This window comes from Cavia porcellus, unplaced genomic scaffold (assembly GCF_034190915.1).
Source record: "Cavia porcellus strain 051 isolate PalLab524CR breed Dunkin Hartley unplaced genomic scaffold, mCavPor4.1 scaffold_3, whole genome shotgun sequence".
In the NCBI taxonomy this organism is placed as follows: Eukaryota; Metazoa; Chordata; class Mammalia; order Rodentia; family Caviidae; genus Cavia; species Cavia porcellus.
This window is the reverse complement of record NW_026947486.1, coordinates 111,451,378-111,523,466: the sequence shown is the minus strand read 5'-3', so window position 1 is coordinate 111,523,466 and position 72,089 is coordinate 111,451,378. Positions and strand designations below refer to the sequence as shown.

At 39.4% G+C, this 72,089-nt stretch overlaps 1 protein-coding gene and 1 non-coding gene across 8 annotated transcripts; one reads left to right on the top strand and one right to left on the bottom strand.

The window, feature by feature from the left end:
- The first annotated feature begins 36,074 nt into the window (after positions 1 to 36,074).
- On the top strand, positions 36,075 to 36,178 carry LOC111755338 (small nucleolar RNA U13). Its single transcript, XR_002789893.1, has one exon. It is a non-coding gene; the product is annotated as a small nucleolar RNA U13 (small nucleolar RNA).
- An 11,504-nt stretch (positions 36,179 to 47,682) lies between these two features.
- On the bottom strand, positions 47,683 to 55,513 carry Slitrk2 (SLIT and NTRK like family member 2). 7 transcript variants are annotated; one of them, XM_063246491.1, is made up of 4 exons: positions 55,375 to 55,510; positions 51,617 to 51,670; positions 51,348 to 51,521; positions 47,683 to 51,123 (listed from the first exon to the last, which is right to left on the bottom strand). In XM_063246491.1, the coding sequence occupies exon 4, from the start codon at positions 51,078 to 51,080 to the stop codon at positions 48,543 to 48,545; it is 2,538 nt and encodes an 845-aa protein (XP_063102561.1). In that variant the 5' UTR covers positions 51,081 to 51,123; positions 51,348 to 51,521; positions 51,617 to 51,670; positions 55,375 to 55,510; the 3' UTR covers positions 47,683 to 48,542. The 7 variants fall into 7 exon arrangements, with proteins under 7 accessions (XP_063102561.1, XP_063102563.1, XP_063102558.1 ...); XM_063246493.1 differs by lacking the exon at positions 51,348 to 51,521; XM_063246488.1 differs by lacking the exon at positions 51,348 to 51,521 and having other exon boundaries at positions 51,617 to 52,197; positions 55,375 to 55,507.
- Positions 55,514 to 72,089: the final 16,576 nt, after the last annotated feature.

The window sequence follows — 72,089 nt, the reverse complement described above, 5'->3', positions numbered from 1 at the left end:
TCAGGCTTTTGGGCCACACAGCAGGATGGAAAAGTGAGGACATGTGCTTGGAAGAGCACCGGGAACAGATGTAATCTATAATCCACTGGAGTTGCCAGGAGAATCAAACTGATGTCATTACATCTTGGTTTTATAAGGTCTGAGATTCCGCCAGTATAAGCCCTCTAGATGGGATGAAAGAAACCTAGTAAACTGGGGCGATGGAGAAAAGCCAAGAGTGGGAAGGGTGAGACAGGTAGGACAGGCCACTGAGGATATTATGAATCATAGTTAGAAGTATGGCGCTTACTCTGGGTACAGCAGTCTATCATTGAGAGTTTTTAGCAGGACACTGCCATGACCTTACCTAGATTTTCCTTTACATTCACTACTAAAATCATCTCTTAATTCCTTTTCTTGTTGCTGAGATAAAATATCGGACATCCAAAGTTAAAGGAGGAAACGCTTATTTAGCTCACAGTTTGTAGAAGTTTCTGTTCATAATGGGCTTCAGAGAGGGGCATCGCAGAGGAGAAGCAATCTGTGAGGACGGAAGACAGCAAAAGCAAGCCCAGGAAGAATGAGGGACAAATTTCTTTGTGTCCCTTATAGTATCCAGGCTACTGGGATTCAGGCAGTGTCAGTCCAATCAGTAGATTGGTCCAGCAATCACCCACCTTTAATTCTAGCACCCTTAATTCCAGCATTGCATCATGAATCAATCTACATTGAGTCACCTCCAATAAAGCCGTGTTACCGTATGAGCTTTGTAAGGGATATCTAGACACAAACTCTAAAAAATGGGTTATGGTTGTCTTAGTTACATTTTACTTGTTGCTGAGACAAAATACCTGAAGCCCAAAGTTGGGAAAGGAAAGGTTTATTTCTTACAGTTTCTGGAGGTTTCAATCCGTACTCAGTGGCTCCAAGGCAGGCTGGCATGACTGGGCCCCAGTTCATGGTGGCTGTAAACAGCAAGCAGGAACCAGCAAAGAGCAAGGCACATCTTCTTCCTGCCATTACGTCACATCCTGGCCCCACCCCTATGTGGGTGTAGCACTGACACCATCAATTCAAGCACTAGACAATGAACCCCCAAAAATGCACAATGCAAATGCAGGAGTCGTGGGGGCCACAAACATAAACCATGACAATGGTTCATCAGCTAATGCAGATTTTTAGCAAATCTATCTAAATTGTTTTCTAAATTGTATCAGCATATACTTGCTCTAAGGAATACATGGTGTATGTCAGCTCTATCCAGTGTATCACTGACAACTTTGAGTACATTTGAAAACTGTTGCTAGCTGTTTAAATAAATAAATAACTAAGTAAATAAGATGCCTTCTTCCAGCCTGTGCTACTATACTAAAATATCTGGGACAGAGTAATTTATGAAGAACAGAAATGTAACTGGTGAGGGTCCCTTTGTTGTGGATGTCATGCTCTTGCTGTGTTCTTACATGGAAAGGGGGGTAGAAGGTCGCACATGCTCACTTCAACCTCGTTTATAAGAGTCATAATCCTGTTCACCATACTTTGGCTCACTTTACAACCCATAGTTTGATGGCTTTTAGGGAGGAGCACTCATTGGTCCTCTAAAGGTCCACTTCTTGATACTGTCACAAATGCCACCTGTGTTTTAGAAGGGACCTATTCATATTGTAGTATAAAGATATCTTGTTTTGATTGTATGTCTTTTAAGTACATAGTCAAATGCAGCGGTTTTTATAATAACCTCTGCCATCAGATTTTAAAAATATTAATCATTATCTTCTTTTAAACAGGCCAATGTTGTAAACTTCCCATGTGAAATCCACTTGAGTTTGAGGGCAGAAGTAGACATCTGGCTTTATGAGGCCACCCCAGCAAGATTTCTGCCGTAAGTACTCCCGCATTGTTCTGTGCATCTCTAAAGCAGTACCTCAAATTCCTCAGCTCTCCTCGGCCATGCATCTCTGCCGTGCACTTATGCCACTTATTTTTTTATTGGTTACATGAATTTGGCCTGGGGGAATCATTTCTTCCTGTCCATCCATTTTTCTACTAGGATTCACCGTGGAGGTCACAGTGTGCCACTCACATCCCCCTTTCAGGATGTGAAAACACCTGCTCCCCTCCAGCTGCATTGGTGTTAGTGCCACATGACTCATATTTGAATCTCTTCCAAGGTCATGCCTTCTCTCTCAGGGAAGCCTTTATCCATTGACTGGTCAATGCAGATATAAAGTCCTAACTGCCTCACTTTACAAAGGGACGTTCTTGAAAGGTTATCTCCACTCTAAAACTCCCCTAGCTGGGCCTGGTAGTAGACACCTACAATCCCAGCCCTTGGGAGGCTAAGGCAGGAGGATCACCATGAATTCATAGCTAGCCTGAGCTACATAGAGAGTTCAAAGCTACCTGAACTGAAGGGAGAGAACCGGTCTTATTTTCTCTTATCCTGCTTTCTTCACACCTTATAGCTATTGATCCCAAGATCACCACCCCAAAAACCTGTTGCATGGAAACTCTCAACTCAGTCTGTTGGAAACCCATCCTGCAACAGGATGCTAGTAATTTAGCATACAGTCAGGAATAAGTTTGTATCTAACATGATTTCAAACTCTTTTTTTTTTATTGTTGCCATTTTTGTTCATAGTACTTTGGAATTTTTAATGAATAGAAAAATGTAACATGACTTTAGGGAAAATAAAATAAAATGCATTTCAATTTGTACGTTTTTCACCTAAATCTTGATCTGTCATCCCTCCTACTCTGCCAGATACTACCTTCACAGTGTAATATTTCTCTATGGAATGTTTAGATTATTACTTAGTTAAATATAATCATTTTTATTATTGTGAGTCTCAGCCTTCCGGGTTTTAAAGTATTATTCAATATCCTCTCTCATATTTCTAATGATCCAGTGTTGGAATTAACTTGAAATTGAGGGCTGCAGCGAGCATCTGACTATGACCACATACAAACATACTTAATCTGACTAACAAGATTTCAGCCATCAGTACTCCTGCGCTGTTCTGTGTATCCCTAAACCAACAGAGCATCTTTTTAAAGCTTCACCACCGAAGTCTCCTCAGCCTCCTTTGTGATGCTGTTCTACTTTGGAGCCAGCAGACTATGGACTGAAAGGTGAACCAAAAATAACCTTCCTTCCTTTAAGTTGTGGGTGTCATGCCTTGTGTCCCAGCTATGAGGAAAGTGACTAAGACAGCAATGAAGAGACCTTTTTTTGATTCATTTTGTTCACCAGATTTTTTCTTTCATTTGTGAGTGAGGACACACTAAGTGTGTTGTGTGATTATAAAAGTTGCTTAAGGAAATTTGTCTCATTTTCTGTATTTGTATTTCAATCTCAGTTTTGGTGTTACCCCACTGTGATGTTGATGGTGAGTCTTAAATTAACCATTACACTTAAGTCCCATGGCATATCGTTGGCACATTTTAAGTACATGACATATGGATGTTATTATTAGCTCTAAGCCACATTTCCTCCCAGGCTTTTCACTTAGTTGTTGTGTTCTGTTTCTATCCATTATTACTAGCCATCGGTAATCCATCAACACATACCTATCAACACGTTTCTTTGTACCTCATGGCAGCCACTACACTGGGTGCTGAGGGGTGAGTAAAACAGATATGGTCCCTGCTCTCATAGGACTTGAAATATGTTAAGAGCAGACAATTAATTATATGGTATACAGTTAAATGTCCACAAAGAAATCTTTAAATGCTATAAACAAGAAGAAAGTAATCTTATTAATAATACTTAAAGGGACCGCGTGTAGACAGGTGGTAGGCCAGGCAATAAAAAATATTTTGTGACCAGGCAACATAATCTGAATCCAGGGGCCAGGGGCCAGGGGTTTAGTTTAGCGGCATAAGTACCTGCTCGGCAAATGCAAGTTTGTGAATTTGATCCCTGGCACACACACAAAAAAATCTGGAACCCTCTAAATTAGGAAAAAGAACTTGAGTATATTGGCACCGTTCATTTGTGCATCACAGAAACAGAGTTGTATAATAAAATGACTATATTTCCAGGATCTCATAGACAAGCACTTCAGTTCCAACTACCTGTCATTTATTCTAAACTTTGAGCACATTAACCCCTGTGAGCATGGGTCTCCTCAATTTATAAAATGAGATTGGGCACCACTAATCTTACTGGTGGTCATGAGGATTGCGTAAAATGATATATGTAATACATTGTTAACACAAAGCTTGTCACAGAGGAAGCACTAAATAAATGGTATCTTTCATTATTGGCAAATCTAATTCTACTCTTTAAGGAATGTACTTGGCTTTCGTGTTGCTTTCCTAATGGCTCATTACATCTATGACTCCCTTACTCCCTTAAAATTGTTCCAGACAGGAAAAATTACTTGTATTTGATCTCTTGGTAAAAATCTCACTACAGTTGTAACAGAGACAGCTGAATGTCTACTATGTACTGACATGACATTAGTCACTTTCACACCTTGACACCTTACAGTGTATTTATAAATTAGGCATTGATATCTGTATTTCAAAAATGTATAGCACTCAACCACATCTTCTTCTCGCCTGCCTCGGCTTCTCTGATGACGATTTCAGTCAGTTCTCTTCTTAAACTATACCACCTTAGGTTGACTTGAACAAAAAGTTTCCTTAAGCCTTGATTCAGTTTACAAATCTGTCTACCCTAGGGTCAACCCCATGAGCCATATCCTAATGGGACTTGCCCAGTGCCCTAGTGCTGGAGGATGGAAGCAAGCAGCATCTGCTGGAACTTACCTTGACATTTTCATGGCCAAACAGCACATTGGAGCCAGGGAATAATACAGTTTCCAGCTCTGTCAACATTGAAAAGGGTTGGTTTGTGAAAACAATTTGAAATTAAAAGCAAAAGACTGCGTTTCCAAGGCAAAGGCATAGCAATTTAAATAGCTCATGTAGATTGTCAATAAATCCAGCACAGGATCAGAGTTGCCAGCTTTGAAATTAAACAGCAGAGTATTCAATCACTCATCTTTCTTCAACTGTTGATGCTTTATGAGTGGTAGAAATCCAGGTGACATTTTATATCTGAAATTTCTTTTCAGACATTCCAGTCACTTAGAAATGCCCTCCCAAAAAATAAACGAGGAAGAAAGAAGAGCCTTTTCAGACAGATTAAGCAGAATGCCAAAAGCAAACTCTTCCGTCTGAATTCAAGTCTCATCTTTGCAAAAAGCAATAGCTTCTTTGTAGAGCGGGCATCCTAATTATGTCCACTAATTTCCACACAGGCCCATAATGAGAACAAATGATTCACAACTAACAGAACTTGGAGTGAATTAAAATCATGAGTTCTAGCAAGGGAAATTATTCAGTGAAATGGCTTCAGCTTTCTTAGTAACGAAGTTCATTGAAATATTATACAGAGATGGCTATGTAGTTAAAAGGATAGCAAGTTGCTTTCAGGGCCAAAGGAGTTGAGTGGTCCCCTCTCCAGGGTCCCTCAGCCATGAACGGGCCAATGAAGGCTTCTGCTGAGCACAATTTAGAGACTATTTGCTTAAGTGACTTCGAAATGTGTTTATAATTAAAATGTGTTAAAAAGTGAAATGTGGTTGCAATTAAAAAGAAAAGCAAGTAAAATATATCCACAAAGTAAAGTTTTCTTGTAAGTGTGAAATAACTTTCTTCTTTCCATCTGAGGTGCTGTTTTCATTTGCACAGCTTGGAGCTCCATTTCAGTCATTTATTCCATTTAGACAAACTCTCATTAGCCGTAGCAGTTATATACACATTTCACAGTAACATCCTGAGTTGAGTTGGACAAATAAAACTAGCTCGTGTCTTCTGTATCCCCACATATTAACCTCAGAGGTTTCAGTCAGCATTCCTCGAAGTGAAGCAGTTAATCACAGACCTAGGTTACTTGTAGGAAAGCTTTTGAAAAAGGAAGCACCTCTGCTATACAGCCAGTTCAAGATCCAGGGCAAAACTTGGCCATCTCCCCTGCTCATCCATTGTATTTAAAATGCTTTCATAGAAAAGTCAATAGTGCTGAAAATCTGCTGCTGGATTTTTTTAATAGCTAAAAGCGGGATTTGAATGTCTCTTTAGACTCTGGCATAATGGAAAATGGACAATGCTCGGTCACATTTTGACAAACAACTTAGGGGAAAAAACTTGATGTGAATAGTGAAAGCAATGCATTACTGGGGAACACTATATTTTGTTAGATGGTTTGATTTAATTGAATTGAGCTAAATTTGCATTACCTGTGTTCACTATGCTGATGTCAGCTGAATATATCTTCATAACATAAATAAAGCAACATTTAAGCAGCTGACTTTTCTAGAGATAATCAGTGTTCCTAAGAAACTAAACTTTTGTTTGCCTACATCACAAGGAGTTTGTTAACTGTGCTCTTCTTGAAAAATTCACTAAACAATTTTTTGAGTAAGTGATTAAAAGTGAACTAGGTGGTTTTGCTACAGATGTAAGAGGTCACGTATTTTCTTAACCAACAAGAAATAATTTAGAGTGTAGTAAGACCCTACAGAAAGTATCAGTTTTTGTAGCAACACATACATGTAACTTGACAAAGCTTTTTGGGCTATTTAAAAGGTGTATATTATCTGACATCAATACAGCTGAGTATTTTAACTGACACTAGGAAAAAAAAGATTTCATGGTCTTCTCTATAAATTTATTTTGGGGAAAAAAGAAGCTATACGTTAAGTAAGACTGTGATTATGTGCTCATAAGTATATTAGACTTATGGTATATTAGGATACCAATACTTTGGAAAGCTAACTAACCAAGTTCTTCTGAAGAAAAATGTATCTTTCACTGTATTATTATTGAAAATGATGACTCAGATTGTTTTCATAAAAAGAACCGGGTTTGTAAATCAGGTAATATTATCTTTTGTCTTAAAATTTTATATATATATATATATATATATATATATATATATATATATAGAGAGAGAGAGAGAGAGAGAGTGTATATATTATATGCCTATGTAACTCTATTACTGATTATAGAGCTACATGTATGTATACTTATCAGTGCTCAGTGTTTTACCAATTCATACTAAGTTAAGTCATGTAAACTTATATCTCATGACTATAAAATTTATTTTGCTGAACAGTAATAGACACACATGTGTGTATGTGCTGATGTGTATATTTATTTATATGATGGTTAACAAATTTAGATGGCTGAAATCATTTGGTATCACTAGTTGTTGAAGGAAATACAATTTCATTAACTTTTAAAAAGAAGCATCTAGAATGCCATAAGTTAATTCTCATAATGTGACAACTTGTATTTCTTCTTAACCTGGTCTTACTTAATGCTCTTTTGCTGCAGAGTTATAACTGGTATCAAAAATGTCTACTCCTGGAGCTCTGGAGCATTCCCCTAAAGAGGCAGCCAAGTTGAGACTGCAGGTTCCTGAGTTCTTCAAAGCTAACAAATCACATGCTTTGGCTAGCAAATCAAGGAAACATTGTTAATGGATTTGGAGTGATGCAGTATAAAACCAAGAGCATGGATCCTTGAGCGCATCAAGGAAAAACTAGTCGAACTGAGTACTGTAGCATAATAACCTGAAACAAGGCAAGTGATGAGATGCATTTAACTTTGCACTCTTTAATGGGTGGGGGTGTAGATATGTTGCAACAGTGACTTATTCAACCACGACTATCTACATTACGGTGGATAAGGGAAAGTCACCTACACTACGGTTCTTTAGCTCTGTGTTATAACCAAAGAATCCATATAAAAATTGCCTGGCTATAAAAGAGACTAAAAATATTCAGCAATTATTGGGTAAAATCTCCTAAGATTTGTTGCTGAGTAATCATATCAGATGGTATGGAATAGGACTCTTATAAAATGTTTTCTGAAATTTCTAAACTCCCATGATATTGAATTACAAATTCCTGTTCTACATTGTCTTAGAAAGAACATATCCCCAAGTATCAGAATTTTGAAAAATGTCTTCCAAATGACTTTTCAAGGTCCTGATAACAGAATGGAATATTTAGAACTGAGGTACAGAAGTTACTAAAGATTTTTTATAAAAATTGACTTAACTGATCATAAATAAAACTTTTAGTCATAAGAATTTAAACATATTGCTGGAAAATTTTTCATCTAATCCTAAAGATGTTACCCTCACTGCCAAGTGAAAGGTGTTTAGTAGTTAGTCCTAAGAAAATTAATTCTGCCCATGTTGAGATGATTCTTTTTAAGCATCCACTGATCTTTGTTATTAAAAAATGTTTTTCTTAAGATTTAGTTGTTAAGTTATAACTTGAGAAAACTGCATTTTTTTGAAAAACAAAAACCTAATGTATTCACTCAATGTCTTTGTGAAATTTCAAAAATAGTAATATTAAACTATATCTAAGGTTTGTAAAACATTTATACAGTCATTATCTCATTAAATCCTAACAACATCATGATGGAAGGATGGTCATTTCCCAGTTTTATAAAACCTGGAACTTGTAAGGATATATTTTATCCAGTCACGTAACTATTAAGTGGTAGAGCCACTTGTTCAGAGTTCTGCTATGTCATTTCAAATCATCAGTTCCCAGTACTTTATTCCAATGGGGAGCTTCTTCCTGATAACCATAGCAACTACTATTTGCCAGGCATTGTTCTGAATATTCAATACATATGCAATAATATACTTCTCACAAAAACCTCAATGTGAATACTATTATTTGCTCATTTTAAAGATGGACAGAATAAGTTCCAGGAGCTAAGTAGTTTTACTAAGGTCACATTCCTAAACAGGCAGGCAAGATTTGAATTAGCTACTGGGGCTCGAGAGTCTATTCTTTATCATGCCATCATATTGCTGGTCACTGGAACTGAAAAAGTAATCTTTGGTACAATACTTGTTTTATCATTCTGAACTTGGCCTTAACTTTGGTTAACTAATCTGACTAGTTATTGAGTTATTGACCACTCTTCTATTCTTTTCTTGACCCCCTCCCCTTTGTTTTCCTCAAATGTGTGTGTGTGTGTGTGTGTGTGTGTGTGTGTGTACACACACAGAAAGACCCAGAGAAATGGTGATTGAAAATCTAAAGTCTGCAAATTTGGGACCCAGGAGAGCTAATGATATGTGTCTAGGTGGCATCAGAACCAGAAGAACTATTGGATAATTAAATTCCAATTTGAATACCAGCAGACTCGAGAGCCTCAAAGAGCCCATTGTTTTAGTCCAAATTTGAAACAGCAAAATGCCAGTGTCCCAGCTCGGAACAGGAGTTATTTCCTTTTCCTTAAAGGCCAATCCACATTTTTGTTCTATTTAAGTCTTCAAATGATCATATGAGACTCACCCAGAGAGGGCAGGCAATCAGCCTGCCAATTGAAATGTGAATCTCCTCAAAAACACCTTCACAGATACACCCAGAAAAATGTTTGACCAAATATCTGGGCACCTCTGGTCAAAAAAGTTAACACATAAACTTCACCACTGCAGGGTTATATACTGAAAAGAGCAGAGGTATGTTTAACCAGGAATCACATCCGGCACAGAGAAATACTTGATGCTTTGAGATGGCACAGTGTTGAAATTCTGAGGATGTTCACATTGTGTGCAACAGCTTTGCATCTCATTCTAGGGACACAGACTTGGGAAAATTTACTTGTGAAGTAAAATAATAGAGAATTACCTGGATCCTTTTCATTGCTTTTGTCTCTTCTGTTTGTTTTTCATTGCATCCCTCTTTCCTCCCCTCTAACTGCCTCAGTCTGTCCCAATCTCCTTCTCTCTTTCTAGCCCAAGAGTTTTCAGTTTAACTGAAAATGCATTGGTGATAGGTCCTCACTTTGTACGCAGCGCCCTTCTTGCTGTAACGACAGGATGTTGATGGACGTTTTCCATAAGGATGGAAAACTTGTGTTTTGGTTAATGGTTTATGCTACAAATCTGAAAATAATAGACGATAAATACTTCCACCTTCTAAATAGTATTTTCTAGACACATTCCCATAATATTATCTAAAGGCAATTTCTAGGTTTTTTCTGTCCAGAGTAAAGAATTGGTCAAGAGAATTGCAGGTAGCAAGGTGTTACACTTATTAAATGTAAGGATATAAACATGCTCTGCAGCGTGAGTTTGGACCAAGAAAAAGTAAGAAAAGTAAGAAAAAGTAGCCAAAACCATTCGAGTTCTCCTGAGAAGTCCACATGCAGCACTTTGGGAACTGTTCTGTGTGTGTATCCTAGAACTGAGCAATTAATAGGTCACGTCCACTTTCCTAGCTAACCTGCCACACCTTAATCTCAGGCTTCAATGAGATTTAACAAAGTGTGACTAATGGGCCTTGCAAGCCTTATCATTACTACCAGCCTAGTTAGAGAAATAACTAGAAAATTCCAAATTTATTGAATTATGTGCATTCGTTTAAGTGGGAAATTAATAGGAGGGAGAAGTACGCCGATTGTGGGCATGCTTTTTATTTTCTCTTTCTTCATCCCCAGCCTGGGAGGGCCATCTAAGAGCCTCATTTAGGGCAGTTGGTATTTATTGCCTGCAGCTAGGGTGGCTTATAGGATTCTCCAGCTGGGTGTTCACTGAGCTACAAAAAACAAACAAACAAACAAACAAAACCACAAAAATAAACACTTAAAAACAAAAGCATTAATTTTCCTCATGCTTACGAAGAGTGAAACATTGTAAGTACTCAGGAAGCTTGATGCCTGTCTCTTATTTGAAAATAAAGCAAACACATCCATTTGTTTTTACTTCCCCCATGGAGAGTAGCAAAGCCTGTTTGACGCTGTCTGTAGCAGCACAACAAGACAGGAGTTCATCCCTGGACACCCTGCACATTACTGCCCACTGTGGCAAGGATAAGGAACTTTGATCCCCAAATGGTAGATGTCACAGAAGGTGACCAGGTTTGAGCCATCATGTTCCTAAGAACAAGACCTGGGAAGTAATTTCAGAGAGGATGTAGGAGGCTGATGATGTTTTGGTAAGATATATATTTTCCCACATTTTGAAAAACCATGTAGTGCTGAGGTCCCTACAGACAATTTTCTGAAAAGTTTATAGATATGGCCCCCAAAGGAGCTAGCATTTAGTTACCAGCTGCACAAGGCATATTTACAATTAAGTTAAAACAAAAATTCCCACAGCCAAGTAAATAATCTTTCACTTCTTTTCTCTTAACTACTTCTTCTACCTTGATTCTAAGGCAAAGAATGGAGAAAAAGCCAATCACACTGACTAATTCTCCTTCTCAATTCCAGGTCCCTAAGCCACAGGCCAGGCTTGAACTAGATGAAAAGAATGATTAGAGATGGAGCAAGCTTTGCATTAGAGACAAGATTAAGCTTGCTTGGTTTTGAAGAGCTATAAATGGAACAGAGGACCCCATACCTGCTAGGCAGGTACTCTGCTACTGAGCTGCATTCCCCAACCAGCCCCAAGACTGAAGTTTCAGTTTGGACTAGGCTGAACTTTCAAATCCTTGAATGTGAGTCATATGACTTTTTGCTGTTATTGTCAGCTATGTGATGACAACTCTGCAGAATCTGCAGTTTTCAGTGGTAAGACAAAGAGACCCATCAGGAAGAGTAAAGAACAGTACTTGAAGAAAAAAAATTCATTTGTGGAAGCATATCCGGATAGTCGTTACTAGTCTGTCTTGTGATGCTACAGCAAAATGCTGGAGGTTCATTATTTCATAAGGGAAAGTTTTTTGTTTTAAATTACAGTGTTGGCAAATCAAAGTCCATGATTAGGTGACTCTATCTTGTTGCTCTTTGGTGAAGTTTTACTAGTGGTGTCATAAAATGACAGATGACATCATGCAAGACAGCAATGTCAGGGTCACTCTTTTATAACAACCTGCTCTCACAGTAACTAACTTAGTTCTGTGAGTACTACATTAATCACTGCTGAAGCTGGTGCCCTCATGAGCATTAGGAGTCTTCTACTAGACTCCCTTCATAAATGTCTGACACTCCTTAGTATTACTGCATTGCGGGCCAAGCTTCCATGCAAACCTTTGAGGAACACAGTTAAACTGTATGTAAAAAAAATAGGAGAAGTCTAATGAAGAAGGACAAAGGTTTGGGAGCTAAACTGATTATTACCTGCCACTAAGACTAACTGGTGGGACACCATTCTGACTCTAGACATTTTTTAGTTACTCTAGAAAGTAGGTTTCATCTTTTAAATGCAGTCCTGGGAGAGTAAGAGAAAGCACTATCTAAATTTGAGGTTAGTTTGGGAAATATTGTTGGATCATGGTCTTGTAATAATGCTTATGAGCATGGTCTTTGCACTGTGAGCCGTTGAAATCTCTGAGAGGCTTAGCCTTTCAGATTTTTAGTGCTGTCCAAGCAAATAACCCCTCAGAAGTGAAGGCAGATTTCCTAGATGCACTTAGAGGCTTTCAGATGAGTAGAGATAGAGTTGAAGGACAAAACTAGGTCCAGCCCCAGACTAACCTAATTGAGGGGGGGATCTGTGCTTAGCAGCAGATGTGAATGGATGCTCACACTGTAAATATAATGATGAAACCAAGTGACTTTTCTGGAACTGATATGGAAGCAAGCCAACTGGACTCAGCAAATAAGGTGATAAGGGAAATTCTGTGGCCGGGTATGTACCTTACATATGACACAACAATAATTACCAGACTAGAGCAACAAAAACAGCCAGACTGGTGAATGCAGGGCTCTTAATGACTTCCTATGTTTGACTTACATGTAATCCAACCTGTACCTATAGATTGCAGCTAACAGGGTTTGAGAGGCACAGAACTAAATAGCTATGGGGCTTTGTCAGCTGTGTGCATTATACTGCAAGCATATTGATTTTAATTCCCATAAAATGTGTTCAGCACATAACTAATATATAGTCAAACATCTTAAAGAATCTCCACATTGGGAAGAGGAATTTTAAGTGGACTAAAGGCACAGTTTAGAAATGGAAGTAAGTGAAAGCAAGACATGCATCTCTGGTCAGTAACTACACCATTCATTGAGTTAAGATCTAATTCAGGGAAAGGAGAAAGTTTGGGGAAACCTCAAAACTCAAGGTTTTAGTCACTCAGGAGGATGAGACCTATATGACAATCAACTGAAATTTCTCAGATCTTCAGACGTTTTAGTTACTTGGTGCAGCAACAAAATACCCAACAGCCATGTGTTAAAAAGAGGAAAGGTTTATTTCAACTCACAGTTTGGAGACATTTCAGTCCTCAGTCAGCTGGCTCTACATCAAGGTGTCATGGCAGAGGGGCACAGCATAGGAGAAACAGTCCACAGTATGATAGGCAGGAAGCAGCAAGCAGGAACCCCGCTTTTCCTGTTTAACCCATTCAGGATGCAGACCTTTTGGGCAGTGCCACCCACACCAAGGGTAGACCTTCCTGTTATACACATCCAGAACTATGCTAAGCCAAACAGTAGACTCAGTTAGTTACCAGACCATAATCCATATTCACATAAACTTAATCCACATTTATACACCCTAGCTCCAGTCAATTCTGAAAATTTCCACCTGTGAGCACAAAATGTTTTGGGAGGACATCGAGATTCAAGCCATAGCAGATGTGTTCAACACTGAATATTAAAATAAATATGCAAATTATCTTTTCAACTAAACAATCTTTAATGGAAAGGATGGAAACTCAGGTTCTCGCTGGCTACTAAAAGTAAATGCCTCTTTCCACTCCTAAGCAGCAGGAGGGGAATTAGTGGGGGATGTGCAGCTCCTTGTCTTTCCCTCATTTTTCTCTCAAAGCCATTGGAGAGAAGTAGCCTCAGCCAACCCGTGAGTTCTTAGGAGCTCAGACTTGGGAGGCCAAGCCTCTTTCCCTGTCTTTCTCATGGCAGAGAGACCTGCAGGGGGTTCTGCGTGACTAGGCGTTTTTCCTTTTAGCTTATGTTTTTTAGGGAAAAAGCTAAGTTCCCCTCGGGTGTTATTATTGTATGTGAACAGGGACTGAATGGCTAGAACACTGAAGCAATCAATCACCGGGACAAATCCAGCGGGAGCTGCACACTGCTGGTCACAATGAGAAGGCGAGAGACTTCCTCATCCAAATCTGTAACTTTGAAAACCATAAAAAACTTCAGAACATCTTTGATTATAGCCGGCATAGTGGTACATGTCTGTAATACCAGAATTTTGGGAGGCTGAACCAGGAGTTTCTCAAGTTTGTTCCCAGCCTGGGCAATTTAGTGACTTAGCAAGACCCTGTCTCAAAAAAAAAAAAAAAAAGTAAAAAAGAGAAGGAGAAAAAAGAGGGGCTAATACTATCTCAAAAATGCAAAAAAAAAAAAAAAAAAAAAAAAATGGAAGGAAGAATGTGGCTCTTTGTCATGGCCCTGGGATCAACCTTACTACTGCAAAAAAAAAAAAAAAAAAAAAAAAAAAAAAAAAAACAAATAAAAACAACAAAAAAAAAAACCAAACAGTTTTAGAAGGGAGGTTCAAATCAATATTATGCAGTTCTTAAACACTGTTTAAGTTCTCACTGTTTCTTAAAGTGAAACAGTACTTAGTTGACATTATCTTTTTTTTCCCTGCAAAACCATTCCTTCAAAAGCCCTTAAACAAAAGCATTTTTACCATTTTCACATGAAAGGCTTATCACCAGACCCTTTTTTTAGGAAGAAATACGAATGTGTTACCCTTAGGATAATTTCAATCAGATGACCTGATTTTTCACACTGGCATTTGATAACACTTTGAACTCTCCTGAGACCAACCTGTCATTGGTTTGCACATGGAAAAAGAATATGAAGCATAAATTCAGATAGGCATACGGCACACAGTAGGTACACGGTTACTACTTGTTGACTCAAATTCAAACGGAATTTCGAAGCCATTACAAGGCAAACAGTATGTAACCCACAAAGGCATGTGCCATAACTTAAGCATTTGTTTGAGGAATTATGGTTCATTTGTTACAATTCCCTTACATATCATCCGCATAGATGGGTATGCAGTGGGAATTTCTGTGGCATCTGTTGTCAGTTGGTTTTCTTTGGCCAAGAGAGCATTTGTGAGGCTGTTTATTTCTTAGGAGGAGCTTAATTCAAGTCGTCTGCCTGGAGGTGAACCATGTTCCTTAGACACATTTACATTTGGCAGAAAACCAGCAAGCTTCCATTCAGGCTTTCATCCTTATTTTGGATCTTTCTTTATCCTTCCTTCTTATACCTATCCAAGGAATCGCTGTAATTGTTTTCCCAAGCGCCAGCTGATATTTTCAGCTTTCTGTCCCTTTGCCCAAGGGAAATTTTCTGATTTCCTTTTTGCTATTTGGCAAATGTCAAAAGCAAAAGACTGGCTACACTATGTATTTCTTTCAGCTGCATGAATGAACATCCTGTATTTTTCCCCCAATCAAGGAGAAGATTTAACAAGTTAAAACTTAATTAGCCTATGCTCAGGGAGCTTTTCCTATTACTTCACTTGCATCTCCTTCCCTTGTTCCTTTTTCTCTTCAAAGAATTCTGATCTTATGTACTGAAAATTCCACGAGCTTCATCTATTTGTATCTCATGATTATCTCTCACCTTTTACTCTAGATTTTGGAACAGTTTTCTGAATTCTTTATAGATTTCATTTTCTGCAATGGATTATCTGGTGTTTACTGACATGATGGTAATGTACTTCTTGTGCAGTTGTACTTTTTATGTAAAAGTGATATTGTCTGAGTTCAAGTTGCTTTGTCATCGTCTACGAAAGTTCCCCCAGAACTTCTGGAGAATGCAAGACAGAATTATTCTCGTATTTTCTCCAGTCCCATCATGCAAGTCTATCTCATGGGGAGAATCTGCCCTTATTGCTTAGAACAATCTCTTTATATTGGACTCATAAATGTTTTCAAATGTCTGGTAAGTTGTTCTTCTCTCACATGTACTAAGTTCTGCTAGTTGGGATGGGTTGAAGTCAAATAATTATTCCTATTAAGAAAGGAGGAGCTTTATATTTCATAATTTTATTTTGCTAGATAAGTTGTTGAGGTGATAATAAATGCACAGCTGATGCTCAGAATCCAGCAGTTTCTTTCTCTATTTGTGGCGGTGGCATAAGTTATCTTGAAGAAGTCCCCTTTTTCAGTTTGTCATCACAGCCTCTTCTGAGACTATTACAGCACTGCATCTGTCTTTTTAGCACAATACCCCTAATTAGGGGATTAAAGCAGACAAATGAGTCCCCTTACTGCCCCTTAGCAGCCTGATCCTCCAGGCCTAGGGGCTTTGCTTCACTCTCTGTGCATGGGAATTTGGGAAGGCCCTGCTCAGAGATGTCATCCATCTCTCAAGTATTCCACTGGCTTTTTCTATTACGTGTAGAAAAATAGCAGAATAATATTGCCTTGTACCTCCCCATAACACATCTTGCTCAACACCCCTAGCTTCTTGTCTATTGATGGGATCCTTTTGTTTTCCAAAATGGAAAGCTTTCCTTCTTTTACACTTCTCAGATCATTTCAGTCAATAAAAATGTTCAGTGTAGAACTGCTTTTTCATAGTGAACCATTGAAAGCTACTCCCAAAATTTAAATAAAATACTTCTATCCCTTAATTACCAAACCATTCAACTTAATGTAAATCTGTATTTGCTACTAAGTAGAAAAAGCAAGTTACAGTATTTATTAGTCTGATTACCATTTAATTTTTTTTCAATTGTAGAGAAACACAGTAAGGTCTTGAGGTCTGATGAAGCGTTTCGCAGATGTAAGCTTTAAAAAAAAATTGTCCATTTTGGATCCCATGTCCTGCAGAATGGCCAGCATAGTCCTAATATTTTTGTAAATTCCTGATACTTTGTGCCCTCCTGCTCACTTCTGATTCTGTGTCTACTTCTTTTAACCTCCGTACTTTACTTCTCATGCCCCATTGTAAGTCCTAATCCTTCATTGCACCCAAAGCATTTCTTTATCCACTCAGCACAGGCTCTTAAAGTCACAGTTTCTTGTTGCTGAGAAGGAAGTATCTGCAGTCATGAGTTTGCATTTTCACTGTAGGCGTTTGTATGCATCACTCACAGTGACTGGGGTGCGGGTTCCTGGGGAGCCATTGTTGACATTCTTTCTCTTTAAATTCTCTGGGTATTCCGTCCCAGAGAATTCCTTACAGACACCTCTCCTCAGAGATCAGCTCTTCTACATGCTGCACAACGTTCAGTTCCCTCATTGCTCTCTGTCTCTGTCTCTGTCTCTATTTCTGCTCATTTTCTGTTGTTTTGCCCCCCCCCCCGCCATTCCTCCCTCCTCTCTCCTCACTTCTCCTTTCTTTTCTGGCCCCTCTATTTCATCTTATCCTCTCCTTTCCCCTCCCTTTCTTCCCCCAAGCAAGGCTTTGTGCTATCTTTGCTTCCTTTCTGCAGTTTAATTACTTAATTCTGTTCTTGTCTTTGATCACACGCATGGGGACATGGGGCTTCATCCTTTTCATCTCCAAGTGTTCATAATGCATTTACCTTATCTAAAATGTTCCATTTCCTAAAAAGAACTGTGTCTAGGGTTGGCTGTGGCAGTAGTTGATCGTACTAGTTACAGGTGTTTGTGGGTCTATGGAAATATATAGATAGACACATCCAAAAGAATGGTATTCTCTTGAGGCTAGATTTTGCTAGATTTTGTTAACCCATATTTTACTATTGAGTCTGCATTTTCTGTTTTCAAAAATGTGTATTATTTAATAATCTTTAAAACCAAACCAAAACCTTCACCAAGACCCTCAACCTTTCCAGTTTATCTAATTGCAAATAGAACATAATCTACCGTAACATTTCTTTCCAGGTTCTAAAAGTTATCTTCCACTGGAAATGGAAGAAGTTCCTGAGGAAGGAGCTGTACAACATACTGTAATACTCAATTTTAAACTATATTTTGAAAGCACATTTTGAAAAAGGGATATAGTGCATAATTTAAAACCAATTTTAATAAGATAAATACAATTTTATGCACATATATGCAATTTTATGCATATATACATATTACACTATAGAAAAGGTAGTCTGGAACATGTGGTTTAGTTTTGCAGAAAAATAAAGGTTTATTTTTGAAAGGTTCTTACCCTAATATAAATTACTGTACAATTATGGCGGTGGTCTAAATTGGAGGAAGATTAAAGTGGGAACGCTTACCACTTCCTGCTTCTTCTTCAGCCCTAATTACAACTCCCCTTCCTGTTTACACTCACAGAGAATTCCAATCAGTTCCTCACACGTCATCAATATCCGCCCCATGTGCTACTTCCTATCAGGGGTCATAGAACCCTCTATCTCTCTCTATGAGGTCAAAAGAGACAGCTCAACTGCCATGGGTTGTGTGCTCCTTTCCACATCCTTAATTCAATAAACCTGTTCATTTTGTATTTTTGCTTCTCTAATGCACTAGAATACTCTAACAACTTTGTCTTCCTGAATAATATTAATTTTTGCAGTTAGGTTGATATACTACTATTACTTGAAAAATTGGGTGAAACCACACAAATACACAAAACATACAACAAAAAGATTTTCTAGAGTCTTGTAAATTTATTTTCAGTTAGAAAATAGCTGATCTGAGAAAAATCAGGGTTGATGTGTCACACATTAGCACTTTAGCACAATGCAACACAGTTAAGCTAGTCTGGTTGTAAGTACTAACATGAGCTTAGGCAAATCATTCCATCTCATATATATTTTGTAATCTGCAGAATGAAGGACTTGTGTAATTACCAGAGCCAAGATTTTTGTTACTCCATTAAACATTAAGTAAAGCATCCAAAATGAAGAGAATATGTTATGGGACTAGACATGGTAAAAGCCCATTTCTGTGAATAGGAAATAGGATTTATTGCACTCAGGAAAATTGTTGAGAGCCCAGAACTTATTTGATATCCATGCAATATATATCATGCAGTACTGACACCATCCTAACTTCCTTTGCCAAAGATTTTCTATACAGTTAATGATTTTTTTCCTCGTGCTATTTCCTGATAGTGACCAAGTTACAAACCAAAGGTGCTGCAAAGAGATGTCAGTAACTTTGCAAAGTCACTCTGCATCTTTCACATCAATTTGAAAATCATTATGGTACTTTAATTTTTGAAACAATGGCCCTAGCAGCATGAAAGAGTGCCATTTTTCTCTAAGTACCTAGACTAGACACACACTATCTGGCTCCTTTTATGCCCAAATTAAAACAAATGTTTATATAGAGTTACAAACATAACACAAGATGCCCTATTGAGCTTCAACACAAAAGTACAGAATTCTAATCAAATGAAAATAAGGCAATAGGAAGCTGTTTTCAGTAAGATGCCATTGTTCTTACTTGAAATTGCAGTTAAGGTACCAGTTTTATAATAGTTATCTACCATTCTCGTCAACTGAAATCCAAAACATCCCCCCCGACTTGGGTTAGAGGAACAAACTCTTAAGATAAATGATGATAGATCTTTATGGAGTCCAACTTTGTTCCTGTTGCTTTATTCTTAATCCTTTAAACTAGATGCCCCCTATTACGTCACTGTGAGATCTTCAGGTCATTTTTAAAATTCTACCCAATTTTTTGTTCCAAGTATGCTCAAAGTATCTAAATCATTATGCCCTCATTCTGTCATATTTGTTTAAAATGCATATTCATTTATAGGCTTATTTTATTATTTAAAAATACATGGATATCTCCCATTTTCCAGGCCCCAATCTAAACAATTCTTAACTGTGTCAAGCCAGGAATTCATTAATTTTGTATTTCTTATGTTAATTTCTGTGGCTTTTCCAGTTACTTTCAATGGAGGTCTGTTTTATTAGCTTAATAACACTTCTCTCTGTACTAATGGGATTTTTTCATAAAAAATTAAAAGATTTTATATAGGGCTGAATAAATAAGAAAGAGTTGAATGATAGGGCTGATAAATGGGACCTCCCGAGGTAACAGCAGCTGCAATCCTATCAAGTCCAAGAGTCGTAGTGGCTCTGGTCCCATGTTCTATGTTGCTCAGCAATGGACAGATAAGTATCAAGGCAGTCATCTGTGCATGACCTGAGAGTCCAGACAGAATGCAGACAAACTGACTATTTATTTAAAGGCAGCATTTCAAGGGGCAGACCAAATCAGGGACAATGACTAATGTGTTCTACAGATAGAAACAAAGCAGATGAACAACTATTCCCAAAGGTTAGATGCCATCCTTTGAACTCCATTAAGCAATCAAATACCAGATGACTCAGAGTCACACTGTTCTTATGTTGGGAAAACCTCTACTCCACCCACCTCATCCATTAATGCCTCAACCCCTCCGCAAGGAAGATCGTTAACCTGAGAGAATATGTACTCATAAGGAGGATGCTAACTGAGAGAGGTCTAATTTGAGTGAAATTCTAATAGGCTCAATTTTAATCATTATTCTCTAGGGAAGAATGCACTGTATAAGGAGAGCTCCGGAAGTGGCCCTTCCATGTCCAGAGAGTGTGGTATGGGTGAAGAGTTTAGTAAAATGTTCTTTAAGATTTATGACATTTTAAAGCAACCATGGAGGACTCAAGAAAACACTTGTGAGTTCATGAGTCTTGGAGATGCTACAGTAATCTGTTTATTTTGGATGGATATTTTTCAAACTTCTAGCAATAGATGTATCATGTACAATTTACCATCTTATCCACACGTAAGTGTACCATTTTGACCATTCAGTTGCATTTGCTGCATTTACATTATTGTGCTGTTGCTTCTACTGGATACCCACTCATGGAATTTTTTCAGCTCTGTGTCCAGCACAAAAATTCCTTCTTTCTCTTCCTATCTTACTACTTCTGTCCCTATGCATTTGAATGCAATATGTAACTCAAATAAGCAGAGCAATGAAGCATTTGTCTTTTGCAATTGACTAATTTTATTTAGCATACCATCAAGATTCATCTTCACTGTAGCATGGGCCAGAATTTTCTTCTTTTTTCAGACAATAATATTTCATTCTATTCAAATCTCACATTTTGTCATTTCACTGTCCCAAGGATACTTGGGACAAAGTGGCCCATTTCAGTTTTAAAATCAGGTTATTCCTGTACACAATCTGGAACTGGATTGCAATAGAAAAGCTCCTGGGACATCATGACATTTTGGCCTTCTGAGAAAACAGTGAAAGTAACACAAATGTCCCATGGCATAATTTCTGTTTGTTGGGAAGTAGGAACACAGTGCCCATTCAGTGTATTTGGTTCATATCTTATGTGTGGTTTTGACTATAAGCATTTTTTTTGCGAAGCTGAGAATCAAATGCAAGACCTTGCATGTGCTAAGTGGGCACCCTACTTCTGAGCTACAGCCTATACTGGTCAGCTTTCTGTCACTGGGACACAATACCTGATACCTTCCATTTTAAGGATGAGAGGTTTACTTTTGCCTTGTAGTTTCACAGATTTCAGGGAATAGTTAGCTGGCACTGAGGCAGGAACATCATGGCCAGAAGACATGGTGGGACAAAGCCCTCACTTTATGGTGAGCAGGAAGCACAGTAGGATCATAAAGAGCCAGAGAGAGAGGAAGGGACCAGTAGAATGAATGTATACTTCTGGGTCATGTACCCCAGTGACTCACCTCATCCAACTGGGTGCCACCTCATAAGAGCACATTCAGCTGTGGATGAATATGCTAGTGGGTACAGTGATCCTGTGATATGGCTACCTTCCAAAAGCCGCACCTGTGAACACATGAAATTTTGGGGAGCTTCTTAAGACACATATCCTAACTGTAACCCCCCAAAATCTTTTTTTCTTATCATAGCAATAACAAATTGCTAGTTTAAACAAAATTGTAGCTAGCCAGTTCTCTTTTAAAACACTAGATACTTAGTAATTTCACACTTCTGATGAAATTTCATGGGATCATGTTAAAGTTCATTTTACAAACATGTAAGATTTTATTGGTTTTTGATGCATTGTGGGTGAAAAGCGGTACATTTGCAATAGTAAAATGCATATCTCATAATTTGTGAAGTTCTTAGGAAGTGCTCTAAAAAGCTTTAAGGATACCAAAGCAATTAACTAATTCATAGCAGGGCAGGGCAGGTATGACAGCCTCCTGCTATCCCGTGTTCTGGCACCAGATGCCTCTTGTTTTTTCTCTTAGGGGTAACTCTAGCTCTCCTTTCAAAGTCAGCTTCCCCCTTTTTCTTTGATCCTTAGTCACCTCTTCCTTGCCTGTTCTGGAACACCAGGTCACTTCATAAGCAGTGCTCAGTCCTGCTGATGACCCTGAGAGGAGCAGCAGATGGCAATGGAATATGACAGCCATCTCAAAGGTCCTTAGATTCTTCTCCTATGCACATAGATTCGTCAGAATTGCCCCAAAACACAGTGGGTTACGATGAAGTATCAGTAACAAAGAACACACAGATGAAATGTTCTAGCTAATAAAAGCAAATTTTAAATAGCTATTTTGTTCTTAAGAAGATTAATTGCGGGTTTGGATTTTAAGGCATTTACCATACTAAATTATGCAAACAGAGAGTGGTGATGTAAATTCTACCCTACAGTAGATAAATGTCTGAAAAACAAATGTTTTCAAGGAGGGCTTTCCTTCGGTTCCTTCTCCTTTAAATCTCAGATGTTTGAATTTTTTCATGGTTCTAACTGCATTTATACTTAAATTTGGATCACTACAAATTTCTGTCGATACTAATGTGAAAATAAATATAAATAGCACAACAACATTTCCCTGTAAGTCCCATAGCTGCTGATTCTGGTTACAGCCAAACAGATATGGTTACATTCAGTTCACCATAAATCCTTCAAATTCTGACTCTTTAAATGAAAAAAGAACTGTTACTGAATAAGGATCTCCCTGTCTTTTCTCTTTCTCCCTCCTTTTTTCCTCTATCCCTTTCTGCCTGTTCTCTCTCTCTCTCTCTCTCTCTCTCTCTCTCTCTCTCTCTCTCTCTCTCTCCACACACACTCATACACGGAGCACTTTTCTTCACCTAAATTGGACAATTTTAGACAAAGGCAACCACTTCTTTTGCTCTCACTAGTTCTGTATATAAAAATAAGTTAGACTAATTATCTTCAAGACCCTTCCCAGTTCTAAAATTCTTTGCTTTATAGTCCACAAATAAATATGACACTAATATCCTTCCACATTGCTACTTCCCTTTTAAAATGACCTATACTCAGGAAAGAGAGTTTGATGAATATAAAAATCACTTCCTGGAAATTAGAAGCGCTGTTTTCATAATGAATACGATTTCCGTGCACTTAGATTTAAAGAAGCAATTCACTTGCCTAGTTGCTAAATTGAAGATTATTGTGGTGCTATTGAAATTAATGGTTAAGATGTGTGGGTGTTGCGCAAATCTAACCCACACTGGTAATTCTGAAGCATAACCTAGAGAATTTTTCCTTGTACAGATGAAAACCTTAAAGGTGAATTACAATTAAATTGAGATCTAAGCCTATAGAAAGTATTTAAATTTGTCATTTGTCAGTTTTATTGAGCATACCAAAAACCTAGCTGCATGTGTTTTATTTACCCTTAAAAGGTTACTTTAAAATTATGTTTCTGAGCAAAAAGGATTTATTTAAATTATTGATGGTGATATTCATCTTCATAACACAAAACACATCTAAAAATATGTTTGTATTTCTGAGCTCAAACCAATGGAAAAACAGGCTTATTTACCTGGTACATAAAGTATGACCTATAGCTTTAGAAGTACACCAAGATTAATGATAGGAGTATCTGTAACCAAGATATTAAACTATTGATTTGGGAAGAGACGTCATGCTTCTGATTTTATCTACAAAGTACCTCTGCCCATAAACATCCGTAAATAGACAAAGTGAAATGAAGTGGGAGTTGTGTTAAGTTAATCTCCTCAAACTTCTATGCATCACAGAAACTGGAAATCATGGGCAGCTCCGACACTGGGAAGGAGAATCCCTGTAACCATGGATGGCTTTCACTTTGTTGACTTCAAAGGCCATAAGCATCTAGAAAGGAAAACTCCTGGGAACTGAGTTGCTCCCATGAGATTGATCTAACACAACAGATGCTTGGCTGGCCTTTCTTTTAAATCAAAATACTGTTCTTGGATTTTACAATAGAAAGCTTACATGAGCATTTTGAAAATGTATCTTCATGTGGTAGGATTTGCACAAATCTACCACAACATGTAACTTCCCTGGGCTGAGTTTTTAAGGACTGAAAAAAAAATTTTGTGTTTATTTGCCTTTCTTCAATTATGTTTCATATATTCTGATACTAAATATTAAAAAGACAGTGAGAATATATAAAATATGATTTGATAGTTTAAACAAATAAAGAAATCAAAGAAAAACATGGGGACAAAGTGACCTGAGCCTGAAGTAAAATGGTAGATCTTGATTTTCTAACATCTAGACATCAATGAATTGTCTCTAAAAGAATTAGTAGCCACTAGCAAAAAAGACATTATATATGCAGTGAAAGCCCTGGTATCTACGAAGGAGAAACTATATAAATTACATAACGGTGATGAATGTACAGTGACTCCTGGTAGAAAGAAACAGGCCAAAATCCTTGCTCCCTGCTGAAGTGCCTGAATTCAGGGCTATTTTGGGAGAGTGGGTGGACCATGTCTGCTTTAGAAATCCTCTAGTTTAAGGAGATATTCTTTTCCACTTAGCTTTTGACCCAGATTAAGTGGCAGAGAGCCTGGGATTATTCTCCTTGGTAAACAGAACTATGCTGTTTGTGCTGTAGTTGATATTATGTGCAACTGAACTCACGTTTCTTGGACAGTGGAGCTGAGCAAGTCAAGAATATCATTTCTGAAAGTGTAGGAAATCAAAGAAAGTTGAAGTGTATTACTCAATGAAAGATAACATTCATAGTAAAGATTAATTGAATAATTACTATTGTCAGGCATTTTTCAAAGTAATCAATGTGCACAGTCACATTTAATTCCACATTAACTATTTTATATCTATTTTTGCTTGTGAAACCTGAAGATTGGGGAAGCCTAATATCCTTGAACTTGGAAGCGATGAGGCCAGGCTTCAAAAGCAGCTGGTGTGGTTCCAGATTCTACATTATTAACTCCTAGAAATATTGCCTCCTTCTAAGAGAGCTTTTCTCATTACTCTAAAAGGATGTCTCTAAGAGGAGCAGAGAGTCACCAGACAGCAGAAACTTTTATGAAGACAATTCAGCTATGATGCTGACCTTGAACTACACAGGCAAAGCCATGTAAGAACTGCCAACATCCTGAAGCTACTTTGGTCTGACAAGCAAGGGATGAGACTTGTGGTTGAAATCAGGGGGCTTGCCTCCAAGTCCTTGTGACGCAAACTTGGGTAATTTGTACCCTTATTTTTCAGTTTCTCCTACTGTGCATCGATAGTTTTGAACTTCAATCTGGGAGATCTTAACCAGGGAAACCTGTGAAAGTTTCAAAACACATACGCTCACGTTCTGTTCCTCTTTTCCTGAGTTCCCACTGTGCAAATACAGAGTTCAGCTTTCTGAGACAAGCTTGTCTTTTGAAAAGGCCTTTATAATTCTATGTATTAGGAAACAGTTCTGCCTATGTAAAGGTTTTCATTGTTCTCCAACTGTAAGTCCCTGTATGAATCTGGTTTCATGTATGACAGCAGAAACACTAGCACTCTTTCATGGGAAAGGATGCTTGGAAAAAGGCACTGGGGAAATCTGAGAAGCAGCCACCAAAGTAAATCTATGCAGACCCAGAGCAGGCTGCTGAGGTGAGCATACCTCCAGCACTTACCACTGGCGTGAGCAGAACACAATAAAACCATGAGGACTCACACATGGTACAAGCCACTGACACTGCAGTCGCCATGACTTGAAATCCCAGATCTGTCGTTCATCAGCTAAGTCACCATTACTTTTGGAATTGGAATATAGAATCAAATAATTCTGTATTCTTAGGGTTTTACTCAGATTCTGCTGTGGTTTTTGTCCACAACATTACCGGTGTATTTTCTATTTGGCCGGTGCTATGGGAAGGTCTTTTCATGTGTTTCCATGTGTTATCTTTACCAGATACCAACGAATATGTCCAAATTACCCAACTAGCAAGCAGTTGGTGGGCATCCAGCCAGTGTTCTTTAGAGGACACTCTCCACCTCTGCGGCATGAGTGCTTACAGATTACTTGATCCCTTCTCCTTTCTTTCTGTGGAGCACAAATAACAGTACTAAATGGGCAGAAGCTACTAAATTGTTTCTTTACAAGCTGAGTCCATTAAATGCTCTCCATTATGAAAATGGTTTCTCTAGCTTCAGAAAGTGCCTTTTACAAGATTAATTAAACTCCCTCTCTCCATGTACATGTCATTTTAGGAGGGTGGCAGAAATACAGTTATCGGTACCAGAGATTTTCGTAGACTCATGGAGTAACATTGGGGCTGGAAAGGCCCTTAAGTATATATGATCTATTCTCATTTTATATATGGGGAAACTGAGGCCTTACAGTGGATAATTTAAGCATGAAAACTCTCTCAGCCATGACTAAATCAGAAAGAACTCAGATATCCTGACTAAGTCAGTGTCCACTTTCTTATTCATTAACACCAGTCACCAACCTTGCTAGCATGAGCTGATGGTGAGTCACACATTCATTCATTTCTACATTTTAGTATTTGCTTACAGTAAATAATGATTACAATCATGGTGGGGAGTTGGCACATGTGCATATCACATTAAATTATTTTTGTGCTTCCTCTCCCCTCTCCATTTCTTGGTCCTTTCCCTATTACCAAAGATCTCTCTACATCCTATTATCTATCTTTAATTCTACAATTCTTTATTTGTACTTTGTGTTTTTCATATAAGAGAGACTATGTGATATATAACCGTACATGTATGATGTATTTCATTTCACATGGTATCAGGTGGATCCATTTTCCTATAAATGACAAAAATTTTTCCTTTATAGCAGAGTGGCACTCTATTGTGTATAAATACTGCATTTTCTTCATTCATTCATTTATGGACAGATAAGCCACTTCTGAGATGTAGCTATTATGAGTTATGCTGCTATAAATATGGACACGCATGCATCATTATAATATGATGTCTTTAACTCTTTTGATCAGACACTTAGATGGACAATAGCCAGGTGGGATGTATCTACTATTTTTTAGTTTATTGAGGAATCTCCATGTTTATTTTCATAGTGGTTGTATTAGTTGACATTCTCACCAATAAAGTAGAAGGGTTCCTTTTAGCCTGTAACATCACCAGCATTTGTTATTATTTTATTTCTTGATGAAAGCCATTCTTTCTGGAGTTTGGAATCACAGTGGTGTTTTAATTTGTATTTCTCTAATGGTCAGAAATGTTGAACTTTTTTCTTGTATTTATTGGCCATGTGTACTTTTTCTGAAGAAGTGTGTATTCCTTTCAGTTTCATGTTTTTATTGGATCTTTTTTGGTGCTATTTAATTTTTCATTTCTTTATGTATTCTAGATATTAGTTCTCTATTGGAGGAGTTGCTGACCAATTTTTTCTTATTCATAGGTTGTCTCTTCAATCTGTTGTTTGTTTCCTTTGCTGTGAAGAAGCTTTTTAATTTGATAAAAATCTCATTTTCTGATTATGTTACTTCTTGTACAATAAGGATTTTGTTCAGAAAATGCTTGCCTATGCCTAAGACTTGTGCAGTTTTGCCTATTTTATTTTCCAGCAGATTTTTTCTGTTTATTTTTATTTTAATTAAGTATATGGTGTGAGATATGGGACTAACGTTAATCTTTTGCTTCTGGGTAGTTTCTTTTCCCAGCACCATTTGCTAAAGAGGCTATCTTCCCTCCAGTGTATGTTTTTGGTACCTCTCTCAAAAATTAGGTAGCTAAATATGTGTGGTAATGTGGTAATGTTTCTGCATCCTCTGTTCTGGTTCATTGATCCATGTGTCTGCTTTTGTGCCAATACTATGTTGTTTTTTTTCACTGTAGCTTTGTAATATAACTTGAAATTTGAGGTTTTGATGCTTCCTGCTTCACTTTTAGTGCTTAGGATTCTTTTGGTGCTCTGGATCTTGTCTAATTCCAGTGACTTTCAGGATTGCTTTCTTTAGTTCTGTGAAGGATTGCTGTTAATATTTTCATCGGGATTGCATTAAATTTATGTATCACTTTTGTAAGTATTTTCATCTTGACAGTAGTGCTTATCCCTGTCTAGAAACAGAGAGATATCTGTCCTTTTCCTGATGCCCTTTTTGATATGCTTTTTCAGAGAACCACTGTTTTCATTATTGAGAATTTTATCTTCCTTTATTAGTTTAATGCTGAAGTGTTTTAACTTTTCTTCAAGTTATTGTGAATGGTATTGTTTTCCTAAATTCTTTCTAGGTGAATCATGGTTGGTGTAGAACCATACTATTGATTTTGTAGCCTGTTATACTACTAAAAATAGTTATTAGTTCAGGGGTCTTTTGGTGGAATTATTTGGGTCTTCTGTCTATAAGCACTATGTCATCTTTGGATAAGGATAGTTTGATTATGTGTGTGTGTGTGTGTGTGTGTGTGTGTGTGTGTGTATGTATGTTTCTCTTTCCTGATTTATCTGGCTAACATTTTTGAAGAGATGTTTAATGAGCATTTACCATGGACTAGGCCCTGTGCAAAGTCCTGGACTGAGGATAAATAAGCAGGAGGTTTTGCTAGGCTTGGGTAACCCATCATCACTAGTAATGGAGAAAGGATAAAGATGGAGGGAGGCAAGCATAGTAGCATCAATAAGCAAGGTTTACCTTTGGCTGCAACCTAGAATTATCTCAAAATGTTTCCAAAGTGCCAGTGCAAACTGTATCAAGAGATTCATCCAAAATGAGGTTAATAAGAATCTCTGCATAGCGCCTGGTCATCCATGGTTCCTCCATGTGAGTTTAATGTGCCCCTGAAGTTAGTACTTAGTGCATCTACATGCATATTCTCTTAACAGTAGGCAAGAAGTATATGCAAATGTTGGTGCTCTTGTGAAATGCTAAGACTTAGCAGAAAATTGCTTTTGTAGTTTAAAGAAAGCCTAGCTAGAGAGACAATGGTTCTGGCAATGACCAAATTGTATTAAACTTGCAGCATATACCTGCGCACACTCATGAGTAGGTCAGGCCATACTGCATGATATTAGGAACTTTCTCATTCCTTATGTTCAGGGATTTTTAAAAAATTGCAAATCACCAGTTCACTGTGAAGCACTCTATGCGGCAATCATACCTACGTGAGTGAGTTTAACCCTCATTCCACTATGTGGTAGGGCTATTATTATGCCTGTTGTCCATTTAGGCAACTGAGACTCAATACCGATATGCTGTAGACTACAGAAGAAATGGCTGAACCAAGATTTGAGCATGTCTTCTGACTCCAAGACCCCTTTCCACTGATTTGGGCTGAAAAGAAAAAAAGAAAAACCTTTAGAAACAATGATATGATGGTAAGTCACATGCGATTGAAATTGTACAGTTATCATGGTTTTCAATAACTTGTTACATTAGATTTTTCTCATCCCAGTTCTGTTCTCTACCATCATACCCTCTTGCTTTTAACATGCACCCTGCCAACCCAGCCAAAGGTGTAATCACCAGAGCTAGAAAAAGGTAAGACATTTGTCAGTCAGCCCTCTCTCTTCCTGGAGGAGTGAAAGTGTCTGTCTTTGACTTTGACAACACTTCCTGTAATGAGTTTTGCCAGAGAACGTGCACAAAGAATTGTGTCTTATTCTTAGCACACATTCTCAGCATGCCTTTTAATGACTCCTATGGAACCAGTTCCAAGCATGCTGTGTTTCTGTCTATACTGAGCATTAGCAAGCACAAACAAACACTTTTCTATAATGGTTGAAATTAGCAAGACAATGTTGAGTTCATTTCTGCTCTTTTGTTGCTAAAAACTAAAATATGTATTTACTTTCTTCCAAAGGAACCAAAAATTTCAGACTACACTGCCTGTCTGTTTTGGCTGCATTTAAGGAAAGCATGCCAGTTGACATACTATGTAGATTTGAGCCCTGGCCTGTAAGTATTTTCATCTACTTCTTGGAGGTGGTAGGAAGAGTGATGGAAGTATTTTTATTTCATCTGTTGGCAGCCCATTCCCACGTCCAACATGCTCATAAAAAGTCTTTGCAGTGAAAAGCCAGCATAGGGTGTCAGAAGAAATAAAAGGCAAACCAGATTTAATCTTGGGATTTTTATGGGTACTGTGAGGGAAAAGTAAATGTCACAATGCTGCCTACAAGATGCTACCACTTGCATGCCAGCTTCCCTTTCCAGTGCAGAGGCTTATCACCAAAGTTCAGTAACTGCTGACTGAGATGCTTTTTGGAATAAAAACAAGTTCACAGTCACAGTGGTTCTGCACATAATCTTAGCCAAATGGAGAAATGGAATCTTGTGATTCCAATAGTTTATGCTGCATTGCTGACATTGGGGTAGCAGTGGCATATGTGACGTCTGACATACATTCCCAAATCATTTGTGCTCATGCAGGGGGTGGTGTCAGGGGGATAGAATAATAATAACAATAATAATAAAAAATAATTCATTAGAACAAACAACCACTATCATTTCATGTTACTCCCTGGCAGAAGGCTAAGACCTCATCACACAGTTTCCAGAATAAATTAATCAAATCCAACTTCTAAAGTCCCTACTTAAGTCTGAGCACAGATGTGATCATTAGTCACCCTCTCTTCTCTCTCTCTCTCTCTCTCTCTCTCTCTCTCTCTCTCTCTCACTCACACACACAGAGAGACACACAAACACATACACACAATGATATTGAGGTTTCTCTCTCCTAGTGATGTCCAGGTTTGGTTTCAATGTTCTGGTAATGGATAGCAGATGTCATCAATCAAGGGAGTGTTTATAGATGCTACATACATAGAAGTGATTTTAGAAAGTGCTCAGATTCTCTCTGCTTCCAGCTGCCATGCTGTGAGCAGCTTCTCCTCAGGTGGCCATGCCCTCTGCCATGTGGTCCTGTCATGAAACCAGCTGATCATGGACTGTGACAAGTTGTAAAACTCTCTAGAAGATGCCCTTGCACCTAAGATCCTTCTGGCCTCAAGATAGCTGGGAGAGAAAATTGCCAACCCTCACAATATTTCTTCTGCACTTCCTCTGAAGCCATGCTCATTCTTTTGCAACTGGATGTTGATAGTGACAAGAAAGAGTCCTGAAAATGTCATTTTTTGGACCTCTATATAGTGAATTAAATAAAGGTGTGTGACCCTGTACGTGTTAAAGAACCTCAAATATTCATCTGGAAAACTGTGACAACAGCATAAGAATTTTGTGAAAACTTTAAAAAAAAGTCATATATACAAAGAAAGAAGACCAAGAATTCTTAAGATGTTCCGTTGATGTGCATCTTTCTCTTACAACAATTGCAAGATTCAATGCTCAGTAGAAAAAGTGCTCATCAGTTGCCAAATTAATCTTGTACTCTCTATAACATGGTCACATCTAGTTAACAGCACAATATACTTAGAACAATATTAAATCTAGTTCAAGTCTCTGATAAAATGGTATCAAATTAATAACAGGCAATCATTTAAAAATAAGTAACTTTGAATTTATTCTGATTGCTTTTTCCTGGTCAAGTTTTAAAGGTTGAAGTTGGCATTTCCTGCTCAAAAGGGAATGGGTACACAAAAGTTGAAAAGGGAAGAAGAAGAAAGAGGAAGAGGAGGAAAAGAAAAAGAAAGGGAAGAAAAAAGAAGAAGAAGGGGAAGAGGAAAAGAAAGAAGAAAGTGCTTGGGAAGACCATAACAAAGGTCTTACACAGGCTGCAAAGTATGCTTTCCAGAAAACTGAACTACCTGGTTCTTTTTCTCCGTAACTAACGGTGTGCTCAGTCCGAAATCACCTGGCAGCAGTGCAGCACTGCAGTTGCCTTTACACACTCCGGGTGAGGATCCGGACTACTTACTTCTTTGTCTTCAGGGAAAATTTGCTCTCAGGGACTTGAGGAAGGAAAGCTCTCTGTGCCTCTTTTAAAATATGTCTCCAATGGGAACTGCCTAGCTCTCAGCTAGTTGAAGCCCACAGGCTTTTATACATCAATCAGACTGATATTCTGTGGGCCATGTGGTGGGTGCTATTGGCCTCTTGGCACTGCCAAATGTTTTGGGGCCATAAAAACCTGCCAAGCAGAGGCTGAGTACCATGGTGAGAGAGGAAAGAAAGAAATCAGTGAAGGGAATTTTTTTCTTCCTTCAGAACTCCAAACTAAAAGCAAAGCCCAGTGACACTATAAGTGCTACAAACACAGGCATGAGGGGAAAACATCCACAATCATGTATGTGCAAGCATGCACATACACAGAAATGCACTTGTAGAGAATATGGCATGCCAAACACTTTGAATGTTGTACAGGGCCAATTGAGTATGATGTAGTCATTGTTACTACTCCCTTCAAGACAGGCCAGTGCCCATAATGGATCAGTCAAAAGAGCTAAACACATCCATAAAATGTTATCAAGGATTGGTCGAATTGTATGAGGGCTCAGCTTTGTGTATTCAAACTAATATCCACAAAAGAATCAAAGAATGGGAACCAGTTAAGACCATAGTACCCAGGCATAGAAAACAGAGGGAAGGGTTTCTAACAATAGTATACTAAGCAAAATGTGGGACAAAAGCAGGTAGCAGCTGAATAAAATAACACAGAAACCAGAAAACCTTTCAGAATGTGCCTCAGCGTGGTGATCAGGCTCTCCGTGTTTATTTAACACAACTTAGACTGGACCTACTTGCTTGACATCTGTGCTCACGGGAGGCTGTTCGGAGTAGTAACTTGTGAATGGCAGTCTCTACCAGGGTGCTTCTTGTACACAAGCCTAATTCATTGCCCTGCTCAATTTTCTCTTCAAGTTATCACACTTGAGACATATTTAGAGTCTTGGAATGTGAGAGCAGGAAGGAATGACAGAGATCAACCAGCCCAACCTCCTCATTTTACACTCGCAAGTGACAACTGCATTCCCGTTTGTCACTGGCCTTGCTTCTGGCGTGACAAGGGTTGCAAAGACGGGGAAAATGGAGAATGTTCCTTTTCTCCCACATTCTCTGAAAGGCCAAGGTCATGGTCTCCCCCTCCCCGCAGCCAGCCCGACACGCAAACAATAGCTTGAACTATTTCCATTCTGCTTATAAAGCAATGGCGTTTTGTTGCTGAGGGAAGAACAAAACTCTGGCCTCCCAGCAGTAGAGAGATTTATAAGAGCTCAAGGAAGGTCAAAAGGGTAAATTACCCTGTGACTTGTATGTAATCAGCATCTTCCTAGCATACTACAGGATGAGGCTGATTACATGGAAGGCAAAGGTGAAGACACAGGGGCATAAATAACCACAGAAAATAAAGCCAAAACCATTTACGGTCCTCATCTTTTCTTTGGCTGTTACACAGCACTCTGCTGAATCTTTTTTGTAAAGAGCATTTAGGAAGAACAAGCCTTCAGGATTCTTCCCCAGGTTCCCTAGTAGGAAGTGCTTTTATTCTGCGGCATTTTCACTAGCTTTAAAAGTCATGAAAGTGTATGATCATAGGCTGGAAAAATCCTTGAGAATGGGGAACCGTAATTACTGAGGTATCACTTCTGTCCAGAAGTAGTAGGGGAGGCTTCCGGGAGGACGTGTAACTTTCCTTTCCCTCTCCCCTGTGTCATTCTTTGTTTCCTTTCATAGATGACTGAGACATTACATCCAGGCTAAACTGAGATAAGCCAGTCTCTCTCTCTCATTCACACACACACACACACACACTCTCTCTCATTCTCTCTCTGTCTCTTTCTGTCTCCCCCCCTCTCACTCACACACACACACACACACACACACACACACACACAAACACACACACACATACACACACACAAACACACACACTTCCAAGCACATAAATCCCAAGTGATGTCACATCATCACAGCCTGGGAAGTTGCTGTCTTAGATAGCCCCACTTTGGCGCTCACCACCTTGTACTGGAAGGGCTCGCTGGATGACAGTAAGCTCCATGAGAGCAGATGCTTTGTCTAACCTAGCACTGTATGCCCTAAACCAGGCATAACACCCAGCAGAGAACAGGTACCCAATAAGTAACAGCTGAGTAAGTGAATAGAGGACCCTGGAAGCAGTTCCTTGGAGATTTTTGTGCACTGATTCTACAGCAAACTGAGAAGGACATAGCCTTAGGCAGAATTTTGCGTACCACCTTGACCTTTTTGAGGGTCACTGTCTTTCTGCCTTATTCATTTAGGGTCCCATGGTTTAGCAAAATGTAGTGCTTGAGTACTGGTTTAAAGCCATAATGAATACTTCACTGAAACCATTTACTAAGGTGATAACAGACATAGAAAGTTTAGGACTGCCTCTTTCTATGCACAAGTCCTTTTAAAGTAACAAAGTTAATAATTAATTGTAACTCCACAATAAATTATAAATCTCTACATAAATGCTGTGTGCAAGATATTATACTGACATTTCCCTTAAAAATAATGCATACAAGAAATTCTTATGACAGCAGTTTTCTCATAGAGCCACCAAGTATAGGTCCTCACTCAAAAGTGGCTATCAGCTAATGGTCATGATATATAAAGATTATCAGCACATTTACCATTCAGGGCATTTGTAGATGTTTTTGTTGAAAGGAGAATCATTTTGTAATTCATATATTCATCTATAAAGCCTTTGTTCATGAGGAGAAGTGATCATGTCCATATTTCTCATTAGTACTTTGGAATTCTACACAAATTGCAATATGGACTTAGTAGATGCTTTTCGTGACAAGCCTTTGTTAATTATACAAAGTGTTGGTAAATGTACTTACATATCCTGTACAAAAGTGACATTTAAAATTTTAAAAGTATTTCAAATTGGAATGAGTTATGCACATGTACTAATTCCACATAGTGAACATGGTCATTACTACAGAAATATGTACTCATAAAAGAAAACAACTTAAAAAGCATTCTAAGACAATCTGACTCCTCTGCTTTTCTCCTGTTGCAAACATAATTAATACTACGTTCTGCAAATCCTTACCTCCCTTTCTCATTCTGAGGTCCGTACCCCGCTTTCAGCTGTTGCAGGTCCTGGTCTAACTTTGAAATTATTCTTCTGACCTCTGTTTTCTTCCCACCTTAGTCCATTACCCAAAGCACCAAATGGTTTTTCTAAATACAGATTCTGTCATGTCATGTCTGCTCAAAGCCACATTGTCTTCAGTCTCCTTAGTTTGTCAGTGAAGCCCTTCCTAATTCACCTGCAGCCAACGATGAGGTATCCTTGTCTTCTTGCTCTTAGAGTTTGGGCTGGAGTCGCATCGGATATCCCACCACAACCAAAACACGCCACACACATGCATAGCCCTATTTTGGGTATCTAAACTTTTCTTATCCAACTTTTACAATTCTGCTGGTCCCTCCAGGTCTAGCTCTAGTGCGTATCTTACTATTTCTTCCTACTCAGACTGAGACTAGGCTGCCTCTTCATGGCCTTTAAAGCTCTGCTGTAGCATTCATTTTATGTATGACTTTATGCACTACTTGATTGTGAACTTCTTAAGGATTAGAGATGTATTTTTGCATAGTATTTAGTAAGTGCTTGTTATATGAATGACTGAATGAATGAATGAATGAGTTGATTATTTCCTTCTGCTATGGATGTCAGTCAATATTCAGATAGTCCTTTTACTTTCAGGAAGGTCTTTGTTTTCATACAGTCTAATGAGTTTACTGGCGGTCTAAGAAAAAAAGTGTAATAAATGGGAAAGTATTTTTAAGGAGGCATGTGTGGGCATTAGCTTAAACCTTTTAAGACAGATGTGGCACTCTAGAGAACATTGCAAATGAGCATAATTCATAAAAATTGTTTGTGGCATAGTAGATAGGATTGGAAATTTTTTGTTTATCTCTGGAGACAAGAAGGTGATGACCTATGTTTCATATCCCCATTGCTAGTGTTCATCATAGGAAGAAAAACCTCATCAACTTCTTTTATCTAGACTTCTGTGTGGTATCCTCTAAAAAGTGAAATGAAAAACATTTTAATATTTACTGTTCTTGATTTTTATGAGATTTCCAAGTATCTTGCAGTAACATGGTTTAAACACTAAACCTCTTAGATGCTTTTATGATTAATCAACATAATTATCAGGCTTTTACATCATCATGTGAGATGTGAATTCCCCAAATCTTATTACAGCACTGGTGCATAACACATCTGACATGAAAAGACAAACTAAAATTGCTGCTTGCAAGTAAAAATTTTGTGTCCAACTTACAGAACTCGAAATTTCTGCATTGAAAATTTAATCCACAGGTTTCCTTTGGAATAATTAGAAACAGCACAGTTGTTAAAATAGGCCACAGGACCATGCCTTTTTGAGTTACATTTGGTCTTAAGACCAATTTTATCCAATACAGATGACAAATTCAAGAAGACTTTGATATCATTACTACTTATAAAAATAGCCTTTCGTAATATCACACATGTTGCATTTTTAACAATCCACACAACATTTTTAAATCTCCCAGCTCCAAAGATAACCAAAATTAAAGGTAAAACATTCTTGTCTGTTTAAGAATTAAGCCAGACACCTATGAAATTATTTACCAAATCAGCTTCTAAAGTTTAGTCTCATAGTCATTACTTGGTTTCATTTTTTGTAGCAATCATGAGTGGAATTGGGGCTTATGAAGAAAAAAGCCAAACAAAGTGAAACAGATAATGCTAGAAGTTTTATAAGTCATAAGCTGGCTCTCTACTGTGATTCAGCAACTTTTGCAGCTGCAAACTAAAAGTTACTGGATCCGCAGCCATCTGACCAGTCCCAGAGCTGAAAGAAAAAGGCTTTCTGTACCTAAATCTACTTCTTTTTCATGCTTGAGGAAGCAATGCAGCTAGAAGTGGGCTTCTCCACCCTTCAGGCTTCTGTACTATTTGGCGCTATTGGAATTTTTTCAGGCAAAGAATTCAACAGGCAGGATGCTTAGTGCTTTTCTTTTTTAAACCAAAGTGAACATAAACCTTAAGTATTGAAATGAACATAGAATTTGAGCTTTCTATGTCACACCAATGTTTTAACAACTCTGCAATTACTGTTGTCTTTTTTAGGTCTGGGAGACCAAATACATCAATCAAATTCAAAGTTACCCCTCCAACTTGTTCCCTTGTATTCTAAATAAGACCCAAGTTTTATGGGTCAGACACAAGCAGAAAACTCATATGAGGTACATGGTGTCAGGGCTTTGAATGCTCCAGGCTTCAAGAGCAGTGGTAAGGTTTCACTCTGAGCTCTCTGTGGGTACTTTACAAACGTTTGCTAGAAGTCTGTGCATGGAGTCTGGGGAGATTTTGCTTGTATAGGGCTGGCATGGTGAGATCTTTATAATTTACTGTTGAAGTAATTTTGCTGTGAATTAAAAAAAAATCTTATCCAGGTGCCATTTAACAGAAATCAATTTTTGGAAACAAGTTTACTTGCAATTACACAATAGAATGTAATAGAGATATTCTGATCCTCGGAGTTAGGATTTCATCATTTCTACCCCTGTTGTAACTTACCGTGTCAAGCTTTCCATGTTCTCTTCACCTCCAAATGCTTCTGTTTTTGATGGTCTTCAATGAAAGGAATTCTACTCCTTCTGTTTTAGGGCAGCTCTGATGAATAAATCTGGTCCCATTGAAAGTTATTCTTGTGGCCCCAGCACAGGTGAAACAGGTATAAGTGGAGAGCTCTAAAAGTACACAATTTCTTTCCCGCAAACCATACCCATATTATGGTTTTAACCTGCCATAAGAAATCAGATTTCTCTTCACACATTGCAAAATCATCTGACCACCGTCGCCAGTGACACACTATGGAGATTACAGCAGGCTATGCATGAAACAGGGGCACAAACTTCTCAGCTCTGCCACAGACTCAGTCTTGAGTGCTTTTTATTTTCCTTAACCATACATCTGAATTTGCTAAAAACAACTGGTGAAGGTGTAAATCAAAAGTACTTAAAAGGAGAAGTGCCCATGCTTTAACTTCGTTCAAGATTCCATGTGAAAGGACAACATAATACGACTCAGGTTGTCAGGTCAACAGTACATTGTAGGATGCTCAAAAAACAGCGGTCATACCTAGAAACATCTTCGTTGTGGAGAAAATCTCACCTCATGGAGTTACTGGTGTCAGAGTCACATAGTGGGTTATGCAACCTGGGAGGTTCACTGCAAACTGAAAATGCAAGGTCCCTTGTTAGAAGTAATCCATAATTTCATGAGCCCTCAGAGCCTTCAGAGCAGAACCGGAAAAAGTGCCGGTTGTAAGCTCAAGGCCCTGTGTGGCTGAACAGTTGCCATGAAGCTGGCCCCGCACATATCTAAGACCTGGGTGGCCTGTGTAGATCCCAGGTAAGCCGAGATGACCTCACTGTGTGGCCTCAGGTATGCCTCTCAGGCCCAAAGCCTTCCAAAGTCCTCTGGCTTTAGAACCGATGGAGAAAGCTATCCTGTTTTTCTTTTTCTTCATACACATTTGTAGTATGTGATGTTTATGTTCATCTTAGGAAGCAGGTACACATACTTAGCATATCTTACTGTTTTTAATTCTGCCACCTCCCTATGCTCTTCCCTCCCTCACTTGCTAGATCCTCTCCCCTCCATTTTTTGTCAATGCATAATGACACATTCACTGAAAAAGGGGACCAGAATTCCAAATGTAGTGGAGAGAAAGGGGCTTAAAAGGATTCGGGATATGTCTTAGACCTGTACTAATCACCCACAGTAGATTTAATCATTATGAGTTTCAAAAATTTTTAACTACTGTAACTTATACCTTTTCCTACAGAATATAGTATTGTTATGCTAGGGATCTGCTCAGGAGGAAAGATGGGTGAGTTAGTAAACAGCTCTCTGAGAGAGCAGTCTGTGCTCTCAGTCTGTGGACAGTCTGTGAGTCAGCATGGGAGGAGGACCTCTTGGCTTCATCTATTCTCTACTTCCCTAATCACAAGGACTCATCCACTTCATTCTGAGTCTTCATCTCGGCTTCCTGGACCGAAGGCTCCACTCTGCCCAAACGCTCAGCTCTGTGTTTCTGCCAGATGTCTCATTTCTGCTCTATTAATCCAAGGAGATCTCATGACGGAGAGGGGTAGGATATGAGCTGAGATGCAGGCAGAATTGATCTCAAGTGGCACCTTTGCCACTTTTTGTTATGTATAATGAATCTGTGTTAGAAACTACTAATTCAGCCCTCTATATAACATAGTCACATGTGAAGTACTCCGTAAGACCTTCACGCTAGGATTAGTGGGTTGGCAATCTTTGTTTTACTGGAAAAGTCTTCCATAATCTATAATATCAAGTTCAAAAATTTCTTATTATGGCTTTTAGAAGTATCAAGAAGTAAATTAAGCCCGTCACACCGTTGTCTTCCCAGGTCCCTGTGCGCATATTCCCTTCTACATTTTTCAAGCTTTCTGATTTCCCAACCTTTTCCTCAATTCAAGGCTCTTTTTGTGTCCTGCCTGCTCCCAAGCTGCCTTCTCAGATAATACCAGTCTAGTCCTTATTGATCTTTTTCTTTTCTGATCCTGACCTCCGGTATCCTTTTCAAGGATAAGTAGCTCATCTGCCCAAATTGGTTATAAATTCCCAGAAAGAGGGTACCTTATCTTATTTCAAGCATATATTTGAACTTTCCCCAGCCCACAGGAGGTCCTCAAAGCAGCTTCGGCAGACAGCAAGTTTTTGCTTTTCCTTCAGCCTCTTGCTGCATTGCTGGAGACCTTGGCCTTCACGAACACTTGTGGATTTGTTTTAGATGTGCACAGCATCTGCTCAGGCATTGAGCACACAGTGAGCACTCCATAAATCATATTTTTAGAGACAATCTGTTACCACATAAGGACTACCAGAAATTACTCATACTCTTAGTGTAAATGGATTTATACAATTGTGTTTAAGAGCTGAAATAAAGATGAGGGAAAGAAAATCATAAGAGTTCTTTGTTTCAAAGCCAAAAGGAGCATGAGGACGTCTAACCAAATTGCTTTCACCGGTGTATCACAGAAGAGACAGGAGGTTTGTTAGGAGGTTTGTTAACAAAATATATTTGTTATTAAAGACAATGTTTCAAGTCTGAGAATGATTTACTATTTTTAATGAATTAAAGTACATTTCAACTCCCTTAGTAATGAGCTTATTTTTATTCAATTGCTTTCTTGAGTGGGAAGCCTGAGTCTAACTTTAGATGAGACATCTGATACTCAGAGGAGGGAAGGGTGTGGCCCAATGTCACCCAGAATGTCACCAGCAGCATGGAAGCTAAAGGTCTTCTTGTCTTCAGGTCCTCTTCCATCAGTGAATGAAAAGGAATCAGTGTGACTGAAGCATAAATCAAGACACAATTTGGTAAAATTGAAATTCTTACATAATGAAAATATTTGCCTCCTGGTTAAAGTTCAATCAGGGTTTGGAGAAGCAAGACAAGAGGGATTTGAGAAACTCTCTGCTTCCTCACTCTCTGGTACAAATCACATGAGAATGCACATATTTATATTTACCCTTTTCTCCTATGACTTTACTTTGTCTTTATACAAACATCTATCCTTGGATATTTGGTTTTGTTCTAGAAGGACAGAAAATCTGATTCAAAAGCATCAACACAAGCAGCAGTTCCCCTGTGTTAATGTGCAAGAGCAAAAGACTGATTTATTCTTAAAATTTAATGCTTAAAGTGTTTGCATAGTAGAACCAAATTCCTGATGAACCTGCATAAATCAAAATTTGAATGAATGCAATTTAGAACTAATGAGATTCTTTCAACATGCCCTCCCAAACTGTTCAGATTATTATTTAAAATGTACTTGCTTTGCAGAGATAAATAAAATATATTTGGCTCCACATTTTCAAGTTCAACATGTGAAATGTAATCACATCATAACCTGTAGTATCCCAGTAAGTACCATTTTGACTTTTAATTTTTAAAATGGTGGTTTGGACAAGGATAACTTGTATTTCCTTCTTTCAGGACTTTCTGTAATGTGATGGGAGACAATGCATAGCGAAGAGTTACTGGATTATTTTCTTTTCTTTATTAATGCTTTAATAAATGCCTCAGAAACCTCTGTAAAGCAGGGAAACTTTCCAAATGGATATTTTTTTCTCTTTCCACTGTTGCAAAAGATCATGCTGACTGAATATTACAAGATAGAAGGCTTTATTTCATTGTTTCCAGTTAAAATCTCTTTGACCAGATAGAGAGACATAGGCCCAACGATAAAACCATGACTGAGATTTATGGTCAGGAAAAGGCCAAATACCACTTGTCAGCTGAGAGGGCTGCTCACGGACATGAATCATTGGATTTCTGAAGCTCAACTGATTTGTCTAAGGGTGCACCAGTTTCCCTGATGGTAAAATCTTAGCATTGTGGACTAAAAGGGTGGAGTGGTGAACAAATAAATGGGAAAAGCACCATTTCCTCTGAAATGTGATAATGTGAACTTCTTAAATAGAGTCATAATTGAATTTGTTCCATTGTTTCACAGACTAACCAATCTCTTTCATCAACAGAAGAGAGCTCCCTTGAAAAACAGATAAATTGAAAATTCATCATATCATTCCTAAAAGTAAGCAGTAGGATGCTCCGATTTATAAAGAAGTAAATGAGATTATAAACCTTCTTATATCAAAAATAGGAAGATGTATTAACCCCAGATAAATGGTTGTGCTTGAATCTTGTAGAAATAAAATGAGATTATGAATGTGTTCCAATTTGGTAACTGAAAGGAAATGAGATATAAGAGATGTTCAGGTTTGGATTATAATCATCTCAATGCTTCACTTTGTTTCATAAGTAGCAGCAATTCCCAAAGTAGCCTAGAACCCTAGACTACCCAAGTGGGATGTACTCCTTGAGTTCATCTAATCTAGTGCCTCTCAGATGGGGAAGCTGTGGCCCAATAAGAGCCATGACTTGTCCTCACAACCTTTTGGTCACATGAAGGTCAGAACCTCGGCTCCTAAGACTCACCACTGGAAAACACTACCTATAGGTCCTTACTGTATAAATAAGACTATGAAATAACCTGACAGAAATATAACTTAATATGGTCTTAAACCCAAAGAATTTCTCTCCATCCAATCAAGTACCCAGAATCATAGGAAGACCTAAATGATTAGCTCTGGAAGAACTCACCATTGAAGCTTGTCAGGGAGTACATTTTCTCTCAACTCAGAATCTCCCAATTCCAAGAGCCAATAACAAGGCAATCTCACAGGTCAGCAGTAAAGCTACTTTTAACTCCAGAATGAGATCATTGGGTTCAGTGCACATGCAAAAGTATTGCTGAAAATTGGACCTGCTGGTGTGTAATAAATTTTGCATCTTAGCTGTGTATTGCCACAATTAGTCTGCCATTGTCTCATCATATCTTTTGCATATGTGTGTTTCTTGTAAGCTCTGAAAATGTCAAGACTAAATATTTAATACTTTCTGAAACGGCTAATGATTCTCTGTGGTTGTACTTTTCACTGGGATGTTCCAGTTTTAAACCAAATTCCTTAAGGTTCATAGGAGAGGCAATGTCTCATTCATTCAAGAATTATTTACTGGAGAGCTGTTAGGCTCCAAATCACTGTTAACTGTTGACAAAGTGAAAGTGAAAGAGGTTCCACAAGTGAGGGATTTCACCAAGGATTATGCACAGTAAAATTCAGTTACCAATCCTTTCTCCCTGATAGTCACTTTGTGCTTTGCAAGGTATCTTAGACTGAATGCTGTAACTGATACTCTGTCAAGATTAAAATGCCCACAAATGCCAGACAACAATCTGACAGATGTCTAACTCAAATGTGGCTTGTTACAGCAAACGTTAATAGCAAATAAAATAGTAGTTTAAAGTGAAATTAATAAAAATAATGTGTTGTTATTTACAAAGCAGTTGTCCAAGGAAACATGAATCAGGTGTAGTTCCGGACCTTATCCAGGAATAACACAAGCTACAAACACGTATTACATGTGCCCCACATGAGGAATACACACTATTCTTCCATTATCTCTTCAAAGGAGGTATAAACTGGCACTGGAGTCCCTACTCAATTGTGGATATTTCAGTTTATTCAGCCAACTTATGAATGCTACATGAAAAGTGGATTATACTGTGCATATATTAAGCATCTCAACAGAAGATAATCTGTATGAAGCCCTTAGTTCCATCACAGGAATCTCAAATTCTCTGTTGTTATTCAATTGTGAATGTAAGGTGCCTGCCAGATGTATTCTGATATTTTAACCAAACACGAATAGCCAAGGAAGTCATTCTTCCACGACATTGCCATAACCAAAGGAACAAATCAACCTGCTTCTCTCCCATTATTTAACTTTAGTCATTAAGACTACAGTGATATGAGGGGCTCTCGGTATGGGTGTGTGGTGGAAAGAGTGAGCTGTCAGTAGATTTGGTTTCAATTTTTAGAGTGACTCTCCAAATCATTCTTCTTGTTATTGTTTACTTTTCATTTTTAAATTATGTTACTGACTGATACTCATAGAGAAGTATTAGTGTGTGTGTGTGTCTTGGAAGCCCATCATACCCTAAAATACAGATTATTAGGACATAAAGAATAAAAAAAAAAAAACTTAATTCATACACAGGTGAACAGTATATACCAAGACAAACAGAATAGCTTGTACAGTATTTTCTTATCAGTTAATCTGCAGAGCCTGAGAATTTTTTCTAACTAAATCACATGCTCGTTTTTAGTGAATATTTATTTATTAACGGAAAACTAACTACAACATAAAATAGCTAGGTTGATCAAATAAAATACAATATCATTTGATCACATTTTCAATATTTCATTTTGTGTATTACAACCCAAAATAGGACATTATTTTCTTTGCCAATGTCATTATTTGGCACAGAAGTCTATTTACACAAGGGCTTGTTTCATTTGCTGTTTATTCCAGTAACTTGAGAACAATTATTCGCAACTAAATCTAACAGTATTTGTACAAGTACTTTCAAGCTAAAATACCGCTAAAAAATTCCAACACACATGCAATTCAATATGTTTACATAATAATGTATATTTATTACAAAACCTGTGACTCGAAGCACTTTATAGAATGTGAATACAGGAGTCACTCTACCCTCTAAGGAAACGTGGTCATATCTGGGAGAGGGGTTGCTGCCGAGCAGGAGTCCCACGTTCAACAGAGCTGAAATGGATTGGCTACTCGGTCTGTCCAGGAATGCTACTTTAGCATCCTAGAATCACTTGATAGCTTGCTTCACACCAACTGCAGTAGACTTCCAAGTCTAGGCCCTTAGCAACCAACGCACTGGCAGCTCAAGCAGCACAGGAAAAATACTCTTATTATACACATGGGCTCTATTTTAGGCAAAGTCAATACTGAAAATCCAAACATACAAAACAGATAATTTCGAATGGTTATTTGTATTATAAAATGGATCTCTGCTTTATAAAAAGATTTACAAGTTTCCTCTAATTGGCAAGTCCCTTGATGAATTTAAAATACAATTTGATTTACAAAATTTCCGTTTATATGTGACTTTCTGTACAACCGCGTGAGAATCACAGTACACATATATACAGTACTGAATTTTCTCTCCCAATTAAGTGTCCTATAGTTGTTTTGATAAGAGACACTTAAGCCAAAGTATTACTTCTTAAGCCACTGAAATAGAAAGTAAATATTGCATGTAAAACACAACTATTCCAGAAAATGTAAGTACATCTGTGATGTTGTATTTACAATCTTGACAGTCAACTTGATAAAGCAGATCTTTAGATAGCACACATACAAAGCTATCTACAGGTCCTAAGATTAAGCCCAATTTTGAAGTCATTTGTTTTATTTTGGTGGTATTTTTCCTTTTTAGTTATGTAATTCCAAAGAGATACTAATGTTTATGTTGTTGTTGCCAGTGTATTTATATCAGTTTTATACCTCAATGCACAGAAACAAACAAACAAAAAAATCCAACCTCCTGTGTTGTATGATTGTTCTCACTGTTTACGCTGGCTGACTGTCACTCTGGTAAAGTTCTTCTCTATTTGCACTAAGTTACTTGCCAGGTGGGAAGGGAATCTTATTTTGGGTGGGGAGTAAAGAGGGTAAAGTGAGAGCTGTAGAGACCTGTCTACTGGGTCCCTCTGCTCCCTCAACGCTGGGCAGAGCCTGGCACCTAGGAAACAAACGCTCAAGAAATACTCATTGAATGAAGAAAGAATGGATTAGGATTGGCTGGAAGTATTTCTGCACTCTAGCATCCAATCCAGTATGTTTGGGGAATGTGTACAAAGGAATTTTCAGGATCTGAAAAATTCCAGAACCTCTTTCTCTTGCCCATTACCCGCTTTTTGTAAAATGCTTAAAATATTGAGCCCTTGAAGACATGGAATCATTTAGAAAAATTAGGTCACCATAGAGGTCAGAGGACAAAAAAGCAGAAGTTAAAGAGTCATTTCCTTACTCACCAAGTGCTGGAGGAAACAAGGCACACAGGCTGAACAAAACACAGAACCAAATTCGCCTTTTGGCAATAGTGTTGAGTCAGAGAAGTGGTTCTCAGTACAAATTTAGCCACAGGTATACTCAGAAACAGAGAAAGCAGCTAATTAAAGCTAGAATCAAAGGGAATTACCACTTGCCATTTGTAGGGCCACATATCTAGGTCTGTGCCAGGCAGAACCCTGGGAACGGCATTCTGTTGGCTTGAATCCTTTCGCAGTGCTGCAGCTCACACCCATTACAAGCTGCATGTGAAGTAAAAGGAAATAAAATCCAGCTGGAGGAGATAAAAAATACTAAAATAAAACATGTTTGAAAATGCTCGTGCGGATGAAACAAAACAGAAGACAGTGAGAATGCTAATAAATTAATAAATTTTGATGTGTTTATGATTGCATTAGACAGGAAAGCTTCAAAGCATAATGGGCTATTATGCTTGTAAATGAATTAGTTTGCTACATGCAAACGGTTTCATCTTAAAACCTCCTGCAAACAAAGTATGAATCTAGAGAAACATGGGAGTATAGTAGTAAAGCATAATAGCCAAAGAATTAAAAGAGTAATGAATGATTTTATTATGCATACTGACATTTTATAGGAGTGGCTTTGTTTTCATGAGAATAAGAATACTGAAGTGGAATCAGTACATTGATAGCTTTAGCCATATTTTTAAAGCCTAAACCCTAACGTAATCAAATATTTATTAATTTGCCTTTATTATTGCTTCTCCAGATACCTGCCTCTGTATTCATTATTAATCATTGCACCTAAAGAAGGCGGCCAAAAGAGGATTTTTGAAACTTCTATATAAATACCTCACTGAGTGATGAGATGATTTCCAGGAGTGATTCCAAAGACAACTAGTACAACACTCTGGCTCCTTCTCCATGAAATGCAACATTTTCATAGATTAATTTTCCTGTAGATCATTTCGGCTCACTCAGTTTTAGGTTTGATCTTAAGGATTTAAACAGAAATTGTGATCTCTAATCAAAGAACATCCTAGCTTTTGTTACTGTAGTCACTCAGAGATTTTAGACTATTAAAGGAATTTCTCCTGACTTCCCTTTACATTTATATATGTACAGAGTTATCCTCTGTTGTTTCAAAGCTATTTGGCACCATTAATTATTAATCCAAATAATTTAGATTTAAGTACTTTCTAATTGAAAGCCGTCACATGAATTGTTAATAGCGACAGACAATATACGATTAGTCATTTTAAAGCTTTAAAAGTCAGCTATCAGGATCCACTTCAATCTCCACATGATAATAAAGGATTATTATGTGCAGTAACCTATTTATGAAAAGGAAACAGTGTGCTTCTTTCAGACGCCATCACTTGCTTTAATAAGGAATTCAAAAGCTGGACTACTTTATATGCAGATCACCATCCCAGTTGCATAAGGATTTACAATAGACAAAACAAAACTAGCTTTTGTTGTAAAGAAGGGCTGTTTGTTTAAATCACACAATAATGTTTGCATCTAAAAATTATTTACAGGCTAATAAGGCTTCATAAACGTTATAGAGACTTGCTTAGTTAAACTCGATTTAATGTGAAGACCAAAATGAAAGACTTGCTCAGGCTGACAAGAAAATTTTCAAGTAAAGCCTACCTAAAGAAGGCAGAAGCAAGAAGACGATTGCTGTCATGGTTTAGGTAACTCTTAGCAGATGTGGAGATGCAAATAGTACATGATTTGATAGCACCCCATTAATGCTTCCATTAAATGCAAGGGAAAATGGTGCTTTGCCAGGAAGTGTGAAGATTGAGAGTCCTTAATCTAACATTTGATCCTAAAAGAAATAGAAAGGAATGTATACATTTTTACCTCTGCTGCCTTGAATTTGCAGAGAACTTATTTGGGAAGTTTTAATCTCACCTTTGAAGTTTTCCTTCAAGGTATTTAATGGCTCATATGTCTTTGCTAAATGAGGTGTGTGGCGGCCTCTACTGGTGTGTGTTTATAGAAAATGTTTCAATAGGCAGAAAAAATATTAATTTCAATTAAAAAGTTAGAAATACAGACTCTTTCTTTTAAATATACAAAAATATCTAATTTAATGCAGAAAAAATATATTACACGTTGTGTAATGTATTCTTAACTAGGAAAATAATCTAAAACACCGATTATGTTAGTGTAACATAATGATTTACGAAAGGGCATTAATTGTTGAATCCACTCTGATATTGGGTTAAATATATTTTATTAACGAATTACTAATCCCATATGAGGCAGCTTATTACCTCTAGTCCACTGTTAAATCCCTTTAGTTGACTTAAATAAAATCACTTAAAACAAATCCAGAGGAAAGAAAATATTTTACAGTTAAGTCTATAAAGTCCTAAACTAGGATCATTTGATGGCAGGCTGGTTTCCATAAATCAAGCAAACTGTACGTTGACTTAATATAGCTGACATATAGATCTATTTTACAGTGTTTTCATTTTGAAAAATACAACACATTAAAATATGTTCAATTTATCAAAGCTAAAAGCAACATTTAAGTAATGTACTTAAAGTGCGAAGGCACTTTAACACAAAGAAGTGATGCCCAGTGGCTGTACTTGGTAATTGAAGATGGAAATACCATGTATCATTATTTACAAAAGAAGTTAGAGTCCCAAAAGATCTTTGGAGATCTTCTACAAAAGACACTAATTATCCATTTTCATTGGAACAGTTTGCCTATTCTTCTTTCATTCACTATAATCTCCTCTTTCTACTCCCACACTGAAAAAAAGAAGAAAACGGAAACAAAATCATAAACAAAACATATGAAAAAATGCACTGTAGAAACATTCATGTTCACTGAGAGTTCCTAAGAAGAGAAGGGAAAAAAATAGTGAGGGGGAGAGTGAGAGAGAAATAATTTAAAGGAAAAACTTGCAACAGCAATACCTTTGCTTTACCCCATCTCCCAAATATTTTCCAAGTCCCCCATGAACACCGGGAAGGGGAAACACAAACAAACACAAAAGCAAATGCAGTGCTTCCAACAGTTTGGAGCAGCAGCCTCTGATGCCTTGGGGTTGTAAATGATTTCCCTTCACAGCTGACTGATTGAAGTTTGCTTTTCCAGAACTTCGAGGTAGTCTGGTTCTGATTGTGGCTTAGCTTGCAGTAAAGGGTGGTCAGCCTTTGACTGCCCCACAAAGCATTTCCTGGGAGTTCCATATAAAACGGTTTTATTGATTCTGTCTTGGTTTTGGCGTCGAGATTCATAGGAAGGGGTGAACTGCCTTTTAGGTAAGGTACAAAAGTTATAGTGGACCAGGCCTGTGCTGGGGAGTTCCTTGACCCTCTCAGCAATATTTTGATACAGCAGCTCGGGCTCTCTTGGTGTAGCCTGCTTTTCTAGCAGCTCGGTGGCACTTATTGTGTAAGCTACGGTGGCCGGCTCTTCCTTTTTCTCCTCCAGGTTGCCATAGCTGAATTCTTGCAGGTTGCGGTAATAGGCTACCGGGTCTCCTTCCTTCTGCATGTAGATGGGGTTTTGACACATTTGACCCACAGGTGGAGGGATATAGTTATAGACATGGCCGTCGGTTTTATCATGAGTCTCTGTGTTGTACGACCCATACTGTAACTGGAAAGAACTTATGTCTAAGTTGTTGGCACTCCTGGGGACATTTGGCACTCCCTTTCGGCGTTTGAGGACAAAGACGAACAAGCCGGCCCCAAAACAGACTGACAGGATAAAGACAACTAGCAATCCTAAAATTAAGACAGACAGTGGAACTTCTGTGTGTAGTTCAGGATAGGAACTGGGAGACACACTGAGTGACCGAGGGGTGTCTGTGTTGTGATTCATCGACAGAACGGTCCCATCTGACAAATTCGGACTCTCTGGACAGATGGCTTCCCTTCCCAGAAATTTCAGTATCTCTCCTGCATGCTTAGCAGGAGACTCACAAGTCACCTCATTGATGATGACAGGGGAATTGGCATGTTCGGTCCAATCCTTTAGACCCATGATGTCACAGGTGCAGTCCCATGGGTTCTCTTGCAGATCTATCTGGATAAAAGCCGGCAGCTGATCCAGAACCCCCTTGACAGGCAGGTGTGAAAAATGGTTGTTTCTCAGATTAAGCCTGGTGAGAGCTGTGCCCCCAAATATATTATCGGGTAAGGACCTCAGCAGGTTGTTATTCAGAAACAGAAGCTGGAGGTTAACCAAAGCATCAAAGGTCAGCGGCTTGATTTCCTTAATGACATTATATTCTAAATAGAGATACTGCAAGCTCTGCAACCCATCAAACATAGACGGATACAGCACTTCAAGGTAATTGCCATTCAAATAAAGTCTGCGTAAACTGGTCAGGTTTGTGAAGGCACCTTCCTGAATGACTGCGATCCTGTTGTTTCCTAAATGCAACAAATCCAAAGAACTATAGTCTAAGAGGTCATTCTTATAGACAGTCTGAAGATAGTTCCCTGTTAGGTAGAGTTTCTTTGGACTGGTAGGCTTGGGCTGCAGGTCAGAAATATTAGTGAACTTTCTTTCTTGGCAGTTAACGTTGAGACCATTGTCTGAGCTTTGAGAGGTGCAGACACAGCTACTAGGGCAGGTGAGGGGCACAGGGGACTTGGTCTGGTACACCATGATCGGTCCAAAGCTCTGCCTGTCCTTTGACACAGTCACTCGGGGAGTTGGACGGTTTCTCATTTTGGGTGGCCTGCTGGCTTTTGGAGCTCTGGTAGGGTTGAGAGCAGGATTCATAGTAGGTGACAGCCTTTGGATGTGTGTATCACTGTGGCTGCCCCTTTGACTGGAGTCACCAGCACTTTTTCTGGGACAGAGGTCTTGCCTGGTCAGTTGGGTCACATCTTTCCCATGCAACCTGAAGGGAGTTTCGCAGACAATCTCCCCCACGAAAACAGTTATGGTGTCAAGCCAAGCCTTGAGCGGAAGTAAGTCGCAGGTGCAGTTCCATGGGTTTTCCTCCAGCTGAATCTCCATGATGCCTCCAATGTGCTCCAGCACACCGGCGAAAGGCATCACCTTCAGCCGGTTGCCCCTCAGGTCTAAGTGGGTCAGCAGGACAAACCGAAACACATTGCTGGGCAGTGACAGCAGAAGGTTGTCATTCAAGATGAGGACTTTGAGCTTATTCAGTTTGCTGAATGCCCCCGCCTCGATGGCACTGATGTAATTGTAGTCAGCTTGGAGGTACTCCAGGCTCTCCAGGCCCAGGAAAGTGTCCTCCCTCAATACCTCCAGCTTGTTGTTGTTGAGGTGCAGTCTTTTGAGGGTTTTCAGGCCACTGAAAGCCCCAGTTCCGATCTCCTGCAGCCCGTTGTTACCTAGGTGAAGGGTCACCGCGTTGGAGTAATTGACAAATTCGTTTGGATACAGTCTCGTCAGGAGGTTGCCATTGAGAAAAAGCTGGTAAATTCGATACTGGGGAGGCTGAAGCAGGCTGACAGTTGTAAATCCTTTGTTTTCACAGTTAATATTCAGTACGTTCTCCTTCTCCTCGCACAGGCACCGGATCTTGCAAATGTCTTTGGCAGTTTTTCGACTCTCCGTCTGTAAAATCCCGGCCACGGTTAACACACTGAGGAACCAAACGCCGCTCAGCATCTTTAGGCACCTTCGGTGTCAGCTCAGGTACCTACAGGCAAACCTTGAGTGCGGGGCAGGGGGAGAAAACAGGATGCGGGGAAGAAAGAAACAAGGAAGCCCGATTAAAATGGCAAAGCAAGGAGGCAGAGTGGAAGGGGGGGTGAGGAGGTGGGCAACACAGAGGAATGGAATCACTGCATTTTTTCAAAGCGGTTTCGTCTCTCCTCTCCCCTCCCCCGCCCCCAGCCCACCCACACGCGCGTTCCGGAACACACATGCTTGCACCTGATTTCCCGGCAGGTCGCAGCCAAGCCGCGGAGTCATTAGTAATCGAGTTGTCCTACTAAATCCAGCCCATCTCCTCCTCCCCGGGGTATCTCCAAGAGATCTCAGGCGGCTTGCCCGTCGTGGGCTCGCAGCAGAAATTGCTTTACTTTTTTTCTTTCTTTTTTTTTTTAACTGCGCAAAAAGGGGGTGGGAAAATCAGCCATCAAGGGGCTGGCGGCGAGGATAGAGATGTGAGAGCAGAGACAGCTCAGGGCGGGGGTACTCACACATCAGGAGAAGACAGGACCCCCCTCCTCTGCAGTCCGCCAGGAGTTTAGCATCTTCAGGAAGAGAGGGAGAGCAAGGTAAAAAGAAGTCGCCGCTTCCGGGGGGGGGGGGGTTGTCCTGCTTTTGGTCGGTCGCTTTAATTTGGTTAGGGGGTGCTCAGAAATTAAAAATCCGGCAGGCGGCAGGAGAGGAAGCCAAGGGTGGGAGCGCCGGGAAGCTGCGCCGCCCGGGAGCAGGGGTGCGATTGCGCAGGGAGGTCGCGGAGCCGGCCGGCTCCAGCAGCGGGCGGCGGCCACAGCAGAGCCTGGGCGCGCGCTTCCAATCCTGTGGCGGCGGCGGCAGTGCGTCTGGCAGTTTGAATTTGAGAGGCTTTGCAGGCTCTCCGGGACAGGACTGGGGTGACGTCACGGGGGGAGGGTGTAGGCAGAGGATCGAGGGCGCGCGGTGGGGGAGGGTGGGGCAGATGTTCCCTTCGCTGTGAGTGGCTTGGCAAAGCTCAATTCGAGGCTGTCAGTGGGTTGGTTCTGAACTACTCCATCTCCAACTGGACGGCGGTGCGGGAAGTCCCCGCAGGGGGTCTCTGCAAGAGTGACCTATTAAGGTGCTGGCACCGCCAGAAGTCCTTCTCTCGCCCCTCCGGTCGCTTCTATCCCCTCTCTTACATAGTGCGTGAAGGACAGCGACCTGGGCCATTCCAGGGGGGCTTTCCAGCAGGGGTCCAGAACCCTTCTCAGGAGAGACTCTCTGTGTGTGCCTATTGCTTGCCTGTCAGTGTGTGTGTATCCAGCTTGGATGCTGGGTGCAGAAAGTGAGGTGTCTGTGCTTACCCAGTTTGTCTGTGTAGGAGGGAGAGGAGTTCTCCTAGGGGATTCATGCTACAGACAGAGCCTTGTTTTCAGCGCTGAGAGCGTCACTTTTCTTGGTGGTGACCGGCCAAATCCATATTACCCTGGATTCCCAAAGCTAGTTCACCGCTGGCTTGTGGACTGAGATAAACAAAAAGAAAACCTTTCTCCTGGTGAGCTTTATACCTAGCTAGGTGATGGGATTTAACCGTGTGCTTTTTGCCTGGAGGAAGAAGAGGAGTTGGTGTCAGAAAGGCACTTGCAGGCTGAGCCTGAGCAGGAAAGGGGAGCCCAGAGAAGGGCACTGGAGCCCTCCAGGCTGCAGGGCTGGGGGATCCTGGACCATAGAAGAAGGAGGTGAAGGATAATTACCTCCAGGAGGAAATGGGAGAGCAAAGGCGTCCTGACCCCTGGGACCCAGCACGGGAGGGTCTCAGCTAGCTCTGTGCCAAGTGTGTCTTCTTTCCATTTGTAGATTCTGTGGGCCCTCCTGGCTCTGACATTCAATCTGGGATCAAATAACCTTTCCAGAGCATTACTCATGGCCAGGTGTTGGATTTTTGCCTTCATTATCTCCTTTCTTCTTAATTATCTTACAGTTCCAGCCTGGGATCCCAGTGTGAGTCCATTTGCAAGGTGTGAATAATGTCTGGTGTGTCCTGGAAGGACAAGGCCTGCCTCTTTTGGGGTGGGCAGATATGCCAGGAAATAAATGCATGAAATAGAGACAAGGAACTAAATGCTATGCCTATCCCACAAAACACCTCAGCTTGCTTTCCCTTCCTACTCCTTCCCAGACCTGCTAGGGAGAGTCAGCGTCGGGTCTCTATTACCTGGCCAAATGCCAGAGAGGCAGTCACACGGGCCAAATGAGCCATTTGAAAGTGGAAAGCCTACTGCTTTCTCCTTTATTTTTTCCTGTTAAGCCCTGGTCATGGGATTGGGCAGTTGACACAACTGCTTCCTTCCCAAGAAAAGCTGGGGCACTTCACAAACTTAGGTACTCAGTCAACCTGTGGCTCTGGCCATGTCCTGGACTTTTTCTCTACCTTTTGCCCTTCTCCTTCCATAGAGGAATCCTCTTTACTGTTCTAATGCTCCTTTGCACTTTGGCCAGATCCTTTCCTTTCCCTCTCAGTCTCAAATTTTCCTTCTCTGGGCCCCATGACAACCTTGAGATGTGCAGTCTAGAGGGACTGAGACTTCCGTTGACAGCCTGTGCCTCCTCACTGCAGTTGCATCATTAGATGCAAGCAGGGGGCTGCATCTCAAGCACAGTTAGGCTCCCTTTCATAGCAAAGGGGCATTTGTTTATGTATTCCCAACTTTTAAAGGACGATTGTTCCCAGAAAGATGCGGTGTTTTCATTCATTCAGTCCTGCAACACACAGACTAGGCCAACTGTTTGTGGAAATAGAATCCAATGTGACAGCTGGACAAGACCTTAGAAATCAAGTCTGTTTTACAGATGAAGAAGTTCTTCAACCAGGGGAAATGCTGACATGGTTAAATTCAAGACATTAAAATTAAAAACAGAACACTGGGGTTCTGAGTCCAGCAATTTCCAACGGACCCATTGCATTTTAACATAAATTAGAGAAAAATTGTCTACTTAAATTCAAAGTAGTGGTCATATATATATATATATATATAGTTTTAAGTGAAGTATCAATATTAGTTCTCATTTGCAAACATTAAATTTTCACATTGAGGGATACTGTTAATAGTACTGGAGGACAGAGGTTATTTTGCTGGAAATATTGGAGGGAGGGAGGGAGACAGACAGAGAAAGAGAAAAAAAGAAGAGAAGAAGGGAAGAGGCGAGAAGAGAAGAGAAGAGAAGAGAAGAGAAGAGAAGAAGAGGAGAGAAGAGGGGGTTGTCTGTTCTTGAAATTCTTGACAATTACAGGATGAAGATGGGAAGCCAGCCTAGTGAAGGGACACAGAGACATTGGTGGCTAGTCTTCACTCTGTGGCCAGCGTCCTACAAGGGTTGACTGATCCTTCCACTGCTCTCTCCTGCCTGTGTACGAGCTGAGTGTTCACCGCTACTTTCTGAGACACGGGCATTGGGAAAGCATCGGCCACAGAGCCCATGGGCACTTTTTACTAAGTTTCCCCGGGGCCCCGCGCCTTAGTAAGCACTGCCGCAGCACCCTGGAAGAGGAGGCTTTTGGGGCGGGTGCGAAGGTTCTGGGTGCACTTCGAGCCCCAGAGAGGCCGAGGCGGTCGCTAGAATACGGAAACCGCTCGTCTCTGTGCTGCAGGAGGGAGGCTGCGGAGCGGGGTTTAGCCTCTCCTGCCTCGAAGGGAAGAGCGCAGAACTCTGTTGCCGAAGACCCCACCGGACACCGAGAGGGCCCGCGGGCAAAGATCCCACCTGCATCCTGGGGACAAAGGCGAGGGGACCCCCACAGGCCTGGGAGGGGGCGCCACCTGCCTCCAGCCCCCTTCCCCGGCCCCGCGCGCCCTACTGGCGATCCCGACTCTTGCGGGAGAGGAAGGGTCTTGGCAAGTCCCTCGGTACTCACACACTGGGCACCGGCCCCCAGCACTGCCTGCCTTCTCTCCCACTATCTGCGAGGTTCGTGATCCCAGTCCCGGGGCCCCACGGCTGCGACGCCCCCTCGCGCTGCCCCGGCCGCGGGGCTTGGGTACCCCGGGTTCCCGGGAGCCCAATCGCGAGCGCAGAGGCGGCTTGCACCGGGCCTGCGGGCCGCCTTGGTGGCTGGGTTCCCCACACCCCCGCTGCGAGGGGCACAGATATGAGCACCCCCGCCCGCGCGGACGGCCCGGGGGCGAGTACACCCCTGCCAGGCTGTGGGTGCTGGGCGGCCGCGCCCCGGTGTCCCCATGCCCGCTCATCCGTCCGCTTCCGACCGCTGCCGCTTCCCAGAGTGTTCGCAACTTACCAGGCGAGCGAGCCGCCAGGATCTTCCCCAGGAGGCGCCCGCAGCATCTGCGACTCGCGGAGGCGCAGGAGCCGCACAGCCAGGGAGCCGGGACACGGAGGAGCGCGGGCGGCGCCCCGGGGCAGGCAGATCCCCACTGGCGCAGCTCGCCGCCGGGCAACGCCGGTGGCAGGCGGGAGGGAGGAAGAAGGAGGCGGAGAGCTGAGCAAGAGGGAGGGGAAGAGGGGAGGGAGGTTCGGCGGCCCCTCTCCCACACTTATCAATCACGCGGCAGATCAAATATCCCTGCTGTGCACCCGGGAGGGGGACGCGCAGGTCCACAGAGGAGCCGCTGCTCCATTTCCCCGACCAGCGCCTCGGAGCGCGGCTCACTCCTCTCGGCCGCTCTTGCCTGGAACTCTGCCCAGCCCTTGCAGCTTCTACCGTGGGCTTCAGCTCGGATTCAGTCAAGGGAAATAAGGATGGCACATGGTCCGTACCACATCCAAGGGGAAACAGCCCGCGGGGTGGAAGGAAGTTGCGGGCAAGTCAAAGAGCAGCGGTTTGTCTGAGCTGGACACCCTCAGGGACGGCCGCCTTCCCTAACTAGTAAGCACCCAATCACTGGAGTTCGCAGGCAGCTATTTAAGGACCTCCTACGAGGATGGTAAACAAGGAATTTCCATATGATATAAAGCTGAGTTAGACTCATGCAAATGCGTTAACAAAAGCAAGCCCTGAGCACCGTTCCAGTCCCATTTTAACACCAATTATTTTTATTCTGAACAAGGCTGTCTGCATCTACTGAAACATTTGTTTGGCCATCTTTATTTCCTTTTTTTTTTTTTTTTTCTGGATTCTTCTTCTTCTTCTAAGTAGTAGTTCAGATTGCGATTCTATGCGAAGAAGGAAATCCGTGAAACAATCAGTGTGGTTCAACAAGGTTTTTGCCAGGAGCATCGCAGGTCCCCTCCGGACTTGCTTTCCCTGAGGCCTGCCTTCCACTCTTTTAGAGCATTATGGATAAAGCTGTGAATTTCTTAATTTAAGCCAGAATAAGGAGTTTATTTCATGGCACCAAGACATGTTACTCTCAATGGTGGTCTTAATTGAAATCATCAAAGTCCCTGGTCCTTTTCATACTCCCTGTAGGACTCTGCCAAGCCCCATTTTTGTCAGGATATCCGGAAGCTCTGTGGTGGAAAGCTGAAAAGCAGTGGAGGGAAAGAGAACAAAATTGGAGCAAAACTTAGCCGCGGAGGTAACAAATGTACAGTAGCCCCCAGGCATGGAAGACAGTTAGGATTTGTTTTCAAAGTTATTTCCTACCTCATTCCTGTCCTCACGCTTGGGAATCTCAGCCTTGGGTCTCCTCTTTCCCTTCTTGGCAGTCTTTCCAGGATGGTTTTCCAAGAAGATCATGCTGGGCCTTTTAAAGAGAAAACTAGTTACTGATAACCTTACATTATAAACATACGGAGTTTACTTTAGTTATTGTCCAAAGAATTATCATACAACCTTATCTCTGGGTTTTAAAGATCATTACTGTTTCTTTTCCTTGATTCTTGAAACAGCCTTTTTGCAATTTGCTTGCCATTCAGATAAGCAATTTTTAGAATAGCATACTTCTCACATATGCACATGGGCAGGGTATTTACAGTTACAAATTCAGAAAATTGGCTCCCTTAAAGATTTTAAAAATTATCCTTATTTATGTAAAATACCTAGTGCACTACAGCAGTGATCTGGGCACATCATATTCTTATAAACCAAGGGCAGTTACCAGAGTTATTTCTCTGGTTTTATCTGTGCCATCTTTTCATGTAGTTATTTAACAGGTGCTATAAACAACTCCAAACACACAGAGCTAAGGAGCCATTCAAATGCAGAAATAAGGAGACAGTCATGATACAGAAAGGAACCAGTTTACTGAGATGGGTAGTGTGTCTGTAGCAAAAGCGAGGCCACAAAAAAGCAATAACTTGTATGCAAATTTCACAAGAAGCATAATATTAATGAAAAAGCACATTTTATTTTAGTCCAGTAGAGTCATGTAATATATGGCATGCATCAATTTTAATTAGCCTTGTAAGCAAGTCTCACATACTCAGCAGCCTTCAGACAGCATTTAGCAGCCTGGTTTTCTACATGAGACTACACTGACATGATAGTAACATAAAATTAAAAGGAGCACACTTCTTTTTGCCAGTACAAAGTGTACAAGTAGGTGGGTAGCTTTTTTGAAAGATGTCCCGCATGCATACAAACACACAGACAAAAAGTAGTGAACAGTAGGAAACTTTCTGTGAGGGCTGTCACGTAGATAATTACAGTAGAAGAGAACTTGAAGTATGTGAAAAATTTAAATATAGGAATGCGTTTGAAAGCTGTCTTATTATGCTGACTTTCCAAAAGGTTCAGTGTTAGGGGAAAATTTCCAAATACCAAAGATACACAAACAGTTGTGTTCTTGTTAATCAATAAAATTATCGCATTAATTCTTTGCTATGGTAGTATTGAAATACAGCTCTTTGTTTCTGTGCTGTTTTCTTTCATTTGTTCACATGACAAAATAGAACAACAAGCTAAAAATTCCCTGGACATTTATAATTTCATTTTAAGAGTAGAAGAAAGCCAGAAATTTCATGTAGAATCAATGAAAAATGTGCATATGTTTCTAGAATCATAAAATACTATTTAATTACTAGCCAGAAAGCTAAAAAAGAAAGAAGAGGAAAAGGAAGAGAAAAGAAACTGCACGCAGAGTCAGTAATTCTGAGACAGATGTGCTGCTTTTTCACAGTACCGTTCCTTTTGAACCTAACATTTCAAAGAAGAGTTCCAGAGGACAGACAGATTCCTAAATAAAGAAAGAAATGTGGCACAAAGAGGACATGCCATTAATACCAGTCATTATAGTTTAAGGGATATTGTAGACTTTGGTTTCTGATGCTATGGAAAGTGCAGATATTTTTAAATTCAATTATTTTGATTATTTTGGCAGACACCGTGGCCTGATTGGAATGGTGCGCCCGGACCAAGAGGAGTCTGTCTTTTAATCAATCACATCCAAGCCCTTGGAGCCAAACAACCTGGGTTCAAATCCCAGTCTTGCTACCTCACCATGGAGTTAGGGCATGCCCTGGGCCTCTTTAAGTCTCTGCCTGTGTAAAACCAGTTGCTGAATCAGAAAGGCCAGATGCTTTGAACTCTTGAAAATTGCTACACCGTACACATATGTGCAGGTGAACCTTGAACCTAAAGTTTACTTACTTTGATTTCTAAAAATAAATAAATTATAAAATACATGATGAGTTTGGCAAGAAAACAGTATTTTAATTTTAGTTGAATAATAGAATCAAGATTAGAAAAATTTAAGGTTCTGCTTGGGGCATTATAATTCAAATATTCAAAAAAATCCATCAAAACATTTCATCATTTTTTCCCCAGATGGTTTCTCATCCTCAACACTGTTAACCTATTGGACCAGATAATTCTTATTGGATGGAGCTGGGGGTTTTGTGCCATGTCATACAAGAGTGTTCACAGCATCTGTGATCCATGCATGTGCATGGTGTATGTATATGCATCATTTATGTACGTATATGTAATATGCAAATATGTGTATGAATACCCTATTGTTTTTTAACACTTGAAGCATGCAAGGCAAAGTGTGTGTATTATAAGTTAGTAGCGCAGCAAACACAAGGTCCCAGCTGGCTTATGCTTGGCTTTGCTATGTACCAAGGTCAAGGACCATCACTGGAGGCTGGTGACGCATACCGCTATTGCTTCTCAGGAAGAAATGTGTCTGGCACCATGACCCTAGGCACAGTCATAGATGGAAATAAGAGTTTTCTGAAACAATATCACCCTCATCATAGTCTTGTACTTCATAATATTCCATTGTAGTTTGATTTTAAAGTTTTCTGGCTCTGACCTACAAAATTGATTTCAGGAGTGATGAAGAGATTGTGTCTCATGGTTTGAACACGGTAGTGTACTGTATTGGGCAGGAAAGGAAAGAAAATGGGACAGAAAGAAGAGGAGGAGGAATAGACAGAATGGTAGAGAGAAAGAAGTATGTGTGTCACAAAGGTAGAGGGAAATGCATGGTCCTTGACAGATTATGTCAAGTGCCACCTAGCAATGACTACTGTTCCCTAAGGGTGCTAGCTTTGCCCCCTTGTTGGCTGAGTCCAGTGATTCATTATTCAGAACCATATTTAAGCTTTCTGGGCCTGGGAGTACATATACATAGCAGAAGTCACAGATTGCCCAGGTAAGGCTTGGGACAGCATTAGTACATATTTCCTTTATCCCGACACATTCTATCCTATTAATCTCACTGCAACTGGATGTTTTATTTTGGTCTGGAGTTACAACCTAATATGTTCAGGAGGAAAACAAATTTATTGGGCCCGACATTGCACTTTATTGGAATGGTGTAATGTGGTTGAGCCTCCGTACTAAGTTCTGTTGATTTTATTTATGCATTTATGTTAGGCTAGTATAAATATATGGTAAAGTATGTGCTGTGGTCGAGAGTTTACTGCTGACTCTGCTGGAACATTCAAAAATGCTTGTATGCAAGATGCCCAGTTCTAAAGAGCTACAGCCAGAAGAGCAGCTACTAAGGATTTGCATTAAGTATTTCTGATTTTTAAAACTGTCATCATTTGTGAAGAGGACCGGTCTATTAATATTAAAAGTGGCAAAGATGACACACTCCAGATATATCCTGAAGTTGTGATTTGCACAAAATGAAACAGGGTTTAGAAATTGAAGTTTCAGAAGCGAGTGTGAGATCTAGAATGCAAATAAAATCATTTCCAAGAAATAGCTGGGTGCCACTTTCAACCATCATTGCAAATCAAAGAGGGGAGAATGGAATTTTTTAACCTTGAATCTTGATGACTTGCTATTCAGATGTGGCATCAGTTCTTTGTCTTCCTTCCATTCTTCATCTCTCAGGCATCTCTTAAGTGGCTTTACAATGACACCTGGTGCACAATGCTATTCACCTGATTTTGGCAAGTGAGAGCACTTCTAAGTCAAATGTAATGGCCCCAGCACGTGTGTCAAATGACTTTTGCATCTGCATATGGTCTCAGCATGGTTCCCAGATTTACAAAAAAAAAAAAAATGCTTCAAGTTTCATGGCTCTTGATAACCTAATATCCCTTAGAAAAGGAGCCTGCACTGTATTTGGGGTGGAGGAACCATGTAGAGTACTTAAAAAGTATTCAGGTTGGGACTACCCAAGGAAATGATAACAATACTGGGGGCACAGTTGTCAGCATATATTTTCTTCACCCCATGTATCAACATAGCAACTGAAGAGCAGTAGTGGGACCAGTGTCCCTTCATTAATATTTTGAAAGGAGGCAAACACAAGCTTGATTTTTTGTTATGCATCATTGCTAAAGAATAATGAATTCAATATGTTGATCCGCTAGCCCTTTATACATAGAGCTAGTTGTCAGAGGTCAGAAAATGGCACCATTTGAACTAGACAATTTATGTGTCATGATTTTAACATATTTTAATGGATTTATTTAATGTTTTTCTAATAGAAGTACTAATATTTAAGAAGATATGTACATGACTGCTAAACGATGAATGCTAGTTATTGTTTGCAGCATGGAGCAGCACATGTCAAATTCATAAATTGGTGATCTACTTAGAATTTTGTAAAGTGTAGTCACCCAATTTAAGATAACTCCTATCCTTTGAATAAAAAATAAATATTGCAAAACAATTTTGGATAACCCTTTTTCTCTGCTGTAAAGTTTCATTTGCTTGGAATTCAAGTATCATGATTTCAAGGGTCTGAATGGATCTTCTGTGATTTACATGGGCAACAGTGGAGTATAATGGGCTCCAATGAGGCTGTAGATTTCCTGCCTCTGCTGGGAAGGCGGTTTTGGTTATTAGCCAAATTTGTTCTTGCTCTGTAGTGATGTTATTGATCACAGGCCACCTGGCTTCATCAAGTTGTGTTTCTCCACTGATTTTTAAGTAAGTGGTTTGGCTAAAATAGGATCCTAGAAGATTAACCATACTTATTTATATCAAGTTAAATTATCAAACTCTTTCACTGTTAATATGCAGCAGCACCTTACAAATTAAAAGCCTATCATGATCTAGTCATATAACAAATAATATTATATAGAAATACCTCCACACAGGGGACTAGGGCTGGTGATCTACAGCTAAACTGAGATTTGTAAAGCTGTTTCCACAAATGTTCAGTTGTTATTGTTCCTTGAAATAGCAAAGTAAGAAATCATATTTAAAAACTTTATACTTGCAAAATTTCAGTGATTATTTTAGGTATAGATATTGTTGAAAAGCATTGGATGACCTATGAATTTGTGTCCTATATATCTGTCTATCTTCTATCATTTCCTTCCTTGCTTCCTTCCTTCCTTTTCTACTTTCCTTTAAAGTTGATTTGGGAATTCTTTCATCCACAATTAGATGCTTTGTCAATGAGATCTTTAAAAACTATAAACAACAGCATTCTGAGAAAATTATTACTTAAGATAGACTGACACCACATAGAAGAAGTTTCTACAAGGAAAACACCGACATAATTCTTATTTTTACTGAATTTTCCATGTACTGTTACAGTCATGAGCCTAGAAAAGGCTCTGGATTTAGGGTACCTTACTCTGCATGTGTATCTCCAGAATTACATCCCCCATGTCCACAGTAAATCATGCAGTTTTCTGGGCCCCACTCCAGACTCACTGGATTGAATATCCTGATGTTAACTGTAAGAACAACTCTAGTCCAACATCTTCATTTTAGACATGGGTAAACTGAGGCTCCAAGGGGTAAAATGGCTTAGTCAGTTACGTAGGCAGAGCCAAGAGTAAAACTCAGTCTCTGAACTCTCATGTGATTTCCTCTACTTGGCTGTTTGATGTGTTGATGTTTTAGTTTTAGAATCACATTTTTCTCTGATGATCAACATTAAAATTTAACGCGGCACAATACACTCTGCTTAAGAAACCATGTAAAAATTGGCTTGTAAAAAATGACTTGTTGGTCAGTCACCTAAAGTGATAACATTTTATTTTCAAATTCTCTTGACTAAAAATTTATTGACATTTGTACTTTGGGATAAACTAGAATAAAATGCTTGATAAATAGTGAGTTGAAAGAAGTATTCACAGATCTCAATAGTAAGTTTGAAAAGATTTACCTTATCATAGGCACACTGGAGCTAACATGCCAAATTTAATGGAACCTGAAGTAGCTTATTTTTTGTGTTATTAGGTAGTAGGTTTACTAACAATTTGGAAGATATTGCAGGGAGACCAGGGGCCCTCAATACCTTTTCTTTTTCCTATTCAGTTTTCTTTCTTTTTCCTTTCAAATTTTTGAGTGAAGTTACATAAACCTCTCAGATTAGACTTTGAAAGTGTGGGTGCTAAGGATGCTGTCCTGAAGCTCTCTTGACCTATAAGTGTCAACTTCCAGAATATTTCGCTAGAAACTTTTGAAGATAAAATAGAACATCTAATTAACATTTAGAAGAGGAAGATATATATCCATTTCAAGTAAGCTGACCTGGATTTCAGTAACAAGATCTCTTCTTGACACATTTGTAACTCATTTTAATTGCTAATAAGTACTACGTGTACACACCCAAGGCAGAATGGGACTTAACCTCTCAGACTTAGAAAGGGGAATTAGCTTAAAATTAAACTATATGTCTTTATGAAAAGACATTTCATCTGGCATGATATAATCCTGAACCAAATATATGTGATTGATAAGCACCAATTACTCAAGAATGTTGAAAGGAGTAATAATATTTGCATGCCCCGTCTATATCACCATAACTATTATTGAGGAGAACCAGGTGAATCAGTTTGTATGAAGTAGAGGTAGCATGAAGTACCTGGGCTTTGGAATCAAACACATCTGAGTTAGAACCTAACTAAATGTGAGTATGAATATAAGAAAGTTAGTAACAGTCTCTGGGTCTGGATGTTTTCCTCTCTAAAGAATGGCTAATTATTCAGACCTACTGATAGTTACTGTGGAAAACATGGAAAACAGATATAAAATATTTCAAACTATTCCTGGTGTTTAGTAAGGGAGAGGGAACCATATTCCCCTTCCAGAGTCCTTAGCTTGATCTAGAGTAAGGAATACCAGGCATCCTTCTGGAAATAACAGGAAGAGAATTTCTCCCTGCCTTCCTCCCTCTTTACTCCTCCCTCCAAGAGACTGAGCCTTTGTTGAGTTTAGAAAAGCATCTGAACAGGCCTAGCGTGGGCCTTTGCATTTTGAGGCCTACCTCAGAATGTACTTAGGACTTGGTGGTTAATTTCATTCAGAAGTTTTTTCTTAGGACGTCTAATTGTGGTTGTAGACAAAACCAAATTATTATATTCACTGCTATCTGTAATGAAGCTGATATATTGGTCTCCATCTATCTCTGAGCTGTATTTCTTCCTCAATCATTTGTGAAGCCCCGGGGAATTCACAGTGAGCACTCCCTACCAAGCCCCCAATAGGAGGTAATCAATAAATTACAAGTATTATTATCATAGGAGCTTTGGTCTTTACTTTAATATTTTAGGTAAAATTTGAGTGTCTCAAAAGATAAAGTGTCTGTAACCTAGTGAATTCCTCAGGAGATTTTGGTATAAATTGTAATTCTTTATGAATTTGTAGAAAAATTTGCCATTAGTACCTTTCATCTATGTGAGTAGCATTGACTCCCTCACTCACAGTTTGGCAAAATTGAAATTCTCTTTGCAACTTCAAATCAAAAGAAATGCTAGGGCTGGTGCTTTCTCAAGGTCAGTGCTACTTTTCACACATGGTGTGCATTTTTCAGATTCAGAAAATGTCTAATACATAAAAAGTAACTAGAATTGGAAATATTAGGTTGCAATAATCTTTATCATAGCCAGACCAACACTCGGCTTGTTACTTTTTCTTTGTAGGAATGTGCACGTGTGTATTTGTGTGTGTGTAGTTGTCATTTACACTTTTTCATATGCATTGTGAGGAGCAGAACTCAAATATATGGACCCAGGGGAAAATACTACCAGTAAGATCCTTACCATTGGGGGAGCCAAAGGTCTATGTTTTTTGTTGTTTTTTTGAGCATTAAGGAGTGAAAGACTGAAAGAAAAAAAGAGAAATACAGAAAATAGTGTAGCAAATGTCACATTCTCATATATCCAAAGTGACTGTTAAGAAGATTTAAATATGAACAACATTGTTATTACAAAATAAACAGGTGAAGGGGAACTTGACTTTATGTGCTATCCCCTTCATGTCTCCCCAAAGATAGACATACTGGTGTGCATAATTCCAGGCCCTTTTGTATACCTTTACATGTATGCCTATGAGGAAAATATAGCCTTATATTGTAAAAAAGTATGTACTATTATCCATTTAAACTTATTATTTCTTTTAGATCATTCTGTATTGATGTGGATAGCTAACTCATTGAACTTGTTATGTAGCAATTATTAAAAAATATATTTATTAATTTCTCTTCTCATAGATAATAAAATCATTTTTAATTTTTTTCATTCTTACAACCAACTCACATTCTTGTAATAAACAGCTTTTCTAACTGAGCATGGTGGCACATGCCTGTAATCCCAGCTTTTGGGAGGCTGAGGCAGGAGGATTGCTGTCAATTTGAGGTCAGCTTGGCTCCCACAGCGAACTACGTTGTAGTGAGACCTGTCTCAATAAAACAAAACAAAGCAATACAAAAACTTTTATTGCCACCTGTCTTTACTGTTCTGAGTAGGTGATCTTTTTTTCTTACACATTGATGAATCCTGTTTTCCTCTCTACAAGATTTAATGTAATTTCTATTATTGTATTTATTTTGTTTACTATTTACATTTTAGATGGCTAGCTCTTTCACTAGATGGTATGTATTTAAGAACTATATTTTTTGTTGGTGTCATTTATCAATATGTGGAGTAGGCAAATATCAGTTGAATAAGTGAAAGAAACAAGAACAACAAAGAACTCCTTCTTGAAGATGCATTATCTGCAAGGAATTTCCTTAAACCATTATAAAAGTAGACATATGGCAATCCTGCCCCAGTGATTAGCCAAAAATATTCAAACCTATAATGGAGGACAGACTTACACTGGAATTTATGCTATGTGATGAATAACTTACCAAGAAAACAGACCTCATACAGGGATGTTAATTCCTTAAACTTTGAGTCACTGCTAATAGAGGAGACTGTCATTCTTTGTGAAAATAAAGTCGTCCTTGGAGGCAGAAGGACCTTTAGATGATCAGAAGTCTCTGTGGCGAGCTTTCCATTGCTTGCTTAGTCAAAGAAGCCTGGGTTTTCTTCCAGCAAGTGGCAAGACAAAAACCCAAACTTTTTTACAGCTGAGCATGCCCGTGTGACTGAGTTGTTGCCAATGAGAGTGAAAAAGAGTCACTTCGGAGTTCTAAGAAGGTAAAAGAATACCCTTCATCCTGTTCTCACGTCTTAAACCAGAAAGATTAGGACTATTTTGGGAGACAGCACATTCCGAAAAGTTGCTTGGGCCACTCAGGACATTGTGGAACCATCACAGGAACCCTCAATTGTCTACTCTAGCATATTCTTTTGTTAAAGTGAGAATCAAATTTCTATACCGAAGTGACACTAACCCAAACATGTATTTTTAGCTAAAACAATACCATACTGGCAATCTTGACTTATAAGAGAAAATACCTACACAATCCAACCCCGGGGCCACTTGATAGCTTTGTAAGCCTCAGCAACTAAATCTCTAGTTACATTTTTTTCTATAAAAAATAGAAAGTGTCTAAAACTATGTAAGATATTTGCTGAAGCATTCTGTGACCATTTCTGAACACCCTCACTCTGGATTTCCGGGCTAGCAATACGAAGAAATGAATCCTAGTTTACAGTCTGGCAAAAGTTCATTAACTGGAATTTTGCTGTGATCATTGTATGCACACTAGGCTGAAATTTATTTTCATACTGTGTTCAAAAAATCCCTCAACAAATCTGCACGGTAATTGTTGGCTTACTTGAGAAACCAATTGCTTTCTAATTGAAAGTTGGCAGCGCCTTTTGTATAGAAACAGTTAATAAAGTAATTTTAAATGATTTTTAAAAGTCCATTTACTAAAATAGTTTGGCAAGACCTTATTAATGCTCTTCGTATTGTGATGAGGTGGTGCAAGACAGAACCTCCATATTTCTGATTCTTTGATGACTGACAGCAGAGATAAAACTGCATTTCAGAAATTCCAGGAATAATGCTTTCTAGAACTTGAAGAGTAAAAATGGGACCGTGCCTTGAGTATAGATAGTGATTCTCTTTGTTCTGGAATAGATTACTTGTGAGCCTTATTGATACGCAGAGGTATGTTAAGTACTTAACTTTGTCCTCTGATGTCAGAAGTAACCTAAGCGTGAATATCTTAGCCTGGGATGCTAACTTATTCTAATAATTCAGAGGCTTACTTGGGAGGCATGGGGCAGAAAGGGGAAATCCAAGCCCTTGTGAATGCCCAGGGATTTTCCCCTTTCCTCTGGCCTGTCCTGGGGCAAACCACAGGAAATTTGGAACTGGGGAGAGAAATGGTGGGGAGAGGAATCGGCAGCAGCTGAACTGGAAGAGACCCTCCACGTTGGGGAATGGCCTTTTCTTCAGGGAGATAGCTAATACAGAGACACGTTTTCTTTTTATGATTTATAATACTACAAAATCCTCAAGATTCCAGCAATATGTGTTTGTCAGTCACCACAATTTCATTTAAGGTTTGTGTTAGTACTGCTTTGGGGAAGGATAGGGTACCGCATTACTGTTGTATTCAGAGAGAAGTTTCTGAAAGCTAATGAATCTTGGTCTTTGGCCTAATGACAACCAAAGAGAGGAAAGTCAGCATGATGCAAAGAAACTGCAAAGAGCAATTTGGAGCCAAATGTTCCAAGGCACCAGCAGGCCACATAGTCATAGACTCCCCAGAAATTCATTTGCATTTACCTATAAAAGTCTCAAGATCATCCTTTTTATAGCTGAGTAGTATTCCACATCTTTTTCATTCATTCTGTTGTTGATGGGCAATAGTGAAAAGGAAAGAAAGTGCTCTAAAAACATAACTGTATATGTTTAAGTGTGCAAGATAGAGAACTATACTACTAAGTTTTTGCAAGTTTATCAAACAGAATAGTTTGTACTGTTATTGTGTGTACGTCCACTTTTATGCTTTGATTTTGTAACTTGAGCAACTACTTCTAAGATAACAATATGTAATTTATCAACTAGTGACTTCTTACTGTTATTTTTTTGAAATTCTGTATTATTTTTACCCTTTTTTCTGTTGCTTTTGTTCTCTAAAAAAATCATGCACAATACAGGAAAACTATGTATTTCTTATGATCAAGATTCCTAAGATGATCTTAAGTTATATTTAAATATTCAAGAAAGGTAACTGCTAGAAGGCTAGAAAATTTGGATAACGAAATTTCCATAATAAACTGCGATTTCTATTGAATCTCTTTTCTAGTCTCTATGCAAGGTATTTGTTATATTTAACCTCCTTTATTTCTCGTAACTTATCTGATAAGGCTGCATTACTTCCATTACCAGACATGTAAAATGCTTATAAATGCATTATTAATTGGAGATTTTTCTTATTTGATGCTTTTGTAATGAAAATATATTTCTTTAACTTTTTAAAAATCAGTGCGTGATGATCTTCCTTGCAGTTAATACGAATGAGTGATATTTTGGCAGTCAGATTACAAGTTGTAGGAACTGTTGATCAGTTAGAATAATTTCCACGAAGAACATGAGAATATTTCTGTAATTCTAGAACACTTAAACAATATTTATGCTTAAAATATGTCAAGAGTAGACTCTTGTCAGCATATAGATAAGTGTAACTTTATTTTTTATTGTTCTATGTCTTACTTCGAATCATGATCAAAATAACAATGAGAACATTGTCTTTCAGTTTTCTGGCATTAAATGACTAAAAGTCACTGGTATTTCCTAGTAAGCATCATGAGTCAAATTTTATTGCCATGTTAGTGAATGAGTAGAGTGTTTGTTGTTAATACAATACACACTATGATGATTTACTAATAAAAAATACAGCAAAAATAGAAAGCTACACTAGTAACAGATAATAAAGTCAGAGAAAGTCTTAATGATGAGGAATATTACAGTTGCTGAGTCTGCTGCTTTTTAAAAAATTATTTATTTTTACTGCTTTACTATTCTTTTACTATGGAGGGCTAAAAACTTTTATTTCTCCTTTACCAACTAGAAAGTTAAAGATAATGGCTTTAAGTGGAAATGCCCAACAGTAAAAGTTCACTGGCTTTGCCTAAAACTAGAAGAAATATTTATAGTTATTTTTAAAAAGGAAATAAAATATACTGTTGATTACCAAAGAGAGTCTAATAAGAGATTAAACTAAATCCTTTAGGGATATTTTTGTCACATTGTCACCTATACAGTGCCACAGAATTGAGCTAGAGACTTCATGTGATTTGTGAAAGGGTGACTGTGGCATCTTTACTATTCCTTGGCTCCTAGTCCTGGTAACTTCTCATTACATCACCTCTTAGGAAGGTCCTGAGGTCATGTACCTAGTGTGAGACTAAACTGTAACCTGCCAAGGTGATGTGGGTCAGGTAGGCGAGAGGCTGGTCAGGCGGCCCAGAAAGGAGACACGGTGTAGTATAAGCAAGGCTTAACTAGAGTTGTGGTCAGGTAGAGCGATTAAGGGTTTCCAATGTAGTAGTTTAGCATAGCAATTGATTATAATGCTCCTGGTCCTAGATTCAACCCCTAGCATCACACAAACAAATCTGCACAATTATAGGCTGATATTCAGATGGAGAATTTGTAGGGCATAGTTCTTGAAGGAAATAGAACCAAAACCTTACACTTACAGGCAAAGCAGGTTCAAACAAGTTAGTGGACTTAGGCAAGATCTCAAAGAAAAAGCTGTGCAGGGCAGTGCACAGGTGGCTTTCCACTGAGCACAGGCAGGAATAGAGCAGGACTGTAGGATTGGCATCCAGACCCAACAAAACTAATTTCCAATAGGTCTTGTGCCTTCTCCAGGAGTGTACGGTGAGATTTGTCTCTCCAGGATGTAAGGACTCAAAGCCACTTTGAACTCACTATCCTAGGTGTCCAAGAGGAAGCTGGACCTCTGGTGCTAGGGCTTATATTTTGGTGTTCCCCTAATCATAGGAGGGCCCTAATGCAGACCTAGGTGGGGCTTTTTCATAGGGGGCTGGAAACCTTCTTGGTTACTAATTCCTCCTAAGGATCTTCACCATCATCTTCTTTATATATTTGTCAGTCTAGGGTCCAAACTCTGTCTGTCTGTCTGTCTGTCTGTCTGTCTGTCTGTCTGTCTCAGATCTAAACGGCTAGAAGCTTGGCAAAAACACTTACTAAAATGCATACTGGGCAGATTTGTAGCTCAGGGGTAGAGTGTGTGCTTAGTATGCATGAGGCACTGGCTTTCATCCCCAGCACCAGACCACTTACCTCTCCAAAAAAGAAAATGTATTATTTGCATCTAATGCCCATAACATCTTAGTTTCATAAGACAGGCATTAGCAATGCCTCTGGTTATTATCTCTGCCTTGGCCTTCAATGCTAATTCAAATATCAACAAATACATGCTTTTAAACAAATCAATGTGTGTTTGGCATTGAGATCTACAAAAGGCACGTGAGATACAGTGATTATCATTGAGGGCCATTCAGTCTTGGAGAGAGACAGAAAATAGGAGGTGTGCTAAAAATACAGTGAATGTTTACAGTTTAAACATTTTATTTAGGGGCTGGGGAGTTAGCTCAGCGGCATAAGCGCCTGCCTTGCAAGCAGGCAGTTGTGAGTTCAATCCCCGGTACCGATAAAAAGGAAGAAGACAAAAAAGTTTTTATTTAGGTAAAATATGCATCACCATCGATCTTCCTCAAAATACTCCTTCTCATTTCAAACACACTTAGCCCATCAATTTTGCCACTTTCTGAAGCAGTTCTGGGTGTCCTCCTCTGGTTCTGTAGTTGCCCTGTTCTTGTTGCCTCGATGGCTTGAATCTACTCAATACATTGGGCTTTTGTGGTCTTTTGAATTTGGGGAAGAACCAGAAGCCACACAGTGCCAGATCCACTGAATAAGCTGGAGAATGACTCACGGCGGTATTTCACCAGCCTGACCTTCCACTGGATGGCGCTCAGTGGCAGCATGCACAGGGTTTTTGATCAGCCCTTGCAAAAGCAGTAAAGAGGACTTTCAGAACTGCGACAGAAAGTGGCAGAACAATAGCTGTGTCCTAAGTTGGTGTGTGTGTATGGGGTATTCCATGGGGGATGAATGCCAGTGCATCTGTATTGTAACAGTTTGTAAAATGTAAACATTCAGTATATATTTAGCCCACGCCTTGTATCTCCAGTGTTTAATAATCACAGGTGACCAGTGGATGTCCAAGTGGCAGCCCAGAGATAGAATATTTCCATCAGAGAAATTTTCGATGGGATGGCATTGATCTGTAATACAGGCAGTTAACAGTTCTTCTGTATCGTTTTCCTAGGCTAATGGCATGCGCAGTCATGTGGGTGTAGGATGAATCATAGATTTATAAGTCCTCTAGATAAAATGTCTTGGATAAATTACAAAGGTGATAATTTTGCAAAATAAATAAATAAACAACTAGAGAGTAGTGTTGAATGCCAGGCAGGAAAATAAAATTTAATCCCTGTATCAGTTTTCTATTGATGCGTAAATTGCCACAAAATTAGTCACTTAAAACAGCATACATTTATTGTCTCAGAGTTTGCATAGAGCAGGAGTCCAGGCACCCAGAGCTTGGTGTTTGCTTGGGGTATCAGCTGGGCTGATGTCTCATCTGAGGCAGGGGATCCTCTTCCACTCTTGTAGGTTCTGGGCCGAACTTAGCGTCTTAGGCTGAAGAAGAGAGTCCCCTCAGCGTTTAGCTTTCCTGTTTGCCAGCGCTATTTGCAGCATGGTGGTGTGCTTCTTCCAAGTGGTCAGCAGAGTATTTGAGGCTGCTTTGTGCATTTCTAAACTATAATCCCAGGTTTACAGATCTCACCTGACTAGGTCAGGCCGACCCTGAGAGAGCCTCCATTTTGATTAGAGTCAATTGCTTAGGAACCTTAAATAATTACACTTGCAAAACCCCCTCTCCTTTGATTGGAAGGCAGCGTATTCCATACTCATGTGAGTGAAACCTCATCATATCCATAACTCTTGCCTATACCCAAGAAAGGCTTATGCATGTGTGGTACATCCATAAGGTGTTCTTTAAAAAAAAATATTTTTATTAGTACATGTTTGCCATACACATTGATTGCTCATGGGAAGTTGGTCCATGTACATAGACAATTTAATTCTTCTTTTTAAAATTCCTTTTGCTACCCCTCCTTCCATCTCTTGGTCTTCATTCCTTTTGCAAAAGTTCTACCTCTCTTATTATCTGGTTAGTACAGTTTCATAGGTTATGGGAAATGATTTTGTGTTTTGACTAGGGAATTTACAAACTGGCAATGTTGTGTTTTTAAGTGTCTGTTTATTTTCTGTTAGTTATTTGAGCTCCAGTTAACACAAAATGTCAATTTAAAACCTTAGCCTTTTTGTTCTAAGTATCTTATGTGTTAATGCATAGTCTTAGGAGGGATATCTGCATGCCTTTTCAGCCTAATTATGCT

What these genes read in the sequence shown, in the direction of transcription:
- Slitrk2 (XM_063246487.1), bottom strand. Translation starts at nt 51,080, where the DNA reads ATGCTGAGCGGCGTTTGGTTCCTCAGTGTGTTAACCGTGGCCGGGATT.